Source organism: Gadus macrocephalus, chromosome 3 (genome assembly GCF_031168955.1).
Source record: "Gadus macrocephalus chromosome 3, ASM3116895v1".
Classification (NCBI taxonomy): domain Eukaryota; kingdom Metazoa; phylum Chordata; class Actinopteri; order Gadiformes; family Gadidae; genus Gadus; species Gadus macrocephalus.
The window spans coordinates 22,469,489-22,541,577 of NC_082384.1; the positions used below are offsets into that span (position 1 = coordinate 22,469,489).

The 72,089-nt window shown below is 45.1% G+C and overlaps 3 protein-coding genes and 1 long non-coding RNA gene across 4 annotated transcripts; 2 read left to right on the top strand and 2 right to left on the bottom strand.

Moving 5' to 3' along the window:
- The first annotated feature begins 6,922 nt into the window (after positions 1-6,922).
- On the top strand, positions 6,923-15,420 carry LOC132454593 (zinc finger protein GLIS2-like). The gene is made up of 6 exons (XM_060048064.1): positions 6,923-7,145; positions 7,931-8,124; positions 9,692-9,871; positions 10,451-10,584; positions 10,857-10,975; positions 13,412-15,420. Exons 1-6 carry the CDS (start codon positions 6,980-6,982, stop codon positions 14,119-14,121), a joined length of 1,503 nt encoding a protein of 500 aa, XP_059904047.1. The 5' UTR covers positions 6,923-6,979; the 3' UTR covers positions 14,122-15,420.
- Positions 15,421-24,981: 9,561 nt separating this feature from the next.
- On the top strand, positions 24,982-26,517 carry LOC132454603 (beta-1,3-galactosyltransferase 1-like). The gene is made up of 2 exons (XM_060048081.1): positions 24,982-25,119; positions 25,377-26,517. Exons 1-2 carry the CDS (start codon positions 25,013-25,015, stop codon positions 26,449-26,451), a joined length of 1,182 nt encoding a protein of 393 aa, XP_059904064.1. The 5' UTR covers positions 24,982-25,012; the 3' UTR covers positions 26,452-26,517.
- A 9,622-nt stretch (positions 26,518-36,139) lies between these two features.
- On the bottom strand, positions 36,140-37,109 carry LOC132454607 (uncharacterized). Its single transcript, XR_009524954.1, has 3 exons — positions 36,970-37,109; positions 36,612-36,667; positions 36,140-36,505 (listed from the first exon to the last, which is right to left on the bottom strand). It is a non-coding gene; the product is annotated as an uncharacterized LOC132454607 (long non-coding RNA).
- LOC132454599 (beta-1,3-galactosyltransferase 2-like) lies at positions 37,110-39,628 on the bottom strand. Its single transcript, XM_060048074.1, has 2 exons — positions 39,509-39,628; positions 37,110-38,426 (listed from the first exon to the last, which is right to left on the bottom strand). Exons 1-2 carry the CDS (start codon positions 39,541-39,543, stop codon positions 37,373-37,375), a joined length of 1,089 nt encoding a protein of 362 aa, XP_059904057.1. The 5' UTR covers positions 39,544-39,628; the 3' UTR covers positions 37,110-37,372.
- Between the last annotated feature and the right edge of the window lie 32,461 nt (positions 39,629-72,089).

Here is a 72,089-nt window from a genome sequence, read left to right on the forward strand (position 1 = left end):
AATTAATTGATTGACTGATCTTTTCCTTAAATTATTCATAATTTGAAATGTTTTATCTTTGCTTAAATCACGAGGTAGTGCTTTGTACTATTATTACTATAGTTAACCTAAATGTTGTGCATAGGTCTGAAATGTTGCGCCTGTTTTCATCATTTCCTATTTTATGGCACATCACCACATCACAGGAAGCCTCCATCTTCATATTCGGATCAATATCAAATTGAACTGAATGTGTATAGCACATTTCATAACTCCTAAGTATGAATGATGCAGGCTTACTCTCTTCTCACCAAACTATTTAGTTCAGTTGATTAGGACCGTACCTCTGCTTTTGGATGCATAACACGTGGGGGCCAGAGAGTTATACAGATAGAGGGATAGATTATTTACATCCATCTACCACTTTCTCAAGACTTAAGATTCAGAATACAATTATACTCAAATGCCCCAATGAAAGCTGGCCAAACTCCCTCCACATTTTGAGGATAGCGCCATGTTGCCACGTCTGCAGAGGACGACACCCCAGGGCCTTGGAGGTATTTTAATCAATCTGGCGTAAGTAGAGACATGACAGCTGCTTTAAGGCTTTATTCTCATTTGCAAATCTGCTTTTGTCCCCGATGTAAAGTAAGTTTAGGTAATCAAGTAAAATTGTCCAGTAGAACGTTGAATATGTTCTGGCAGGACATCAGGACATAACCCTTTAGTTTAAGGAAATACCCCTGGCCTCTCCGACCCAGATTTCTATATTCTAACTTATGATTCACTATAGCTATATGCACGCAAACACACGAAAGCATGCACACACACACACACACACACACACACACACACACACACACACACACACACTACTACACACACAGATATGCATGCTCTAACGCACGAACACACACATACGCACTAACAACACGCAAAAGCGAACTCACACAGACACACACACATAAACACACACTACCACCACACCCTCCTCACAGAATGAATGCTGGGGCCTACAGTACAGCTGGGATTGGTTATTATTTACTGGCTTGGCTCACATGGGTCCATCACACACACGCATACACGCACCCCCCATACACACACACACACACACACACACACACACACAGACACACTCAGACACACACACACACACACACACACACACACACCCACACTACTGCAGTGGAAACAAACGGGGTGAATCTGTTCTGCACATAGGAATGTGAGGCGCATGTGTTTGTGTGTTTGAGTAAAGGGAGTGAGGAAGGGAGAGAGAAAGAGAGATTTCTGGGATCCAGACTGCTGTGGGTCTGGTCGTGTCCAGGAAAATGAATTCCTGACAATAACTGTTCAAAGAAACCCCCATAATATAAACAAACGCACACACACAAACACACACACACACATAGACACACACACACACACACACACACACACACACACATAGACACACACACACACATACACACACTCACAGGCACACGCAAACAAACACACATAGACACACAAACACAAAACAAACACACACACACACACACAGGCAGACCAAACACACCAACATAGACACGCACGAAAACAAAAACACACACACACTCCCAAACACACCCACATAGACACGCACACACACACACACGCATTATGGAATGCTACTTGGTACTTACGCAGTAGGTAGGCGTTGCAGTGAATGGAGCTATTGCATTTTGTCAGGGATCTAACTCCATCACGCAGCCCCCCCCCCCCCCCCCCCCACACACACACACGCACAGTGTTTTTACATGTTTCCTCACTCTTTCTCTGTGTGTGTTCATATTGGATAAAAGGATGAGGCCTATTCCTCAGAAAGAGAGATATAAAAGGGATTGAGGGAGAGAAAAGAGGGACACATCAAGCCCAAGGCAAGGCAAGGACAGTGAGAGAGAGAGAGAGAGAGAGAGAGAGAGAGAGAGAGAGAGAGAGAGAGAGAGAGAGAGAGAGAGAGAGAGAGAGAGAGAGAGAGAGAGGGGAATGAGAGAGAGAGAGGGAATGAGAGAGAGAGAGAGAGAGAGAGAGGGAATGAGAGAGAGGGAATGAGAGAGAGAGAGAGAGAGAGAGAGAGAGAGAGAGAGAGAGAGAGAGGGAATGAGAGAGAGAGAGGGAATGAGAGAGAGAGAGAGAGAGAGAGGGAATGAGAGAGAGGGAATGAGAGAGAGAGAGAGAGAGAGAGAGAGGGAATGAGGGAGAGAGAGAGAGAGAGAGAGAGAGAGGAAGAGAGACTCACACAAAGCGAGAAGGAGAAAGACTTGGAAGATAATGATTGAATCAAGCAGCAGAATGAGAAAACAACAAGGAGGGAAGAGAGATTGTGAAGTTGCGTGTACTGACTAATAACACTTTAAACAGGGCGCTTTCGAATCCGCTTGTACTAAATTCAACGAGGGAAGTGTTCCAGGTGGCACCATGGGCACCAAGTCGAAGCCTGCTGTTATAAAGCATGACGGAAAATACTGAAATTACTATTAACCATAAGTTCTAGCTTCTGACTAGATGCAGCTACAGAACCACTTGCAGACTTTTTTTTGCTGTTTGAACACATTGGAATATGGCAGTGTGTTCAGCAGTTCAGATGGGGTGTCACCAAACAATACATCCATGCCCACACAAAGGATAAGAGGCTTTAGGTCCGAGAAGCCCAGAACCAGGCGAGTTCTGGCAGAGGATCGGCCCATCCACCTACACGCCCCCCCCCCCCCCCCGTAGAGCCCAGGACATGGGTGTCGCTCGCTTCAGACGCCGCACTGCAATAGCTAGCGGTGGTGGCTATTGCAGACATGGACTGCAGAATTGCAATCACTGAGCCAATGCCCAGGAAAGATGATGAGGGAGAGAGAGAGAGAGAGAGAGAGAGAGAGAGAGAGAGAGAGAGAGAGAGAGAGAGAGAGAGAGAGAGAGAGAGAGAGAGAGAGAGAGAGAGAGAGAGAGAGAGAGTGCAATGAGAGGTGGTGGCGCTGTGTCCGTCTGTCCGTGTTCATTTAACAGAAACGCCGTAGAAAAACTCACACACACACACCTAAAATACGCAGGCAACTTTTGCACAACAACAACCGTCCAGACCTGTTGAAAGCTCTTTTTTCGTTGCTTGTTGTCACCAGGCTCACGGCTGACTCGTCCCATTCACACATCGTCCACATTTCAAGAAGCATTATATCCATCAACAGAACTTAGAGGGGGCATCACTTGAACTGATCCACCACCCACCAACCCACCCCCTTACGTGCCTATATCCCACACTTTCTTTCTCCCCCCCCCCCCCCCCCTTTGTTTTGACTGGGCTTCATTCCTTCCCCCAATCTCCAGCCAATTCGGCCTCTTTCCCCTCTCCCTCTCTTTCCACTACGATGACTGCTCCAATATTTCCCAATGAGAAACATACTTTGGCTGGTATGTGGTTTCGGGGCCTGACAACAGTATTTAGTCCATTCTCTCCCTCCACGTCTCCCCAGAGTGCCTTTGAGCTGTGTATTCTGGCCGCGGTCCACGGGTCGCTAGCTAGGTATGAGACACCACTCCCCCCCCCTACACACCCACACACATTTCTTTTTTTTTCTTTTCCTTCCCTACATCAATTTGAGCAGAAAAAAACTAAACCAAAAAACTAAACCTAATAATCTCCACCCTCTCCCTTCTGTATTTTCATTATGGTCGCATAGGAACTTTGAAATTTTCCCTGGTTTATTCATCAGACGGTAGGGCGCGTTAGGCCAGCGGTTCCCCACCGTTGACTCTAGGAGTCTAGGGGGACCACTTAATTGTCTTCAAGACCTTTCTCAGACGTCTCATATGCAAATGGTAAAAAATGGATAAATACTCGCACGCAGTGGCTGAGCAAAGAGTGCCAACGCCCCCTTTGTGCACACGTTTCACTGCGAGAAGGCAATGGCCAGTGGAGACAGTTGAAAAGAAAAGTCTGCAACGCTGCTTATTCTCCCAGTGTGTTTATTTAGCTATCACAAATTAACACAAAACATCAGTGGAAAACCTTACAATGGAAAAAATATGATGGAAGGGCTGACACTAATTTTTAAATATTAACAAACCATACTACCTCAAGATTTATATGTATTTTAAATGATCTATATAATTCTATCTATTATTGTTAATGTGTCTTTTTTTAGAATACAATCTCATGTACCACCTGCAGTCCCCTCCCGTACCACCAGGGTAGGGGAGGGTACTGAAGGTTCCTCAGGTTGAAAATCAGGCTCTCCTCCCGTCTCCATAATGACTGCTGGCCCACAACAAGAATGCTGTCACCGCGGGTCGTCGCGGTGGCTTTGCGTACGACCATTTAAGGAAATGGGATGCATAACAGGCACTTGAAAACCCCTCCCAGTAAGGAGGACCAAACACTTTGACTTTTTGCTTCTTAAAATCCCACCTCACATGGTACAGGATCAATGCTTGTTTGCTCAACATCGTGATCAACCCAAGGTCATTTCTTTGCCCTATACATCATTACACATAAGTCTTTTTCGAGGTCTTCTATGCAAATTTACCTTATATGCAAATCTTGCAATTTGGATGTTTTCATTGTAATCCAATACAAATTTGTATGAATTAAATGGAACGAGAATGAGTCAATAGAGGGCATGGCTTTCATCCAATGTACTGTAATGCTTTGATTGTTTTGTGTACATGGTAAACGGGTAAGTTAGGTTTGTTTATGATGTGTATATGTTATAAGGGTTAGTAAGGTTTGATTGTGATGTGTATACGTTATCAAGGTTAGTAAGGTTTGATTTTTATGCGTATATATGGTATAAAGGTTAAAAAATGTTTGATGTGTATATATTTGTGATGTGTATATATTACACAGGTTTAGGTTTGATTGTGATGCGTACGCATTCCACGTTAGACATTATTGTTAATGAGGCTTCTCCCATGGAGACAAGAGTTCTAAAGTAGTGCAGGATGGAATTGACGATCAAGGTAACAAGCACGAGTGGAGAGGTAAAGGAGGAGTGAGATGCAGAAAATAATGAGGGATGGATGAAGTTGAAGAAAGTATGGCAGAGAGAAGGGCAAGTACGGCAAGAGGCCTCTCTTGGAAACGAAGGCTTCCTGTCTGGGGAGGAAATAACTTTTCATCTACAGTGTGTGTGTGTGTGTGTGTGTGTGTGTGTGTGTGTGTGCCGGTGTGTGTGTGTGTGTGTGTCTGTGTGTGTGTGTGCATGTGTGTGTTTGAATATGCATGTGTTTGTATGCGGAATATGTGCATTCCACTGAGGTAATTGGGGCCATTATGTGTATATGTAGATTACTGGGAACTCGGAATGTCCAGTGTCTTACTGTAATTGAACAAAATCTTAAGGAATTTGAGAAAGTGTTTAATCCGTGCAAATGTTACTATGCATCTGTGTGTACATTAAGCATGCTTGTGTATACGTTACTTTTTGCTAAAGAGGGATATGCTTTAATTATGTGCAAAAGAATATCCGCGACATTGTATGTGAGTGTGTATGTGTGTGTTGGAAGGTGCCCGTGTTAATAGAGTATGTGTGTGTGTGTGTGTGTGTGTGTGTGTGTACACGTGCGATGCGTGTGTGTGAGTGTGTGCGTGTGCACATATAGTGCTAGCAAGTGTGTGTTTATAAAGTATGCTGTGTGAGTGTGTGTGTGTGTGTTTGTGTACGCACACGCATGCCGTGTGTGTGTGTGCATGTGCACATAAAGTAAGTGTGTGTTTTTGTTAGGCAGTCGGGGATCCATAAGAGGCTCTGGGCAGCCTGCCCACAGGGAGGTCATTGAGGGAAGGGCAGGGCCTCACGTGTGGCGGAGAAGTTGTGTGCATGTTTTTCTTGCATGCATGCATGCAACCCTAGATACATATGGGCCCTGGGTGTGCGTGCCTCCACAATAGGCCGACTGGCAGTGTGTGCGTGTGAGATGTGAAGTGAGGTTGCCATGGAATGTGAAACCAGTGTGACTGCGAGGTGCTCCAGCAGAGGGACTTAAACACTGACTTCATTGTGGCGCAGCCTCTGCTTTGTGTTATGTCAAAGATCCAACGAGTGATTGTGGTGATTGAGTTTTGTGGTGTTTCTGGCTTAAGAAGGTTAACGGGGTTCGGGAATACGAGTGGCGCAGTGTCACATTCTCAGACGGGCAACTGGAGGGGCACCTCCGGGGGCTTTGTGTCCCAAAAAGAAGCGTAATTTGAGGTGCCCTTGAGCAAGGCAGAGCATACCCCATTGGTCCTTTGTAACCGCTCATTATCCATAAACGAAGGTATGCCGTGCCAGGGTTTGAAGCGGGGCAAGGCCTCTCTGCCAGACCTCGGTTTGCGTGCACAAAAGTAAAAAATGTCTGCCTCAGGATTTCTGAGGCATTGTTTCCAAAACGCCTTTGCGAGCGTATGAGACAAAGATCTCACAGGGTTAGAAAGGCCGGGGGGTGTTTGCTCAGTTTGTGCTTCTCGATTTATACATTCCACCACACCATCTTGGGAGCTTTTCACTCCTTGAAAAGTGATGCTACAATAAAATGCTTGGTTTGGGAAATATGTAAGTGATCTCTTTCAACAAGGCCTTCACTGAGCTGAGGGAGGAGGCTATTAAAGGCATTTTGCTCCATGCAAACAACTGAATAATGCTCATTCAAATGTCCTCCAGCTGTCCATCAGACGAGGTCATGTGAGTTGGGTCTTCTGTGGAAAGAACATGGAGGTCAACACAGAAGTATTCTCACCTCCAACCTTGTAGTACATTGCAGGTGCGAGGACACAGGAGAGACACCCTGTTGCACATTTCACGCGCATCGACGAAAGCGCTAAAGACATCGTTTTTTATCTTGAAAATACAATGTGCATAATAAAAAAAAAAATAACATACATAATAAGAAACATTCAAAGTTTCACGTGGCAAGCCGAGCGTAAATGCGTTGTTCCCTTCTCCGGTTCACCCTGTCACCCCCCGCCCACACCTCTTGTCTCCCTAGTCGGGGCGAGAGACCCCGGGGAGCCATGCTGTCCTTAGACGAGCCCCTGGACCTGAAGCTGCCTTCAGGCCGGACCGACGGACACCTGAGGGCGGGCAAGAGGACCTGCTCGGCCTCCATCTGTGCCCCGCTCAGCGCGGCACGCCAGCGTCTCTTACGCACCGCCTTCCCTTCTCCGCCCTCCTCCCCAGGTGAAACCCAGACCTGTGTGTCCACCGGGACACCGTACACCACAGCAGGACATATTGTTTTATCCCCTGTTGGATGACGCCGTCTCGTCCTTCCCCGTTTTACTATATCATATTTTGTTTTTTTAATATCCAATTCAAACATGTTTACATAAGTTTGCATTGTGTTACTTTAATAGTAAGTTTGTTGTGTTTGTGATCATCTGTAAGTTAAAACTTAAAAAAAATCCTTTTTAATTAGAGGATTTTTGTTGATAAAGCATTTTGTAACTTTATGGTTAGCATTGACGTTTACGCTGCACGCGGAGACTCATCACTTTTGTAATACATTAGCGCCCCTTAGTGGCTCAATGTTAAATTACAGGATTAAATATAAACTGGTTTGGCAAAGTTTTTTAATCTTAAACTGGATTAATAACTTCTGGTCTGGCCAGACCTCGTGTCTGTATTTATATGAGAGTACATTGTGTGGGTGATTTTTTATCCACAATGGTTCATAAAAACCACTCACTTTGTGAGTGAAATGAGCAAAATAAACTACTGAATTAAAACATAACTTTCCTTAATGTTACACACCCAAAGGTAAACGGGTTAGAGCTCTTCCCCCATGACCTGGGTACAAAGGTTAGCGAGTAGGCCAGTTCCTGTAAGAGACCTGCTGTGACCATGACTAGACCTATAGCATGCCCATCCGTCATCTACACAACGCCCAGTTTAACCTCTTATAACCCAGCCTCCTGTTACTCACTGGTTCTCCCCCCTCCCCCCCCCCCCCCCCCCCCCCCCAGACTCCCGCTGCCCGTCACAAGAGCGACCCAGGTCCTGCTGCACCCCCCCAGCAATGGATCTCAGCCTGTCCCCCTCCAGCCGCCACCACACCTCCCCCTCTCCCTCCTGCTTCTCCCCCTGCCCCCCCTCCCCCACCTCCCCCCGGGCCTCCCCTCTCAGCAGCAGCAGCCCTCTGCCCTCCCCCTTCTCCCGGGTGAGTCCTTCAAAATCTCTTATCAATTCTTATCACTCTCCGGCACTTTCTGCCGTTACATCTTGATTTCCCACCTGGAAATAATAAAGTGCCTTAGTTCCTCCTCTTTTCCCTCCTTCTTCTCCTCTTCCTCCTTCTCCTCCTCCTCCTCCTCTTCCTCAATCTCCTTCTCCTCTTCCTCCGTCTCCTCCTTCTCCTCTTCCTCCTCCTCCTTCTCCTCCTCGACCTCCTACTCCTCCGTCCCCTCCTTCTCCTCTTACTCCTCCTCCTTCTCCTCCGCCTCTTCCTCCACCTCCTTCTGCACCTCTTCCTCTTCCTCCTCTTCCTCCTCTTCCCATCTCTTGTTCTCTGCCTTGAGAAGGTTTCATTCGTTAGTTTTTACATGCATACTTACTTACGCAGTGACATTCTTCTGCAATTCGGTTGCAACTGCATAAACCAAATGGTTGAACATCGTTGCTGTTATCTAATGACCACTATGATGCATGGTAACAACGTGTCAGCTCTATACAGGAGGCATACGGTCCCTTCAGGACAACTATAGTGTAGCAGTTGGGTTTATTGTCACTGCTTGGAACAGAGGGGCAAGGGTGAACACTATATTACTGAGATCAAACTTTAATTAGCGTCATAGAAAGCAAGTCAATCAACCAACCCGTGTGTGTTTAGCACATTGACCGACTTGGATGCAGTTTACAGCTGGCATGACCTTAACTAAATCAATAACTGTAAGAAAACACTTCCTTTCTTAAGTTTGGGTGGATGCTTCTAAAGAAGGAGTGACGCACAACACAGGATATGAACGTATGACTCAGAATATGAACAAATGAAACAGAAGCAGACTAGCTGAACCCACTGAGTTAAATTATGTCGAGGGCTATCACTTTAAGTACTTAATTTGTTGACTCAAGCGGCTGGTTAATGGACCCGTCAATCACAGTTGTGCGTTTGGTATACTTAGTCCCAACAATTAAAAGATTAAGCATTTGAAGGATGTTTATCCGTAACAACTTTAACTGGGAACTTACTTACAAATCACAGACGCACAACTGAAACCAGCAATTACTATACAAGCTCCACGGTGTCACCGCTCTGACAATGTTTGAACAAATTAAACAGAATTTGGTCGAATGAAACAGAATATGAAAATATGAAACAGAATATGAAAAAATTAAAGAAGTCAAAGCTAAAGACACAGCCCCCTTATGAATGGCCTAGTTACTAAAGAAATAAATAATTTGACCAAAAATAATAAAACTAACTACTATTATACTGATTAAATCTGATTTAATTACGTGAGTTTCAACAGTTGGAACAGTCGGTTATTCCTGAATAGCAGGGTGCTGCTGCTATGAATTACAGAATTGAGTATTAAACAAAGCTGTGTAATAAACTAGTATTAAGAGTCTAGCTTTTTTGTGTAGCAATTAATTACGCTTACTGTCTCAAAGGGCTTACTGTATTAGAAATAGAAACCCAAGGGTAGAAACAATGAGCTGGAACCGAGAGAGAGGGATTGACCCATCATGGTATCATAACCGCGTCTCCCCCCCCCCCCCCCCCCCAGGAGCCATCCACTCAGCACTACATCGAGGGAAGAGGGTCCCCTGATGGCTATCCATTTTACCTGCCAATCAAAGGCCAAGGGGGCGGTTATAACTTCCCCACCTCCGTGTTCATCGGTCGGACCAGGGAAAGCCACGAGCTCTCAACGTTGGACGACCAATTGGCCTGCCGCTGGATGAAAGTAAGTCGTACACAAGCGTTGCTTTCCTTGACGCATACACACATTAAACATGTTTAATTAATGATGGCAAACACTGTGTGGGTGAGTTTATGTATATGTATTCCTTCTCGTGGTTTTAATGTAGTTATTGATTGATTGATGGTTTGATTGACATTTTTATTTGAAACATTTAAAAGAAAAACAGAAAATTTCATTCAGAAAATCATGATGTTACACAAAATAGAAAGCATAATTAGATACATAAATGACAAACACTTTCGGATTGGAATCACATGTTCGAAAAGGAGTGGGAAGAAGTCCACACGTCCCATCCCAGCCCTTCTCCATAACTCATTGTAATCAAGCTCCCTTAGTTAGAAACTAGTGGCACTGCGTTTACATGCTTGCTACACTGTAATGTGAATGTTTCTTGAATCTCTGGGCAATCTCTCATTTCAGTGCTCTCTCTCTCTCTCTCTCTCTCTCTCTCTCTCTCTCTCTCTCTCTCTCTCTCTCTCTCTCTCTCTCTCTCTCTCTCTCTCTCTCTCTCTCTCTCTCTCTCTCTCTCTCTCTCTCTCTCTCTCTCTCTCTCTCCTACAGTGCCACCTGCTCTTTGACACGCTTCAGGAGCTGGTGGACCACATCAACGACCACCACGTGAAGCCTGAAAAGGATTCTGGGTACTGCTGTCAGTGGGAGGGCTGTGCCCGCAACGGCCGAGGCTTCAACGCCAGGTGACGGGGTTATTTCCACTTCGTTCTTACTGTACCAACCTGCAGCTGTGGGGTCCATTTGGATCTCTTCATATGGCTCATCTTTAAATATGCTATTTTCAGGTTGTAATTATGAGTGCCAGGCAAAAAGTTATCCTCTTAGAAGATAAGAAAATAAAAGTAATCAATGTGTCTGTGTGTGTGTGTCTATGTGTGTGTGTGTGTGTGTGTGTGTGTGTGTGTGTGTGTGTGTGTGTGTGTGTGTGTGTGTGTGGGCTCCTTGCGGATAAAAGGTACAAAATGCTGATTCACATCAGGACTCACACCAACGAGAAGCCGCACCACTGTCCAACCTGCCACAAGAGCTTCTCGCGCCTCGAGAATCTGAAAATACACACCCGCTCGCACACAGGTCAGTCCACGCGGCATTGGTCTGCGAGTGTCGGACGGAAGACCCGCCTAGGCGTCCCCCTCTGTGTAAATATGTAGACACAAGGATGGTTATCTCGGCTTACCTGGGAGTGTCACATAACGCTCAGACAGCCTCAAGAAACGTGGAGGAATCGTGAAGCACGCAGCCGACGAATATTTGTGAAATGAAAAAATAAATAAATAAAGAATGATTGATTGTATTTATATAGCGCCTTTCTAGTTACCCAAAGCGCTTTAAGTAGTGAGTATGTAGGGTAGGAAGTGCACCTCACCCACTGGAGGGGGGCGGAGTGATGAAACTATCCTAAACAGAGACCGGGGCGGGGGGATAAGGGGGCCACGTTGGTACAAGAACCGGGACTGTGAATTTGGCCGGATTACAGAGATTAACACCGCTACTTTTGAGAAGTTAGCACCCCTACTCTTGAGCAGAGTTGTTTTTGGCAGGCATTTTAGATTTAGTTTTAGTCTTAGTCTTTTTGACGAAATGCTTCTTAGTTTTAGTCCCATTTTAGTCATTTCTATCTTTGAAAGTTTTAGTCTAGTTTTAGTCTGACGAAAACTCAAAAGGTTTTAGTCTAGTTTTAGTCCGACGAAAACTACGCACACGGCATTGCCGTGTGCGTGCAGGCGCAGCTGCGCGCGAGCGAGGCTTTTAGTGTGTGATGGGGGCGTGACTGTTAGGACAAGCAGCTGGCTCCATTTCTGATGTCTGAGCTCTTGATTGACATTGCACGCATATTATAGTTGGCGGGAAAAAAGCATGTTTTGAAACTTTGTTCGTCCACTCACTAACAATTTAGTCTCGTCTAGTTCTCGTCTGACGAAAATGTCTACATTTTTCGTCACATTTTAGTCTTTATATGGCTTTGGTGACGTTCGTCTTAGTCTCATTTTCGTCATGGAAAAAAGGGGTCTGACGACGTCATTTTCGTTTTCGTCTTGCCTGACGAAAACAACACTGCTCTTGAGGAGAGTGCTACAGAGCTAGTACACCGGGGTGAGCACCCCTGCTCTTAGGATGAGTGTCATGGGATTGTGAGTTACGACAGAGAATCGGAAGAAAGATGAAGATCTTCGACAGGACAGGAGTACCCGTCTCTGTCCTGGGGCGTTGGAGATACTACATAGGCCAGAAGGATGAGCACCCCCTACTGGCCCTCCGACACCTCTACCAGCAACAACTGGTCTCCCATCCAAGGAAGTACTGCTAATGGCGCGTTTCCAAGGGCGGTGCGATAAGGCCCAGTACGATTAGGTCCAGTGGTGTATGTGCAGTTAGGCGCAGCTCAGTTACGGCTCACGGTTCCACCGCCGACAGCACACATATGGTAGGGCGAGGGATAAGCCCAATGACGATGGCCGCGGCAGCTACGTAAGCGTCGTGATCTCAAAGCAGCCCGACACAGTGAAGCCTGCTAGTAAATCCAATGAAAATGAAGAACGCGACACATTAAACAAAGAGCAACAATGTCGGACGTCCAAGAAGGACAGCAAACTTTTGCGCAACATTTTCTCCAATAAACTAAGCTTTCGCCCGGAAATACCTTGCGGGTACTGTGTTTGTTTGTTATTGTTGCACGGAAGTGACGATTCTGTCGACCAATCCACGGACAGTTTGTGTAGCTTGAACTTGTTTGCACCCTTTGAGACCGCTCGGTACCCCAACGGAGGAGTACTGAGATAGGTACGGCTAATCGCTTCTTGACCCCGCCCACATTTTGCGGTGGAAACGCGAACCGTTCCGAGCCTATTCATACCCAGCCAAACCGCACCCGCCGGTGGAAACGCGCCGTTAGCTTCAAGAGAAGCCAGTGTTTCTATACAGTAGGCCCCAGTGCTGGCGTTGCTACGAAAATTAAGCACATAAGCTGTAATTACTACACACAGCCACAAGGGAGCAGGATCAAACATACAAGCTGTAATCTCTACCCCAGCCACAGAAGGCAGCATCTTTAAGACAGACGCGGAAGCCGGAGCTAAGATGTCACATAGGCCAGGCCTACTCCACATGGGCCACGCCTACTTCACATAGGCCACGCCTACTTCACATAGGCCATGCCTACTTCACATAGGCCACATAGGCAGACCCGTTGAGAGCCTCGGGGCCCAGCCCTGGGGCTTGAAGTAGCCCTACGGTATTTTTGTCCACGCTTGTTAGATACAATTCCCTCCCTTTTGCTTCATAGTTACCATACCGAAATACTTTAACAAATATGTGAGTTAAAAGCGACTCGTTTTGAACTACTTTCTTCAAGCACACGACAGGGTATGTGACATAACTCGATGAATCAGACCCCCGGGAGGTGCGTTGTTTGTACTCATCTGGTTTGTATTCATTGTTCAGTGTATTCATTGTTCTTTGTGTTCACGTTTTGTACGTGTGTTCTTTCCTCTAACCCGATGCGCGTCCTAGGAGAGAAGCCCTACGTCTGCCCCTACGAGGGCTGCAGCAAGCGCTACTCCAACTCCAGCGACCGCTTCAAGCACACGCGCACCCACTACGTGGACAAGCCCTACCGCTGCAAGATGAGCGGCTGCCACAAGCGCTACACCGACCCCAGCTCCCTGCGCAAGCACATCAAGGCCCACGGACACTTCGTGGCCCAGGAGCTGCGCCTGGCGGCCGGTCGGGCGGGGCCGCTGGCGGGCGAAGCGGCGGGGGGCCGAGGGTCCGCGTGGCAGGCCCACCGGGGGGCCCGACCGGACGGCGGGGACGGGCCGTTCGTCGGCCGGACCCACGTCATCATGCCCGCGGCCGCGGCCGCCCTCCTGGGGGGGCTCGGCGCCTCGCTGCCGCTGTCGGCCCTCTGCCACGCGGGCGCCTTCGGGCGGTCGCCGGACGCCCGGCTCGTGTCCCTGGGGACGGCGGGGGGAGGGGGGCTGAGCCTGAGCGACTCCCTCCGGAGCCCCGTGGGGCTCTCGGCTGCTTCCCTGCTGGGACTGCACCCCCCGCTGGTAGCCAGGGGGGGAGCGGGTGAGGAGGGGGAGGGGGAGGAGCAGGGGAGGCGGGAGGCTCGGGTGTTCAACCTATCAGTGGGGATGGGGGGCCGAGTGGGAGACACCCTCCCGTGGCTCATGGTTCCTCCCTCTGCCTTCCTCCTGAGGCCGGTTGTTGGCAGCTAGGGATGTGTCTGTGTGTCCGTCTGTGAGTGGACGTGTGTGCGTGAGAGTCTGTGTTTTTGAGTGTGAGTGTGTGTGTGTGTGTTGTGTGTGTGTGTGTGTGTATTTGCATGTATTGAGGTTAGGTGTGTGGAGTGACTTTTTACAACAAAAACATTCCACTGAAAGTCCGAAGAACCACCAACATGCAAATCACGACCGCCTCCAGCCTATGACAGCAGTGGATTATCTTTGTTCACCATGCCAGAAATGTTGCTTTGTAGAACCTAGATTTTATTAGAATCTAGCATCTACCCTAATGAAGGGTGCCATCTTTCATTGCATTATATTAAAGGTTTAATTTTACTTGCAAGCAAGTAAAACCACTACAGACAGTGGGCTCAGTTATAATGGAATGAGTCAGAGGGTTGGTTGGAACATATTATTAATAGTTATAATAGTAATAATAATAATTATAATAATAACAATCAAGCAAACTATGGAAATGACTTTGGTACATTCATGCAGACCTATTTTAACGTTATGAATCAAATGTTGAAAAAAGAAAAGTTCAATCATTCAGACCTATGAGCTATAGTGGATGCCGTGATGAATGTTTCCCTTAATCACCAGTACCACATCATCAATCTTTTTGATCTCTGGTCAGGGATCGGTGGGGACCAACAGTTCCGAAAGAAAACTCGGGAAGCACATCACAGTTAATTCTGTCCTGTCGACAAAGATCTGTACCAGATCTGCACAACTTTTTCTTTTTCTTTCAGAGGTCGCCAAGCCTCATGTCTGCTGCAGCCCTGTGTGATGGGGGATTGTGCATACGCATTGGCCTGAATGCTGTACATACTCTGCCATACTATATTTAGACGCACAATCGGAAGCTACACAGTGCTTTCAAAAGCCCTGCCAAAAAAACGTATATTAGAAAAACACAAACATCTAATGTACTGTCTTTTGTAATATATTATAATGTAATACATTTCAGACAATGGCCACATCCGGCCAGTACAAAAGGATTTATCATATCTTATTGTTTGCACATTGACATATTTGAACTAATCAGTATTCCAAGTGTTTTTAGTGCCTTGTGTTAAACACTGCCGTCAGTGTATGAGGTACTAAGGTATATACTGTACATGTAAAGGTCCAAAAAATGTAAGCTCCTTCTTTCTAACCAATGACAAGTTTGATTCATACATCATTGCCACTGCATCTCCTCCTTTAAATAACATTTTTGTTAGACGTCCATGATGACGACAATGACTTCCAGTATGTCAATAAACACATGGGAAATAATCTTTTCTTAGACCATTGCTTTTCAAGTGTCATCATTTGTTACTTTCCAATGCAAATAACGTGACAGCTGTTCAATGCACCTTTTGCAAGCTTTTTATTTAATTATTAACTACAGCAACTCAGTAACTCAAATATTCATACACTATGCTTGCACCCTTCATAACCACACACATACAAACACAAAAACATACTAAGTGGCTAATATTCATACATAATATGTACATAGCTTCTATTTTGACAAAGCAATTAATACACAGGCATGCTAAATGAACACATATGCAAGCATACTTAAGAGTTGTACACACACAAGATATTTTTTTTTACATCCATATAAATTTGATTGAATTACCGTAAGACACTAGAGACTCAAAGTTGATCTTCCAATACTTGCAAAAACACATAAAACATCTTTTTGATTTGATTAGAGATGCAATGAAGACTAGCGAGTATGGCTCCGCAAGTTTTTTTTGTCCTTTGTGGATTAAGACTAACCAGAAAAACATAACAAAGTGTTACACACTGTAATATACAATATTATACTAAGTATAACTGTATAATTGTTGATTGAAAGATGTAGGCAAGAGACAATCGACAAGACTTTGAAAACGACAAAAGGCCAAATTCCTCCTTCCCAAATCCTACCCCACCAAACGATGCAAACGGGAGAGGTTCCGTATATCTGTCTAACCCTAACATAAGTAGTTGTGTTTTCTAAACCTAAATAGCCCAAAAATAATGGAAATAGCCCAGAAATAGTCTTGATTAAAGTCTTGTGTTCAACCCAATTCATCGATCACAACCTCTTCCCTTCGTGCTCTGCTCTCGTGTTCTTTACACTACCTCAGCGCTTTCTTGGACTTGGGGCTTGGTGAGGCTGCGCACCTGTGGTGCGTTCAAGGCACATATCAAGGTACAACTGTAAACAAGCCATCACCACACATACATTTACATTTACTGCTCTGGCTGTAACTTCAAGCCAACACTTCAATAAACTGGTTTCACAACATCTACCTATGTTCTGGTTGTCAGAGTAACCAGCAAAGCCACCTAGGTGCCGTGTAGAAGCCAGCTGTAGCCCAATGCGGTTCCTCTCCGGCCGGGGAAGGGGCACAGACGGGCCTCCCAAGACGCACTCGGCCACAAGCTGCGGCGACGGACAGCCACAGGCCACAGCTCTTTCCTTGACTCTTGCGACGCTCGCTGGTTGGAGCAGAGGTCTGGTGAGGCGACGCTCGCTGGTTGGAGCAGAGGTCTGGTGAGGCGACGCTCGCTGGTTGGAGCAGAGGTCTGGTGAGGCGACGCTCGCTGGTTGGAGCAGAGGTCTGGTGAGGCAGCACTCGCTGGTTGGAGCAGAGGTCTGGTGAGGCAGCGCTCGCTGGTTGGAGCAGAGGTCTGGTGAGGCAGCGCAGCGACCGCCACAGGCAGGCCGCAAACTAGCAGCCCCTGGAAGCTAGTCTGGTATCGCCCGACCTATTGCAAACTGTTATTAGTCTGGAACCTCTGTGTTAATTTTAGATCTCCAAAGGTCGTCACCAACGAGGAAAACCCAAATGGCCTCTGGACACCTTTTTATACCGACAACATGGTGTCGGTTTAAAAGAGCTGTGATTGTGTGCCATCAACTTAGTGATTATGAGTTGCCATAAGCATAGATCTCCAGTTCATTTAATACTGCCTCGATAGCGGAATGAACAATCCTTCTACATCAGCAGAAGCCATCTTTGCTGTCGTTGAAAATGTCTTTACGGCGCTCCTCGGCACTGCTTAATCGTATTTACCCCACCTCCCATTAGATCAGGGGTGTCAAACTAATTTTAGCTCAGGGGCCACATGGAGGATAATCTATTCCCAAGTGGGCCGGACCGGTAAAAATATGGCATTATTATGTAAAATTAAACATGCTGTGAGCACACCAAACACAGGTTTCCCATTTACTTCCGTGAATAAAAAGGACGATGACCATTTTTTCTTGGAAAACTCTGCACTCTGTGTCCACTTTTCGTCTTTTTGACAGAGACATTTTGGGGCAATGAGAGTGCCAAAGCGCATAATGTTGAAAGTATAAGGCAGAACGACAAGGTAGCTCCGGGCTAGCTGCACTACCTGTTTATACTTGCTCCCTGCTCAGCCCCGGTATAAAGTTTGCTTGCTTAACATAATTGTTATTGCGACTTCGAGTGGACACATTAAGAACAGCAGTTCTATTTCATGTAGGCTACGCCGTCTAGGCTTCGCCTTATGGGCTTGTCCTGTGCGCGCGATTGCGCGCGTTGAAAATTCAAACTATGCACCTATCAACACGGTTCTCCCAAGCCGGTGGCAGCGGCTCAGGCGAGGCCGCGGACAAACGGCCCTTTTCAGGGCCACCTGAGAGCGCTCCTGGAGCTAGGTCCTTTTCAGGACTCCTATGCGCCTCCTGTCCCGCCTCCCTGGCACCGGGTGACGGGCACTTGGCGTGCTTTCGGTGCCTCGGCGCCGACCACGCCGCGGCTGCTATGGCGGCCCCCGTCTCCTGTGTCGCCTGCCGGGAGCTGCCTGAAGAGGGGATCCTCTCCAGGCATCTCTTCTTTTCCCCTGCGGTGGAACTGGCTGACGCCATCGACCTGTTCGGACCTGACGTTGACGATGGCATCATCGACGCCTCCCTGGACGACTTCTTCGGCGACTCGGCGTCCGGTTTTTCCCGCTCTCGGGTTACAACCGCCACCGTCATACAACACGAGGGTCCGCGCTGGATGGCCGATCTCTTCCGGGAGATCATGGGTGAGGCGGCGGCCATCAAAGGGATTCCCATGCCGGCCCCCGCCTTTCGCCCCCGTATCTGACGATATGCAGGGCGAGTGCTTTCGCACCCCATCTTTTTCCCGGCGGGTTACCCAGTGTCCCTTGTTCCCGCCTTTGCAGCACTTGTTTATTGCTGCAGGTGAGGACCCTTCGACCCTGAAGGCTCCGGTAAGATCCTACACGGATTTCACCAACGTGGAGGGGTGGGCCGATACTCAGGCGAGGGGGATCCCTCACCTGGAGCCTCCCCTGGCAGCGCTTCTCTGTCCGGGCGCCGGATGGCTCCCTAACGAAAAGCCGCTGCCCCCCGACCGCCTCCAGAAGCAGATTGTCGGCCTAACGGACAGGGTGTTCGTTTGTGCCTCTCAATCCGCGGCGGCGGTCAACAACATCGCCCTGCTCTCCTCTGCCATGGTCTCCTTGTCGGCTGACAGGGAGGCCTACGGCCCGGAGGAAGCCGCGAGATGGCTGGCGGTTTCCCGCTTTTCCAGCGCCATCCTCCAGCTATGCCAGCCGATAGCCGTTTCGGCCGGCCGGCATATGGCGTGGGCTACCATGATTCAAAGGGTCATATGGCTCTCCCACACTGCGGTGCCGGAACGAGAGCGGGCCAGCCTCATCCAGGGTCCACTAGCGCCGGATGGCCTATTTGGTCCCAGGTTCTCCGAGGTGCTCGCACACCAGCAGTCAGTCCGTGAGAATCGTTCCCGGTTCGGGGCGATTCTCACGGGCTCCTCACGCCAGGGGAGAGCAGCAGCGCCACGGACAGGAAAGTTCCGGACTCTTGCTCCTACTTTACATGTACATGGTACCTAGAGAGCGATATTCCTCAGGCCACCTGCGTCCTACGCTTGTGGTGCGCTCCTCCATGTTGCCTCTTTCCCCCTCTCAGCCCGGTGGCTGTAGGGTGGCGGTCGGACGGCGTGTTCACATGGCCTCAGGTTCACCTGCTTCTAAGAAGCGGCGTCCCTTGGAGCCTCGTGGACGGATCAGAGACTCGTTGCACGAGCCCGTGGATGTGGCCGCTTGTACCGGTCTCCTGGTTCCCCACATTATAGGTGAGGAGATGGGTCCGCGCGCTGTGGCTACAGCCTGCGGACAGCGCATGCGCACAGGTTCTGCGGCCGGACGGCTCGCTCCCTGTTCAGCGGGCACGAGCGCGACGTCTAGACAGCTCGTTGTTTTTACAGCTGCTAGTTCTGGTACGTCTCCTACGCTCGCTGAGCCTCCTCCCTTTCATGGGAAGCCCCCCTTGGTTCACACGCAGTGTGGAGGCGGTAGGGGCAGAGGAATACGGGTTATTCCTGGACGGTCTTCCTCAGCTGTCGGCTCGCCCTCTCTCCGACCGCTATGCGTGTTGGCAAGAGCGGTGCGTTCTGCCATCGTGGTTGGACACCACGTTGAGATGGGGCCATCCCATACAGTTCAAGCGTCGTCCCCCACCCTTTATGGGGTTGGTGGAGACCACGCTACGGGACCCGGCTGCGAGCACGGCTCTAGCAGCAGAGGTGGCACGTCTCTTGGTAAAGGGGGCCATCACTGTCGTTCCCCCCTACGAGTCTCACCTAGGGTTTTATTCCCGCTACTTCCTGGTTTCCAAGAAGTCAGGGGAAAAGAGACCTATTCTGGATCTTCGCGTGTTCAACAGATTCGTTGCCACGAGGAAGTTCAGAATGCTCACTGTCGGAGCGTTGTTCCGGTGTGTGAGAGAGGGCGATTTGTTCACATCCCTGGATCTCAAGGATGCTTACTTCCACGTCCCTGTTCGGCAGGCGCACAGGAAGTTTCTCCGCTTTGCCTTTATGGGGATGGCGTACGAGTACCAGTGTCTGCCGTTCGGCTATTCACTGGCTCCGCGCACCTTCTCGAAGTGTGTGGAGACGGCGTTGGAACCGCTCAGGCGTCAGGGAAAGAGGATTCTCTTCTACCTAGACGATCTGCTTATTCTGAGCAACTCAGAAGAGACTGCGAGAAGGGACACCATGTTGGTGATAAACCATCTCTCCTTCCTGGGTTTTGCCATCAACTGGGAGAAGAGCTCCCCGCTCCCCAGCCGGCAGACAGTCTACTTGGGGCTTTGCCTAGACTCAGCCACCATGACTGCGATGCTTTCGCCTCCTCGGCGAGACGCCATCCTGTCGGCGCTCTCCCGTTTTCACGTTCGCAGAAACGTGACCGCACTGTCCACCATGCACCTGGTCCCCCTGGGTCTGCTTTTTATGCGCAGACTCCAGCGGTGGTTTGCTCGCCAACGGTTGGACTCCAGGCGACACAAGCTCAGGGTGCTCCTCAGTCCCCGTTCGGTGTCGCCAGACCTGGAATATTGGAAAGGACCCTCCGCCCTTCTCAGGGGTGTTCCCCTGGGCAGGGTGGCGTCCTACGTAGTGGTCTTCACGGACGCCTCGTTGACGGGTTGGGGAGGAACGTGCCTCTCTCACTCGGTCGGAGACGAGTGGCGCACGCCCCCTACAGCACACATAAATGTGTTGGAGCTCGACGCTGTTAGGAAAGTGCTGTTGCATTTCTTTCACCTGGTGCACGGCCGCCACGTTCTGATCAGGACAGACAGTGTGTCGGCGGCGGCGTACATCAACAGACAGGGGGGAGTCCGCTACCCTGCTCTCCACCGAAAGGCGGTCGAGCTCTGGCTTTGGGCTCATCAGTATCTCCTCAGTCTGAGAGCCCTGCATATCGCGGGCGCCCAGAACTTTGGGGCGGACCTCATGTCTCGAGGCGGTCCCCGCCGAGACGAGTGGCGGTTACATCCCGACATTGTCAGACTGATCTGGCAGAGGTTCGGGACGGCGCAGGTGGACCTCTTCGCGTCCAGGGAGAACACGCACTGCAGGTGGTGGTTCTCCCTCAGCCCTCGGGATCTTCCCCCGTTGGGGGTAGATGCGTTGGCACACACACCTTGGCCGCGGGCTCTCTTGTATGCGTTTCCCCCGCTCCAGCTGATCCTTCCTCTTCTGGAACGGGTCAGACAGGAGAGACTGTCCCTGATATTAGTGGCCCCGGAGAACCGTTCAGCTCTGTGGTTTCCAGAGCTGGCCGCGCTCTCGCGGTCGGCGCCTTGGCCAGTACCGTTCAGGCCGGATGCGCTTTCACAGGCCCACGGGACGGTGCACCACCCGCCCGATGTCTCGGGACGGCTGTTGGTTTGGCTCCTGAGAGGTTGATCCTGCAGGGCAAAGGTTTGCCTGAGACGGTTATCAACACTATTCAGAGTGCTCGTGCGCCTTCTACTTCTTCCCTCTATGCGGCGAAGTGGTGCGCCTTCTCTAATTGGTGTGAGACGAACCACGCTGTCCCATCTCAATGCGAGGTGGGAAGCGTGCTTTCGTTTCTGCAAAACTTATTGGAAAAAGGTTTGGCCTTCTCCACTATCAAGGTCTACTTGGCAGCCGTTTCGGCTGGCCATGCAGGCTGTGATGGTGGACCGATCTTCAGCCATCCACTGGTCAAGAGATTCTTGCGTGGGGCTAGACGGGTTAGGCCTGTTTTCACGCGTGCTTACACCACGCTGGGATCTCCCCACCGTGTTGCACGGATTGTCCAGGGATCCTTTCGAGCCTCTTTCTTGGGCCCCTTTGGATGCCCTGTCATTTAAGACGGCGCTCTTGTTGGCCTTGGTTTCTGCCAAGCGGGCCGGTGAGCTAACCGCTCTGTCTGTCAGCCCGAGTTGCTTGTTGCTAAACGAGGACAGCTCCTTCGCGTTGCTCAGACCTAATCCTGCGTTCCTCCCGAAGAACATTAATAGTTATTTTCCGTCGAGGGATATTGTGCTTAAGGCTTTTCACCCCCCCGCCTCATTCTAGTGAGGCAGAGGCGGAGTTGCATCTCCTGTGCCCGGTTCGGGTGTTGGCTATGTACGTGAATCGCTCGGCCGCGTTCCGCTCCACACAACAGTTGTTTGTGTGTTATAGCGACACTAGCAGGGGCCGCGCTCTCTCTAAGCAGCGGTTTTCTCGCTGGGTATGTGAGGGTGTTTGCCTAGCCTACTCTCGGCAGGGCTTGGCGCCACCGTTGGGCGTTAAAGCTCACTCCACACAGAGCGTGGCCGCTTCAACGGCTCTACTCAAGGGCGTTTCGGTGGAAGACATCTGCGCGGCTGCGTCTTGGTCTTCCCCCGGCCCCTTTGTCCGTTTTTACATGTTAGACATGTCCAGGGGCTCACTCGGCAACTCTGTGCTGGAGTCCGGGACCCCTTTTACGGCTTCAGAATATAGACATGTTCTTTAAAGCGGCGTGGTTGGATTTCCTCTCGCCGGCTGGCGAGTTGGACTTGATTACCAGTCTTACTCTCCCACCTTTTTTCAAATGAAAAACAGGCTAGGGGGTTTTCTATTGGCTCGCCAATTGTCTGGTGGTTTTGTTTACCAGTGTGGCAGTCCCGCCGTTTTCTTCAAATAAGAAACGGCCGAGAGAGTCCCATTATTGGAGAGCCGGATTCCGTAGCTCCGCCCCCGGTGGTAGCGGACCTAATGGAAACCGTGTTGCTCTGGTTTTTCTTTTTCTTTTCATGGGTTCCATGAAGCACGGATTAGAGCCAGAGTCTTTACAGACTCACTTTTTTCTCCCTTGATCATTGCCTTGCTTGTTCTAGGAGGAATTAGTTTTTTATTAAGCTGTTGTGTTTTACACTTCCTTGGCTTTTTGAGTCTTAATGTGCGCTGGTGACTTAGGTCGTTTTGACTGGGGTCCAGCAGGAGTACATTGATCGGGCTCCGCTCGCAGCTTCACCTTAGCCCATAAGGCGAAGCCTAGACGGCGTAGCCTACATGAAATAGAACGATAGTTATGTTATTATAACTCTAGTTCTATGATTGTAGGCGTAGCCGTCTAGTTTCCCACCTGCTGTACCCTCCAAATGCTGAAAGAAAAGCGTGGAGGATGAGCGACGGTATACACCGCGTTATATAGACACGATACCGTGGGAAATGTGGGCGGTGCCCACGCTGATAGGTGCATAGTTTGAATTTTACAATCATAGAACTAGAGTTATAATAACATAACTATCGTTTCTTTCATTGAAAAATAGCAGATCATTTTACGTTACATTCCAAAGCGACTTCCAGTTACACACAATTGTCCAGTAGTTCAATGTACAACAAATTAATCAGTGCCAGTCAATGCAATCCATGTAATGCTAGGAAGGATTTTTATAAAAAAAAGTATAATATATATATTTTTTTTTTTACAATACTGTACTTCACAAAATCATCTCGGGGGCCGGATTAAACCCGTTCGCGGGCCTGATCCGGCCCACGGGCCGTACGTTTGACACCCCTGCATTAGATCAACTGTTGTGATTGGTCGGTCTAGCTTGTACCGGGCAGAAGTATTTCCGTACAGAAGAGGAGCCACCGGCAAGACAGTAGCCCCAGGCCTCCGGTCTCTTTTCAGTTGTTAGGGTAACAACGGAGAAGAATGTCGAAATTCCCCTAGAAAGTCGGAATTCATTGTCTGCTCTTGCTGTAACATCTCGCCATCGCTCCGGTTAACTTGTTTAACAACATACCGCCTGAGATAAGGACATACATGATCATCAGCAGATATTCAAAGCCCATAGCAAACCTGAGGACATAGCTTAAATCAAGTTAGGCCTATATATTAAACTAATGATGAGCCAAATTTTCATTCAGCGCTTCAAAAGAGTATAAATATGTCATCGTAGATATTAGATAAACTTTTTTTATTATTATTATTTCTCTGTGGTAACAATACTTTTTGGCAATAAATCTTATACGGTTGGAAAGCCTGTATAGTTCCATTTCAAATGGTGCCCCATTTGTAAGGAACATGCACTTGTGGGATGAGCAGCAGAGCTGAGTATGTGGGTTGCGCCCATGAAAAATTTGCCAAATCTTTTCTGCCATTGACTCGTTTGGTGCTTGGTGAATTGGATGATTGAAGTTTGAAGAATCAAGACATATTGGCAATTAAACAATTTATTAATTTCACAAACAGAAGCCTCAGTAGCGTGTGGAAGAACCATACACAGCCACAACAGCCTGGCACCTCCTCCTCATGCTGGTCACCAGCCTGGTCACACACTGATGTGGGATGGCATCCCATTCTTCAACCAGCATTTGTCGCAAGTCAGCAAACGTGGTTGTGTTGGTCACTCTGGCACGAACAGCACGCCTAAGCTGATCCCACAAGTTTTCAATAGGGTTGAGGTCAGGACTGCTAGCAGGCCATTCCATCCTCTCAACTCCCACATTCTGGAGGTAGTCTCTGATAAACCCAGCCCTGTGGGGGCGGGGTTTTGGAGGATAGAGTTCGGTCCCAGACTGTGGCGATATGGGATTGCCACTGGTTGCCGAATCTCACTCCACTGAAGGAGATGCCACCCCACGCCATCGCACTGCCTCCACCAAAAGATGTTATTCTATCGGTGCAGCAATCAGCATAGTGTTCGCCGCGTCTTCTCCACACTTTGACCCTATGATCCAACTGCCGTAGGCAGAATCTGGACTCATCACTGAACATAATGTTCCTCCACATGTTCAGGTTCCAGTGCACGTGGGGCCGACGCCAGCGGCGCAACCCACATACTCAGCGCTGCTGCTCATCCCACAAATGCATGTTCCTTTCAAATGGGGCACCATTTGAAAGGGAACTAAACAGGCTTTCCAACGGTGTAATATTAATGCCAAAAAGCTTTGTTACCGCAGAGATAATAATCTACCAAACAGAAATGTCCTTACTTTTTGTGCTATGTTTATAGTCAGTGTGGTTTGAAAAACAACCACCGGTGGAGCCAACTCCAAACAATATCACTCAAGTAATACCTGAGTTTCAGGTTAAACACGTGATGTTGGCTATACAGTATAACTTTTGCTGTTGGAAGAGCAAGTTTGGTGCAGTTGAGACAGTTGACCTGGAGATGAAGGGTAATTTCTGGGGAAAGGAGTTGCAAAGGTTAGTAAAGCTCACCTGTTACCAAACACTTGACATGCAATCAAATTGTGTTATAATATCTATATTGTGTGTTCTAATATATGATTTGAGTCTACTGCAAAAGAGTGTCTACTGCAAAAGAGTGTGCTAATATTAACAATTAAACAATCTTTTTTGTTTATATCATTCTTCACGTAGGCCTAAGTGTTACCTAGATAGATTAATAGTTGTACATGTTATTATCTATCAGACATTGAACTCATACTTTATCTTTCCAGACGCATTTATGTGTTTGAGATGCAAACCAATCATAGGAGGCCTAATTTGAAGAGAATATTCAAGACGCTCCTCCTACTCTGTCTGATAAAGACTTCACTCATCTACCTGCTTACTGGAAACAACATCAAATTGCCAAAGATGTTATCGAAAGATCGGATGTACAGCGGTTATTTAGATGGCTCCAACCAGATTCATAAGCCACCCCTTTATTCGGTGGATCCAAGAAAATACTTAACTCAGCACCACAAAGCTTTTCCAAGGAACTACCATTTCATCCTGGATGACACAGACGTGTGTAGGTCCAACACTCCTTTCCTGGTTCTGGTGGTTTCCGTGGCCCCAGGGAACAGGAAAGCTCGGGATGCCATCCGGAAAACGTGGGGCACCGAGACCCTTGTTCAGGGGGAGCTGATCCAGACTGTCTTCCTCCTGGGTCTCCCCAGTGGAGAAAACATCACAGAGCAGCAGGAGCACGTCAGCATGGAGAACCTTCAGTACCACGACCTGATCCAGAGCGACTTCACAGACAGTTACAACAATCTGACTATAAAGACCATGGTGACTATGGACTGGCTGGCCACGCGGTGCTCAAAGGTGTCCTATGCCATGAAGATTGACTCAGATGTGTTCATTAATGTGGAGAATCTGGTGAGCTTGTTAAAGTCACCAGGCATCCCCAAGGAGTTATACCTGACAGGAAGTCTGATGTGGGATAGGCCTGTCGTTCGCGATCAGTCCTCACCATGGTATGTTCCTATGGAGATGTACCCTGACCCTCATTATCCAACCTACACTCTTGGCATGGGCTACCTCTTCTCCATTGATCTGACAAGCAGGTTTGTGGAGGTCTCCAAAAGCATTGAACCCTTCAATATTGAAGATGCCTACATTGGAATGTGTATGAAAAAGTTAGGACTCAGACCCACTGAGCCACCAGATCCAAACCAGTTTAGAGATTTCCTCGATATTTACGATCGCTGTACCTTCTCTAAGATCATCACGTACATTCTCGGCTCTTCTGAACAGCTGGTGACTCTCTGGACAGACTTAAAAAAGCCTGGCCCACCATGTTAGCCCTTTGACCAGTGTTGGGGGTAACGCGTTACAGTAACAATGTTACTTTTTTGGGTAACAAAGTAAAGAAACTAGAGCTGTCAAGCGATTAAAATATTTAATCGTGATTAATCGCATTAATGTCATAGTTAACTCACGATTAATCGCGATTAATCGCGATTAATCGCAAATTCTTTTTCTATGCTAAATATCCCTTGATTTTTTTGTCCCATAATTCTTCTCATTTTAATTCTCTTATCAACATGGTGAAGTGCATCGGCTTGCCTTGTGCAAATGATTTTTTATTGATAACAACATTGGCATATACTGATCAAAACAGGACGATACAAAAAAAGAGCCTATAGTGCAATTAAACGACTGCTTTGAACAAATGTAATTTGAACATAGCAGTCAGGCTACTGCTTCTTTGTTTTGAGCCAAAAAATTATTATTATTTTTTAATAAAATAATTACGTTAATCGCGCGATAACATTTTTAACGCCGTTAAATTTGGTTTGCGTTAACGCCGTTAATAACGCGTTTAACTGACAGCTCTAAAAGAAACGCATTACATTTTAAATATCGTAACTACACTACTTTACTAGACTATAGCAATGCGCCTTCCTGCGTTACCCTTTGCCTGCGTTTCAAGTTCTGATCTGTTGTTGTGCGTGCATTCGTGCTGCCTGTGTGTCTGCAGCGCCTGCTTGCCTCGGCACCTTGCCATAGCGATCGACTTGAGTGATAGCTGCTTGTGCGAAGGAGTGTTGAAGCGCAGAAGCAGGTGACACAGAAAGACAGGCTGGTTGCAGGGTTCATTGTAGAAGACATGCTTCCCCTGTCGACTATTGAATCACCCAGATTGAGAAAAATAAATAAAATACCCGCGACTCGCAAGCCAACATCCGACAGGGAAACATTTTCCCATAACCTGAACAAGTGTTATACCAACATGGAACCGAAGCTGAAAATAATTTTAGAGTCCTCCCTAGATCATGTGCCGGCAACAACAAAAAATTGGATCCCTACTAACTTTTTTCTAAAGTTTTATATTAATGCTGTCTATCCAGCACACCGTCATTCCTAATGACAGCTTCTTAAGAAGGCTGCTCTTGCCTGCAAGAGGGTGAGAGGAAGACACTTACGATGTCATAGCTTGCGAAATAGATCAGGTACTTTCAGCCTTTGGACCACATAAAGTAACAGCATGTGTCATCGCCGCGTAAGTGCATATCTGTTATAATTGAATGGGATAAAGTGACCTTTTTATATTTTTCCTTTTTATAACCCTTCATTTTCATTCATCATTTTTGTTCTCATGTTTCCCAAAGCCTGTGTTTTGAAACTTGTGTGTTGCTACTGATTGACCTCAGCATAGCCTACTTTATCCTGTTGTTTGTGGATTTTACAGTGAGGCATTTCTTTGTGCCGACAGGGATATGGTTATTTCATATGGTTTATAGATAGATTTATACAATAAACACTAAGTGATGATAGGGCTATGACGTTTGTCCTTGTATCCACAGTAAATTAAGAAACAGAAAGTAAAGTAATAAGTAGTGAAGTTACTTTTGAAATGCAGTAACTAGTAAAGTAATCTCATTACAATTTACAGAAGTAACTAGTTATAAGTAACTAATTACTTTTTTTGAGCAACTACCCCAACACTGCCTTTGTCATATATTTGCCCATTTCAAGGATAGTTGAATTGTCAATAAATTGCTAGATAATGAAACTAACCTTAAAAATATGATTTTGGGAGTATTTATATTGTTTTCTATTATTATTTATTTATTTTATCATTTATTATTTCAGCATTGTTTGTTGACTGTTTACATTTTTGTTGGTGCAAAGTATCATGTGGCGTTTTTGAACTATAGTCTACTTGGAAGCGGGGAGGGTTAACCTTTGGTCTTTTGATCAAATCTATTTATCCAATTTATGGTAGGTTGAAGGCCTCATATAAAATTAAATAGGCCATACAAGTGTGAGTGTTGTTGGGTCATCGACTCAAGACAAGAGCGTCATCAGTTATAACACACCTTCTAGTATGGTGCAGTAGACTAGTCCATCTTTGGAACGTTGTAGTTTCATCTTGGCAGGTCCCCACGTCCATAACTTCCACCGTCGCATAATGATGTAGCCTAGTGTAAATGCAGACCGATTCTCTTAGCACTGTGGTTTTCTTTTCCTAAGTCCTGAAGAATCTCCTTCATCTACCCTTGAGCTCATTGCGTCTTTCGTGGAGGTCCAGGAAAATATCTCAGGAAATTACATATAACCTAAACCTTTTGACCTGATCTGACCACAACCCTTGTTTTATGCAGTTTTACCCTACTTTTAGCAGAAGCGTTAGTTTTTTGCTAGGCTGAACTATCTTTGTGTTGTTAAATAAACGTGTTTGTTTCTTAAAAATACTGATGTTTCTCCTGTGTAAAATGTCAGAATGATGACTTGTTAAGAACTATGAAGACTTTATTAGACAAATAGTATATTAGTACTACTATAAATTAATTGTAATAATAATATTACTATTATTATATTATTAGAGCTATGTTATACATTCATTTTATAAACCAATATTATAAAAGGTATATATCTTGGGATTGTCTGTGATCGTGTCATTTTAATAGACAAAATGTAATTGAGTCTGTTTCTACAGCCCCTCTAATGAGCTCCAGGGATGTTTTCATTTATAGATACATTTGCTTTGTTTTTGTAATGATTTCAAAAACGTTTTGAGATGTTAAAAACTGATCTTTAGTTGTCATGAACTAAAAATTATAAATTACACAACATAATTACACAGCTCTTATCAATGCTGTGGAATTCTCCGTTCACTTGCATGGGCCTTCCCAACTTCCGGCAGTCAATTCTTTTTTAATAATTGACAGTTGTTAAGCATATCTTGATCGTTGTTAAGGAAAGTGAATTTTTTACCTCTGATTCACGTCTTTCGTATCACTCCGCAAGTAGTCCGGTAAGTTATCAACTCCAGCGTATTCGGTTGCTAAGCGATGTCCATGTATTTGGCGAACAATTTTTTCTGCTGATCAACACTACGAATGGTAACAAATAAATTGTAAAAAGACATACCGTGTGAGGTTAATTTTTTGTTTTGGCAAGTAGCCGTGTAATAAGCTGAATGATGTTTAGAACGGTGGTCATAATTGAAAATATGCCTCATTTTCCCGAGAATGACCGGCATTCTATACATTATCCCTTGCATAATTGTTATGTGATATACCTATATTTTATTAGGGGGCCGAGCGGCGAAGCTGCTTGGCCCCTGTTGTTTCTGTTACGTTTTTTTTCCCTCAAATACTGTAAAAGTCCAACTGCAGCCTATATCGTAAATCGAAAACTTTGTGGTACTGTACCCAAAGGGGGCGCTACTGTAAAAAATCATGAATTAGGCTTATTTCTCCTCACCAGATTGACCTGGACTCAAAATTCTTTCACAATAATAATCTCTAGAATCAGACGCATTTATAAAATCAGTAAACCAAAAATGTGGTTGTTTCACAACTTCATATTAAAGCCAAACATGATAAAAAGATTCACAGGCTACAAAAATAATCAAAAATTCACCCAAATCGCCAAATAAAATCTTTAGACCAAGCCTCACAAAAATCATCAAACAGAATTTGTTTTATTTAGTTCCATTTGAGAAATATTGGCCCATAAATTTGAAGCAGTTAGCCCATTTTTCTTATATGACCTTTTTTTCATTGTATAATAAACATACGACAATTATTAGATGGATACCAATACCACCCACTACCCATAAACCCAAATTGTGGTACTCCACCCAAAAGTGGCGCTATTTAAAAATATTATTAACTAGACTTATTTCTACTTACTAGATTGATCTGGACTCAAAATTATTTCATCATATTAATCTCTAAAATCAGATGCATCTTTCTCACCCTGGTCTTCTGCTCTAAAAATGTTTACTTTTCCCACAATTTCATAGAAAAGCCAAACGTCCACAGTCTCAACCCATTTTGCCTATATGACCATTTTGTTATTGTATAACTACCATACGGCTATCATTAGGTGGATACCATTAACAGTTCAAATTTTCGGAAAGCCCTTAATTCTCTTGTGTGTTTGTGAAATGTGTGTTTGCTGAGGTTTCTTGATGTTGTGTGCTTTTCAATCGACATTTTCTGCATGTGAATGAGGCTTCATTTCAGGAATGTCAGTATCTCAATAAGTTAATGACTTGTATTGGTGATCAATAGGTTGATAGATCGACTCCTGATTGGAGCATTATGAACAAGCTGAACACAACATTGAAGAGCACCTGAAATTCATCAGGTAATCAACATTCCGGCTCATTTGTTTCCAAAAATCGGACTGCCAAGACACAGTATGGCATTAGGGGAACATCTTCGTTAACCATTTTTCCTTCATAAATAACTCTGTCATATTTATATTTCTCCCATTAGTGTTCTTGACTACAAATGTTTAATTTCCCCAGAATTTCAAAGATTTTTCAGGTATATGCTTATAAGAAAGCCCTTAATTCACTTGAGAAATGTGTGCTTATCAATAGACATTTTGAATATGTGGATGAGGCTGCAGTTCAGGTTTTTAAGTGGCTCAATGGGATAATTCCTTGTACAGGTATCAAGTATTTATCATTTATGTATCTAATTATGCTTTCTATTTTGTTTAACATCAGTAATTTGTGTACGATGTATATTTTTTGTTTTCTTTACATGTTCGAAATAAATTTCAATCAAATCAAATCAGGTGATCCTTAGATTGAGAGTTCGAATCCCGATAAGAGCATTATGAACAAGCTGAACATGACATTCGGCCATTGATCTACAGCTCACCTGAAAGCCAAGGGACAGTATTGCATTAAGTGGAACATCTTTCCTTCATAATTATATGTCATATTTATATATCTTCCATTATTGTGTTTTTGACTTTTAATTGGGCTCGGACCCCGTTAATCACTGCTTGTGGTTATATTCATTATTTACATTTACATTTAGGGCATTTAGCAAATGCTTTTATCCAAAGCGGCTTACAATAAAAAGATTTGTCAGAACAAAGAGAAACAACAATATATCGCCGTCTGTACAGTAAAGATGTTCATAGAAACAAGTGCCAAACATAGCTAGGTTACCTAGCAACCCATTCCCAAGTTAAAGGTTGGGTACGGAATTTGCTTTTTTGGCCAGTTTTGCAAAATTACTTGAAATCCTTATCATAACCCGCTTACAGCCACTGAGTTAGAAGTACTGACATGAAAATTAAACAAGTCAATCATCTGTGGAACGGGCAGGGCTCGAAAAACTCCAGCCAATCATTTGGATTGCCACCTCGTTGCATTGGACAGTAAGTACGTCAATCAAACGGTCGTACTGCACTCCCCCTCCCCCGCGCCCCGCGCGCGACCCCTTCGTGCAGTACTCGTGACCCAGAGCTCGTGACCCAGAGCAAGCTCCTGTTTGTTGTTATCCTGCGGTAGCTACTGGAACTAGTTAATCCACATTTGGACCTAGCAGTAGAAGACAATTTCCATGGCAGACAAGACGCCACCATCCCCACCACCACCAGCAAAGAGAAGGAGAACTATTTTTCAGAGAGTAATTGATAATAAAAACGCTGAAAGAGAAAAACTGAAATCAAGAATAATCCTAGGCGCTGCTTTCGAACGTTGGCGGCAACTGAAGGACGAGAAGGGTCTAAAAACCGATGCTTGTGTGGCGGTTGACATAGTTTCAAAGTTTATACCGTTTATACTCGGTAATACCGCGGTGTTGAGACGAGTGTATTACTCGTTGTGAAAATGTCCACACCGCAGCAACCCTAGTGAAAACCAGGACTTCCAATACAATTATATGAAACAAACATACATTTTCTAAAAATAGTAATGATTTATGTGACCGTTTAATGTTTATAACATCTGGTGCAACCATAGCCGCGAGAACGTATTCTCAGCAGGGGGTGCTGGAAAAAAAAACTCAGCCTGCACTAGACTCGCAACTCGTAACATTGATAAAAAAGATATATAGCAGCGCAGCTCAATTACACCACTGCATGCGCGCACAGTTGAAAATCGATCGTTGTGTTCACTTTCTTCACACCATGGTTCACATCCAGCTGCTCACAGAACAAGTTTAGCGCACCACCGCTACCCTCACACTTTTTCATATAACCTTTTTTCAGCACTAGGTCATATGAGCATTAAATAAATGCTGCGTCTCAAAATGCCTTGGACAGCAGCGAGGATGACTCGCTTTGCCACGGGCCGAAACAGTTCGGAGCGACCACAGCCAGAGCGAACACAGCGGGGCAGAGGAGTGTCAGGAATAGTCTTTGGTGTACACATCAGTACGGCCTATTTGCACTACTGTTTAGTGGCAATCATGGGCGAGACTAGCACCTTTTTAGGGGTGCTGAAGCACCCCTAATAGGGGGCTCAGCACCCCTAAAACTTGGACTAAGGAATGTTGTTATTCTAAAAAATGTGTTCGTCTTTGACAATGTCCAAAACATACTCTGTAGATTGTTGTTTAAAATGTATATGTTAAGGACGAAAATGAAAACAGGCCGGCTTAGCAAATGGTATTGTAGCTACCCTGGGACATTTAAAGAGTCTGTGTATTATGTGTTGCTTTGTATTTAGTGGGTGGGGGCTTGCGTTGAAGGGACCGGGTTGGGGGTCGGGCGTTGCCCGGGTAACCGGTTGTTGTTGGAGTGGATTTTTGCCGTTGGTTACGGGTTTTCAGTAACCAGGTTTGTGACATTAAAGTTCCTATAGGTACTTGTATGACTGGACATTGTTATGTCGCTGGCGAGGTCGCTACAGTACCCTCCTCTTCTCACACGCTCCTTCTCCTCTGTACCTGCACCGCTCCGCAGCCCGACCAGTGTCCAGCACGACTCGCGCAGAGTGAGATCCGTTTAGTTGTAATGTTGCGAATCAACTAAGTAACTTGCTCCAAAGCTGTGCCTCACACTTCTTTCCTTTACCTAGAGTTGTTTCGATTCCGATACCATATCGGTGAGTGCTGGAGTCCAGGCACCGTTTACCAGTTAGCTCGGTAGCCCGGTTAGCTCCATTAGCACCGCTACGGTCGAACTGGAGCGATCCGTTTATTCAGCAAAAACAGCAGAGCCACAAATACCTGTGTAGTGCGTACGTGTGTCTCTGTTGTTAAAGTTTATCGTTACTTTGAGACTCATTTTAACAATCGGGAGTCATGTCAACATGACGTCAGGCGCGTCTTTTCTGGTCCGTCGTCATGGAAACATGACGCCATGCCAGTGGTGCGCCGTTTGGACCAGAGTGAAAACAAACGTGTGTACGAGCTGAGTTGGGTTTACCTCCTTTTTTTTTTTTTTTTTGCTCTTGATGTGAAGCTTGTTTTATTATTAATTATTGATGATTTATATTGGTTTATAAAAGTTCAGACAGGTGTGCAACCAAGCAGATTAGAGATTCCCATTTGTAAATAATTTACAGAAGATGACTTGCATTTTGTTGCCCAAGTACCTGTTACTTAGTTCTATGACAATAAAGTGTAATCTAATCAAATCGAATGACTGTTGATACAAAAGGAGGCACATGAAGCTAACGGTCAGGAAAACCAGCTGAGTGAAGAAGGTTTTGTGTTTGTTACAGGGGGCTGTCTGTGTGAACTGTCACAATAAAGCTGGTGTTCTGGAAAGGGCTCCAAAAATTTTTTGGAGTTAGTTGAACCAATGTTAAAATGCTAAAGTTATTTTTCAATAGACATCATTTTTGTTTTTGTGTGGAAAAAAAGGGTGGGTGGTGGCAGTGGGGCTCATTGGGTGCTCAGCACCCCTAAAGCTCTGACCCTAGTATCGCCCCTGAGGGACATCATATGACGAGTGTTGCCGATGGCACTTCAAAAGCGTGCAGTAACATTAGGCTATTAGTTTATTTCTTACTCACAATTTGTTTAGTTAAAAAAAAAATTGTGGATGTGGTCATACGCCAGTAGTTCCTGCCACACCGAAATGAAGGGGCACCGCACGCTGATTCTAACACGTTATGTCTTTTTCACTGATCCAAGCACTCCAATACAAAAATGTAAAGTAACTTGTAATTTGAGTAACTTTAAAACAAAGTACTTTTTTACTCTTACTCAAGTAGGTTTTGATATTGGAATATTTACTTTTACTAAAGTAGATTTTGAAGGAGGTAATTTTACTTTTACTTGAGTATAGATTTTCAGTACTCTACCCACCACTGCACGCGGGTAGGGCACATAGTACCACTCTGGGTCGGAAAGTGTGTCTGATTTCTGCCCTTCCCTGTCATTTAAGGAGAACGCGACAAAGAAGAGCAGCAGTGCTAAAACGCACAACGCAATGTGTCTCCCTTGCAACTTCATTATGTTCCCCGTTGGACCTGAAAGAAACAGGAGCAATATTTGTGTCCTGGACTTTTTTGTCAACAAAAACATACATGCATCTGCTCAAAGCAACTCTAATCAATAACTAACATCTAGGACATTAGGCCAAGAACATAATCTTTTTCTGAACCATTTTTCACAACGCACTGCAGGATGTGTCAGCTGATTGATCCTTTATTACTTCCTTGTGCATTGTCGTGAATGCAATGTTAGTAAGGTCACTCCCTATGTGACTCCCAGCCCACTTCCCCGTACACCTTACCACAGATAGCTATCAATTTCTTCTCTCCATCTGCGAATTTCTTCCTCTACACGTCCTTCGTGTTTCCTCTTTAGTAATAAACCTTTAGCAAACACTGTTGCCCCTGTAGTCGACATCCTGGTGTCTACATCGCTTGGAAAAAACAGTTGACCTCATTTGCATCTATTTAAAAGAGCATCGTACGTGAGCCGGGTCAAATTTCACAGATTTCTTTAAAGCTCTCTTAAAATAATGTGTTAACTGCAACAATATAGTATATTATGGAAGTGTTTATTGGACTTTATTATGCGTAACCCACAGAACGTAATTAGTTTTGTAGAATGTGTACCGCAGCTGATCTGTAAAATCTAGCTGCCTACATGGCTTGTAATGACTAACCACACTCACGGATTGCATCATCTCCTTTGCTTTCGTAAAGGATGGTTCAGTGTAAATTATGGTTAAGATGATGAGAAAGAAAGCGTTGAAGCCCCTTTCCTTAGCATGAAGAGAATTTCAACAGCTCTAATCATTAAGTAAAACACTAGTCTACAAAGACGCAGGAGTTACTCTTAAAAGTTAATAAGTTAGGAACACCAGTCAGCCATATCCATCAAGTTATCTGTATTGGCCTGTATTGGAGGGTGGCTCATTCAAATTATTATTGGTATTATGTGTAAGCTACATGTTCCAATTTTCAATTTGAAACTTTCACTAAATTACATCTTGCCTATTAAATTGAAAAGAATCTGTCCCAAGACATCTATCTTTTAAGATATTGAATCAATAAATACCCTAGGTCAAATCCACACAGTCATAATAGTTCTTATCAAGTCAAAACCTTCTGACATTTTACGCTTGTTAAAGCAAGACAAGACGTTTTTTCATAATGTCAAACACATTTGCTTGATAGCCTTAACCACAAATACGTACTGTTCTTTAAACAACTTAATAAACACTGGGCAACAAATCTTTTTCCTTTCTTCACTTGTAAATAAAGTCATTCTGGGGAAATGAGTCAAGTCAAGTAAATAATAATAAGTAATTATTAATAATAAGTCGATTGTATTTTTAAGCTTTTAATCATGGTTAGTCTCAAGGGGCTTTTCAGGGAATATGTGTATGACATTCTGTAACTGAAGCACCCCAAAGGACAAGAAAAAAACTCCTTCCACTGATGGCATAGGCCTCAATGGATACCATTATTGACATACAAAGTAGTAGGTATAATATTACAAGAAAACCTTTGAAGTCCACTACAAATATATATTTCAAGGTTTTCCAGTCCCACCCACTGGGGAGTCTGGCCCAAACACATAGTTCAATAATGGAAAGATGAGTTATTAATTCATAATTGACATAGCAGTGTGCTTACAACACAAACTCAAAGTTTGGCTCAGGATAAAGTTTTACTAAAAAATATTACGTCCTACATAATTTCCTAATCTCCTTTCCTCACCTTGATGAAAAACGTCATGAGGTCAAGGAAAGGACTTATAAAAGAAACCTATAATGCTAAGAGAATCCGTCTGCACTTACACTAGGCTACATCATTATGCGAGGGTTGGTGATATGGATGTGGGCAGGGACGCTGGAAGTGGGGGGGCTGGGGGGGCTGCAGCCCCCCCTGGTGGCGAGAGGCTGAATGTGAAATGCAAAAGCCCCGTGGAAATAAATACATAAATATATCAGACTATTATTATACTATTGTCATTTTATTGACATAACTCAAACAATATATTTGACTATAAATGTCACAAGCAGTATAAAAAAAATTAAACTCTCACCGAAGTCAGTATAGGCTCACGATACAAACCCCACCGGTCATCGGAACGTTTCTCAGCCCCCCCAACTGTGAATTACTTCCAGCGTCCCTGGATGTGGGCCTGCCACGTCCATTAGAACTACAATGTTCCGACAACGTAACCCATTCCGAAGATGGACTACTGCACCACACTTGAAGGTGTGTTTTAACTGTAGATGCTCTTAATTCGATGACCCAACAATACTCACACTTGTATGGCCTATTTATTTGTTTAAGACACATTTAATATATTTGGGTTGCTTCAGACAGACGGTGACACACACAATATCTGCGTTGAGGAATTCAGTTTGGGCTTCAATATTCGTCAGCAGCTAAAAACACAACTGAAAAAATAATGAAATTCAATAAGGATAACAATATAAATACTCCCAAAATAATATTAACACAAATGGGTTACATTATCTAGCAATTCTTTGGCAATTCAACTTCATGTTATCCATGAAATGGGCATATACAGTATATGTAAAAGGGCTAACATGGTGGGCCAGGCTTTTTTAAGTCTGTCCAGAAAGTCACCAGCTGTTCAGAAGAGCCGAGAATGTACGTGATGATCTTAGAGAAGGTACAGCGATTGTATTTACCGAGGTAAGCTCTAAATTGGTCTGGATGTGGGGGCTGAGTGGGACTGAGTCCTAACTTTTTCATACACATTCCAATGTAGGCATCTTCAATATTGAAGGGTTCAATGCTTTTGGAGACCTCCACAAACGTGCTTGTCAGATCAATGGAGAAGAGGTAGCCCATGCCAAGGGTGTAGGTTGGATAATGAGGGTCAGGGTACATCTCCATAGGAACATACCATTTAGAGGACTGATCGCGAATGACAGGCCTATCCCACATCAGCATTCCTGTCAGGTATAACTCCTTGGGGATGCCTGGTGACTTTAGCATGCTCACCAGATTCTCCACATTAAGGAACATATCTGAGTCAATCTTCATGGCATAGGACACCTTTGAGCACCGCGTGGCCAGCCAGTCCATAATCACCATGGTCTTTATAGTCAGATTGTTGTAACTGTCTGTGAAGTCGCTCTGGATCAGGTCGTGGTACTGAAGGTTCTCCATGCTGACGTGCTCCTGCTGCTTTGTGATGTTTCCTCTACTGGGGAGACCCAGGAGGAAGACAGTCTGGATCAGCTCCCCCTGAACAAGGGTCTCGGTGCCCCACGTTTTCCGAATAGCATCCCGAGCTTTCCTATTCCCGGGGGCCACCGGAACAACGAGAACCAGGAAAGGAGTGTTGGACCTACACACGTCGGTGTCATCCAGGATGAAATGGTAGTTCCTCGGAAAAGCTAGGTGGTGCTGGAGGAAGGCTCGATGTGGATGCTCCAGAGGAAGAGGGGCTCTATAAATCGGGTTTCTTTGTTTCAAAGACGTGTTGCTCTGCAGATAATCTGACAAATGGTCTTTGTATACAGACAGGTAGCTGATTGAAATCAGTATCACAGAAAGTAAGAGGAGCCCCTTGAATGTTGACCTTAAAATAGGTGGCCTTTGATGGGTGTGAATCTCCATCACTGCACTGCATATGGGAGAAAGACAATGTATTCAAGTTAGTGCCTGATGGACAGATATGTATAAGGCCTACAATTACCCTGTCTAGGTTTCACTTATTGATTGTTATAGTAAAACTTAAGCTAACAATATTTTTGATTGTTATAAAAGCACTACAGGAGACTGCATGATTACACACAATATGTTGAAGCCATTACACTGATATGTGTTTTACCTATGTTATATTTATCATATTTATTTTATATGTGAGTAACTTATAATGAAATACTATTGATCATGTTGACGTGAAATGATTATGATGATGATGATGCAATGATGATGTCAGGGGGTGGTAACTCTATATGTAGACGTCACCTGAGCACAGGTGTTTTTGGCTAGAGAGCGGAGGGGCACACGATTTTCAACCACATTACGAGATTAAGCGAGTTTTCTGTTTAAAGTGAGTTTAATTTATTTTGCTGTTACGGTTACGCAATAAAAGATCGCATTGTGACACTACGAAAGGATGAATGCGCGTTGATTTACTGACCGCTCCTACACAATATATTGATTATATCCGAATCGACAGCATGGAAAATGGACAACAGCATAGAGGAATGTATGAAAACAATGCGACCGAAGACGGGACAGGATAGGGATTCAAAGTCTTTTTCAAGTCATTCAGTCCTAATTGACGCAATTAAATGCGAGCGCCGGACATTACTCAGTTGTAGTTGTAAGGAGGTAAGGTAAGGTGGTAAGGTATACCCAGCGGGATGGGTCATTTTACAAAGCCACACGAAACCCATGATGACCTTTCAACGAGACAGGGTGGTTTATATGTCTACTCATAACATCCCGGTAAAATGAAGAAAACAGCCTTTATATTTATTTTTTACATAATCGACCTACTTGATTTTTATAATCCGTTTTCCATAGAAAATTATCTAAGTTGAAAGGTAACTGTTGCAGAAATGCTTGTATGAAATTCATAAACGCCAATGGCGTACACTAGTTAATTAAAATAACGGGTGACTTTGCATATGGGTGACAATATCCCAGTTTTTTTTATTGCGAGTGAAACGGTAGTAATATGTTCGCGTTACTTACCCTGCCAACTCCATCGCCCCCGGAGAGTCCTTCATCTCTCAGGTAAGTCTACAAATCGTCTCTATTGCACTCAACGCGCTTTCCCATTGCTGGCCCTACCTGCCACGGGAGGTGGACCTATATGTGACGTGTTAACCTGTCAAGGAGGGAGGCGGGGCGCAGGGCCGTACTAACGCTTCACTGTGTCAATCACGCCCAGGTGAAAAAGTAGTATACTATAGTGTATTACATGTATACTGTAGTGTACTACATACAATAGACTATGCATTAATATAAGTACTTAGAAAAAGTATTGCAAATGCTTAAAGTAGTAATTGAGTGTACTTTCAAGTTCTTTGTCGAACACTATGAAAATGCTTCTTTTTAAGTGTACTTCATATTCACTTCATTAGAAGTGGATATAAGTATACTTGCATGAAGTTCACTTTATTGTTAGTTCATTTTATGATGTATTGCAATGGAAAAGTATACGAAATTGCAAATACTTATGGTGGTAAGTTAGTGTACTAAAATAATTGAGCTAAAAGTGTATTGTAGTACACTTACATGATGAGTACTTTATTCCAAATAAGTTTTAAATTGTACTATAGCTTTCAAATGCATGTACTTAATCTCAACTATTTAGTAGTAGTTTTTTAGCATACGTATAATAAGTGTTCTTCATTTGCACCACTTGGGCTTCTCCTCAGGAGAACAAGAGGACATGCGTCTCCTCCTCAAGAGGACATGTTGGAGACACCAGCGTCTCCACCTCAAGAGGACACGATGGAGACAACAGTGAGCACCGCGTGGCCAGCCAGTCCATAGTCACCATGGTCTTTATAGTCAGATTGTTGTAGCTGTCTGTGAAGTCGCTCTGGATCAGGTCGTGGTACTGAAGGTTCTCCATGCTGACGTGCTCCTGCTGCTCTGTGATGTTTCCTCCACTGGGGAGACCCAGGAGGAAGACAGTCTGGATCAGCTCCCCCTGAACAAGGGTCTCGGTGCCCCACGTTTTCCGAATAGCATCCCGAGCTAGCTGTTCCCGGGGGCCACGGAAACCACCAGAACCAGGAAAGGAGTGTTGGACCTACACACGTCTGTGTCATCCAGGATGAAATGGTAGTTCCTTGGAAAAGCTAGGTGGTTCTTGGATCCACCGAATAAAGGGATGGCTTATGAATCTGGTTGGAGCCATCTAAATATCTGCTGTACATCAGATCTTTCGATAATATCTCTGGCAATTTGATGTTGTTTCCAGTAAGCAGGTAGATGAGTGAAGTCTTTATCAGACAGAGTAGGAGGAGCGTCTTGAATGTTCTCTTCAAATTAGGCCTCCTATGATTGGTTTGCATCTCAAACACATAAATGCGTCTGGAAAGATAAAATATGAGTTCAATGCCTGATAGATAATAACATGTATAACTATTAATCTGTCTAGGTAACACTTAGGCCTACGTGAAGAATGATATAAACAAAAAAGATAGTTTAATTGTTAATATTAGCACACTCTTTTGCAGTAGTCTCTCTTTTGCAGTAGACTCAAATTATATATTATAACTAGTGCTGTCAAGCGATTAAAATATTTAATTGCGATTAATTGCAATAATGTCATAGTTAACTCGCGATTAATCGCACATTTTTTATTCTAAATATCCCGTGATTTCGTGCTGCTAGCCTTTTTGTGAGATCAGAGAGTGTTGAGAAGGACAGTAATAAAATATATTTGGTAAGAGGGATATAAGAGAGAGAGACTCGCAGTGACTTCAACCCGGTCCACTTGACATCGGGTAGGTGCATGACGGTGGTAGGCCTACCGTAAACCTTCAATAGCCCAGGCTTTTATTTGTTTCAATCACTGAACTTTGGAACAAAACTCTTGCTCAGCAAAGATGGGAAATACTATAACATTTATTATTTAAACCAGTATGAATATTCCTACCATACGTAGGCCTATACACATTACCAGGCTATCAAATAACGCCTACACACAAACACACACACACACACGGTGGCGGTGTGTTAATCGGGACAGTCGGGAGAATTCAGGGTGGGCCGTTAACGTTTCGGGGCTGTCGGGCTGATTACTTTGGGATAACAATATTGCGTTTATAATAGTTCCTTGCAGCACCGTCCGACAGCCTGAGCTGTGCGCCCGCAACCTCTCAATCACTCAACAGCCTCAACAAACCGTCAACGTCGCAACCAAGACCTCCCACACAAGAGCAATGGAATCATTTGATTTTATTATATGCCTTGTGACGTGGCGATTGATCTAAACATTTTGGCTGCGCATGTAATTTTGGAATTTTTAATTGCTGCAATGAATTATGTTGTTGTTGACTTCTAACGTGTCTCTATCTTTGCTGTTTAAATCTAACAGTAGTCTATGAGTAATATATCGGTGGTAACCACTGTTTTTGGTTGCGAATTTTTGCCAGCTGGGCATTCCGTGGTATTGGATGTGTTTTAATAAAACGCATACAATACACGGAATGTCACTTAAAAAAATTAACCCCCTTAAAATTGGTTTTGCGTTAACGCCGTTAATAACACGTTAAACTGACATCACTAATTATAACACATAATATAATATATATATTATAACACAATTTTATTGCAAGTCAAGTGTTAGGTAACCCGTAAGCTATACAATTAGGGCCTTTAGAAGACGCTTTTATCCAAAGCGACTTGCATCAGTTAATACACACATTGACACACCGACGGCAGAGTCAACCATGCAAGGCGACGGCCAGCTCGTCAGGAGCAGTTAGGTTTAAGTGTCTTGCTCAGTTACAAGACAACTGCTCTACCTCCTGAGCTAAGCCGACCCATACTATACTGACCTTTCCACCTCGTTTCCCGAGAAATTACCCTTCATCTCCATGACAACTGTCTCAACTGCACCAAACTTGCACTCACGTGTTTAACCTGAAAAGCAGGTAATACCTGAGTGATATTGATTGGAGTTTGGTTCACCGGTTGTTGTTTTTCAAAAAAAAATTTGGTTCATCATTAGTTCATTATCTAACTTGATTTAAGCTACGTCCTCAGGTTTGCTATGGGTTTCGAAGATCTGCTGATGATCATTTGTTGTTAAACCAGTTAACTGGAGCGAGATGTTACAGCAAGGGCAGACATTAAATTCCGACATTCTAGGGGAATTCCGACATTCTTATCTGTTGTTACCCTAACAACTGAAAAGAGACCTGAGGCCTGGGGCTACTGCATGGACATATTATAGAATGGACACCGGATTCCAAAATGGCGCCCATTCATTCCTATGTAAACTGCTCAATGGCGCAGGGCAACATCAAGGAGAGATATGCTTCCGCATCATGGGAGCCTAGCCACGGCATAGTGTTGAAATGAGGCTTTATAAGGCTATTAACAATATTATAAAAATGATACCGTAATGCACCCGTTCTTTGTCTTTGGATCTTTTGAATAAATGGATCAATAAATGCTGAATCGCAATGATCGCAAGCAGAGGAACGTGAGAGTCATAAAGCAGCAGCTGAACCAGTCTAAAAATTCCTTCATTACTAAAACCCTTTGGATGATAAAAAGTCACCACAGCGCCTAAAAACCATAAACGTCATTCATGTTGAGTAAAAGGAAAAACCTCGGTCACGAGAAGTTAACGGAGCCGTGCGCTAGGCCCTCTCGAATGCCGGGCCGAACAACATTTGTTTCACTAGTCTACGACTCCTTTCAGCTGCCCACCCCTCCTTCTCCAGCAAAAAATAATAACATAAAACGGCTAAAAAACGCTTGAGGTGGCATTTTGAAAAGAGAAAACTAAAAAAAAATTACTACATGGCATAAAGATAATTATGAGCCTTCGATTGATATCCAGTCATTTTTTGCGGAGACACATTCCTGTTCCCCACTTGTATTGAGTGAACAAAGATATCTACTTCTGGGCCCCTTGAATCAAGGGACCCGTCCACAGCCTGCTTAAACAGCTGCAATACCAGTACCAATACCTGAGCACTGGTGGATTGCGGAAGTATGCACTGTTCCTGGGGGCTTGGGCTATTGTCTTGCCGGCGGCTCCCCTTCCGTACGGAAATACTTCTGCCCGGTACAAGCTAGGGATGGGCAACTGGCAGCCCGCGGGCAGCATGCGTGCGGCCCGCGTCCTCACTCAGTCAGGCCCGCACATAATAAAAAAATAAATAATAATAAAGAATAATAATTTATCGAGTTACAGAAAACTCGGTCAAGAAAGATGAGAAGAATTCATAGAATTCGAAGGCAAACCCATGCGTCTAGTTTGCTTAGAAGCGATATCAGTCATTAAAGATATCCACTTAAGTCGCCACTACAACTACTACAACTGCTTGTTGGGTTTGAGTTCATTGAGTTGTTGCACTTAATGTTGGGCCACTGTTTTTCAGTTTTTTGACTTCATTGAATGATGATGTATGTGAGCCCTTTGCACTGATAAAAATACTGACCATTCATGTGGCTGTTTGAGCATGGAAAACATGAAATGAATGTATGTTGGTTCAATTAACATACCGTACATAGGTTATGATTCTGGAAGATTTTTTAGGTAGTGGCCATCCCCAAAATGCACCAGAATACAGGAAATCATATCTAAAAATTGTGTAGCTTCTCTCAGCTCACGTTTAGTTGAAGTGTGCAGTAATTTGGCCCTCCGATGGTTATGATGAAAAATGTGGCCCTCTTTATCATGAAAGTTGCCCATCTCTGCTAGACCGACCAATCACAATAGTGGATCTAATGGGAGGCGGTGTAAATACGATGACAGAGTGCAGAGGAGCGCCGTAGGCATTTTCAACGACAGCAAAGATGGCTGCCGGGCTGTTCATTTCGCTATCGAGGCAGTATTAAAAGAATGGAGAGCTATGCTTATGGCAACTCATAATCACTAAGTTGATGGCACACAATCACAGCTCTTTTAAACCGACACCATGTTGTCGGTATAAAAAGGTGTCCAGAGGCCTTTTGGGTTTTCCTCGTTGGTGGTCGACCTTTGGAGATCTAAAATTAACACAGAGGTTCCAGACTAATAACAGTTTGCAATAGGTCGGGCGATACCAGACTAGCTTCCAGGGGCTGCTAGTGACCTAGGAGCCTGCATTGGCTAAAGTTTTTGGGATGCTCGTTATTTTATAACAGTGAGAGGCAAAGTTTTGCATTACAATTCAAACACGACAATAATTGGCACCATTCTGGCGCACTCAGAAGAACAATGAACTGAATAAATGCCAGGTATATAGCTTATCGGAAACAGGCACACAATCAGTGCACTTGCAAATGAGAGCCTGCAGCAGTATGACCGATCTTGTGAAATTATTTAACCATCCATCTATAGCTAAAACGATCAGACAGATACATCATTGAACACATACACAAAGCCCACAACAAGCCAAACATCACCACGGCAGGTGCGCTCTCTCCCTCGCACAATCACACAATCACACAATCACTCCAACTTCTCCAACTCCAAGGTTAGACTGTTTCACTAAGACCACAACCAACCACAACAAACCATGCAGTAGGCTACCAATGCACAACAATGCACAACAATCAGTTATTTACATTGCGACTATCTTCTGTTTGGCGCACATGGCTAATTTACAAACTCGCACAGGATTGGCAGGCTCTGCTTGCCAAAAAAATAGAACATAGCCTATTTGTGAATAAATGTTTTGAATTCTGAATACTGGACATGGTGAGCTTAAAAACATTTAAGTGACCATTAGTGAGATGGCCTAAAACGGAATACAAATGAATTATTCTAGGACCAACCCGGTATCACACGATTTCGTGCTCATGCACCCGAACGTTAATCTATTGAATCGTGTCCCAGAGTACGATTATCCGATATTTCCGTGCTACACAGAACGAAATGTAAACTAGGGATGCACCGAATATTCGGCCCCCGAAAATGGAGTTAAAAGGCTGAACAAAATACACTGAACAATTAAATTTTTGATAAAAGAAATACAAATAAAATATGTTTTACTCATTCATTTAATGGTACATTGTTCTTACATTCTTGCTATAAGGTCTGCTGGAATGTTAGAAAACTTCAGTATTAAATAAATATTTTGTATCAAATTTGTAATTGATTTTTTTTAAGACAAAAAAGTTTATAAAGGGCATTTAATGGTTTGATTTATGCAATGGTGAAAAATAAAAGCAAAATGAATGAAAAACAGCAAAAGCCACATTCGGTATTCGGTTTTAGCCAAGAATTTTCATCATGCATTTTGAATGGGAGTTTTTCAGACGAGAGAGTGTGCGCAGAAAGTACAGAACACCCTCTAGTTATATATATGTCAATATTTCTGATTTTTTAAGCAGACCTCCTCAAAAACTGAAACGACGCACAGAACGCGCGTTTCTCAGACAATTAACTGCCCCACAAAACGAAACGAGAGAGAGAGAGAGGCTTCAGAAGGGGTGTGCGCAGATAGTACAGTGCACCCTCTAGTTATATATAAGTCAATGTTTCCGTTTTTTTAAGCAGACCTCCTCAAAAAAACCACGTACTCCACAGAACGCGCGTTTCTCCGACAATTAACGTGCTCCACGAAACGACAGAGAGAGAGAGAGAGAGAGAGAGAGAGAGAGAGAGAGAGAGAGAGAGAGACTTTAGAAGGGGTGAGCGCAGATCACCCTCTAGTTATATATATGTCAATATTAAGCAGACCTCCTCAAAAATTGAAAATAAATAAATAAATAAAAATAACGAAATGTAAACCCATGCATTTTGGATTGGAGTGTTTCTCAAAATATACATAGATATATATTCATTATATAGGAGAGGCCTATATAGTGCATCAGTGTCAATCTCTATGGCTCCCTCTCTCTCTTTTCCACTGTGTTTCGAGAATTCACATCGATATAACGAGAAAGAATGTAATGATAACGGCAAGAAAATAAAGGCTCCATGGTAATAATAATATAAGTATAATTAAAGGTCCCATGACATGCTATTTTATGTATTCTTTAATATAGGTATTAGTGGGCAACTAACACAGTATTCAAAGACGTTCCCGAAATTCAGCCGTGGTGTTGAGTTACAGCCACTCCGAGCCAGTCGCACATTGAGCTTCCCCCAAATGCGCTGTTTTGGTGTCTGTAGCTATAATGCAAATGAGGAGGAGCGAGGCGGGTCAAGGAGGAGGGTGGGGGTGTGGCCCTGAGCAGCTTGCAGGCACGGTACCATGCGCTCTGTTTACAGTGGATGTATCGCAATGGCGAGGCGCACACAGCCTTTAGCCGTGTTCTGTAAATATTCTAGAACACTACGGGAGTCCTGGAGCTCTATATCTAAATATTATCATATTATTATCATATAGCCTACATAGATATCTATATCATATAATATATATTATAACGGCCAAAAGCTGTGTGAGCCGATATTATGAATCTCAAACGACCGCGTTGGGTTCTCCGACGTTCCTGGTTCTTCAACGTCCTCATCAATGTGAAGTAGACTGAACCGCGACAAGGAGGAGAAAGGGATCGTTGCCGGGCAGCGCTTAGGCACCTCCGCCTCCGGCGGTGGTCCCTCAGCGGGTCTCAAGCTGGAGACATTCGCCGCCAACAATCCCTTTCTCCTCCATGTCGTGGTTCATGTTCTTGAGGGAGTCAAAGCCAAAGTTCCTTCCCCCCAATTCATTCTCAACCTTGGCTGAGATAACCCCCAATACGAGTCTCGTTGTAGAAATACCAGAGACGAGAGTCCGACAGAACGGTTATCCAAATAACAAGGAAGTGTACAACACTTGCGTTACAGTCCTGGAGCTCTATATCTAAATAATACCATATAATGCATAGAAATCTATATCATTAATACATTTTATCACGGCCAAAAGCTGTGTGCGCCTCCAGACGATATAATGAATCACAAACGACTTGGTCGGGTTCTGCAACGTCTCTGGTTCTTCCACTTTCACATCAACCTGAAGTCGACTGAACCGCGCGCTGCCTGCTGCCGGCTGCCCGCTGCCGGGCGATGGTGCCTCGCGGCAACCGGCGGCATGACGCAGATGTACTTCAGCCAGTCAAAGCCAAAGTTCCTTTCCCCCAATTCCTTCTCAACCATGGCTCAGATAACCCCCACAACAGTCTCGTTGTGGAAATACAAGACACGTCAAAGAACCGACAAGAAACACTTGCGTTACAGTGTGTGTATTCACACACACACACACACACACACGGCGCTCGCACGGTCGAGTCTCATTGGCGGGCCAACGTCTCTGGGCGGGCAAGGCAGAGTAAGGGGAGGAGCTGAGATTCCTGATGACGTCATGAATACAGACATTCCAAATCAGCGCACTTGAGCCTCCGTTTTTTCAAAGGCGAGCAGAACAGCTAGTGCTCGTTTTACACCAAACGCAAGTTTTAGCCATTGGGGGACCATAATGGAACTCATATTTATGTTAGAAAACCTCATAAAGTGAGATTTTCATGTCATGGGACCTTTAAATTAAAGCGTGTAACGAAGAAATTAGACGATCTAGTTGTGGGCCAGCAGAGGCTGAATTTTAACCGAATTCGGCCCATAACCTTATTTTTTACATCGTTTTTATATTGTGAATATTTTAATATGTTCTGGTATACCTGAACCACACTTACAAATTGGTGGAAGTGGATTTTCAACGGTCAATTAGGCTACAGATCTTGTTATAACAATAATTGAATAAAAGCTACATGGTCTAAATATTAGAGGCTAACTAAATTATTGTATATTTATATATATATAATATATATTTTAAATAATAATAATATATGATGAATGTATACGTCAAACTGCCGTTGACTGTACATAGTTCTCTTGTTGACGTTCTTTAAATGCTTGAAAGATGAATTCAAATTGAAGTTCTACGTACACGTAATATAATTTTATGCATGCCTATTGAGAGTTGTTTTATTTCAGCTCAGTTACCAAACATACATTTTGGGTGTGTGTGTATGTGTGTGTGTGTGTGTGTGTGTGTGTGTGTGTGTGTGTGTGTGTGTGTGTGTGTGTGTGTGTGTGTGTGTGTGTGTGTGTGAGAGATCCCTTTGCACTCTTCCAGGCTTCTTGGGTGTGTGTCGCCATGGAAATAGAAGTTTGATGGATGAGTAACATTTGAGGGGTTGAACGGGGCCAAGAACCCCCTTTTATGTTTTTCATGATCTCTGCTCTTCCTCTCTCTCCCCCCCCTTCCTGTAAGCTCTGTCCTGTCTGTCACTTACACATACTCTGGCTTTTTCTCGCCTTCTCCCCTTGCTCCTGCCAAGCTGTAATGGCTGCTAAATGTCAGAAGCAGTGGGAATGACTCACACAGCCAGAGCCAGTTCCCACTGGCCTCTGGTATCAGCACTGCTTGTTAGCTTCTGTGCGGCAGAGGCAGTTGGAGACTGCCCTCTCCTTTGTATTTTGCAGCTTTTTAGTTGTAAGGTCTTTGCTGAGGCATAAAACGACGGCACAGTCTTGCTCGACTGTAAGTCACTCATTTGCACTTCGCATCACAACTCTCTTTCCCGTTCTCCTTCCTTTCCCTCCTCCTTTTCTCATGCTTCTGTTTTTTTGTCTTTGGAAAAATGGAAAATGCTTCCTTTTCTCTTTTTTTCAACAGTTGCAAGGGAAGGAAGCATGGATACGATTTTTTTGGTGGATTTCTTTCCCTGTTATTTTGTACTTTTTTTAATTGCGTTCAACATCCCTGTGACCATATCATCTCTTGATCTAAGGGTTCAATCTTTGTCTTTGTCTTTCTCTGCAGGGGAAACCTCACAGCAGTGAGTGAGGCGGACTCAGCCCAGGCCGCCCCTGACCCAGAGACATTTTGTAAATGACCGGCGGTTAGCTTGGTTTTTGTCCCTTTCTGCATAATATGAGACTTTGTTTAACACACTGGTGTAGTGAATGTACACACATACATAATTCTCAACTATAAATCACCTATGTTGTTAAGTGTTGTTCTACACACTGTTGTATGAATATAATTGACTGTCCTATGCTCACTTCATGTATGTGGTTGTTCAGGGATCGCTGTCCCTTTAAATGATAGGAACGTCTCATGACGTAGACCCCCATGCGGTCTGACATGCTCCCATGATTATTGTTTGGTTGTGACTGTGTCGTGGCAATTTCTCTATCAGAGTTTACGTCTAAGACGGATGAGATGTTTAGATCCAAAAAGCACACAATACTTGTAGACAATTGGTGGTCATATATATTTGTAATAAAAGTACGAACAAAGATATAATAACATAACATAACAGGCATACACTACAATAATCTGAGGCCTCAGATGGGAGTTCGTCCTGCATCTTACTTCATTCTCTAAAGGTCCTCAAGGAGAAGTCCGCTGAGTGGCTAATGTCAGGAGTTTTTATACACTTAGATCGGATCCTTGAGGGCAGTGGGCCCCCAATAAACCAAAAGCCTTTGTTAACCAGATGTTAATCTACAGATTGAAGTTCCTTAAGAGGTTAAGAAGGTGGTTGAGGCTGTTCCTTATCACCTTTTGCTTATCTGCGCTCCCCAGGAAGGTCAAGGAAAACAGGCCCAAACCAAACTACAGACAACACGGAAACAGAATGTGAAACCAGATTTCATCACATGAAACAATAAGATTTACATTTTTAGAAGACCCTGCAGTTGAGCAAGATTGCAAGACAACACACGGAACGGAATGTGAAACCAGAGGTTGCATGCAAAAAATAAATAAAATAAAGGAGAAACATAGTTGCATGCAAATCAGGTTTCTGTGTGTAGCCGGTGATACTAGCCAGTATCAGTACCCCACAATCAGGAACTGGCATCACTTATTCTGACAATGTTTGGCTCAACCGATACGTGTGAGTCTAGCTTTTCTCATATGAATGCCATCAGAACAAGGGCACGTTGCTCCATGACCTATGAGAAGCTGCATGAGTGTCTCAGGATGAGCCAAACTAGGCAAACAAGGCAGTGCAATCTTTCTCACTGACTCACTGGCTCAAAATGTCTCATATGTACAATAGTTCTGTTTTGTGATGATTCAAACAACATTGTTGAATTCAAAATACGTGTCCAAAATATGTGAGAACAACATCTTTTATAATGATACGATTAAAAGTGAAGAAGGAAGGAATGCGTCTGAGAAGTTTATTCCATGTAGTAGTACTATATATATTAAGTCAACACAGTCTCACTCCGAGAACGTCAAATACCGACTGTTGGCAAAGGCCCTTTAGCGTCGGTGACTGACGTGAAAGGTACCCTTTTTAGTCGGTCGGTGACGGTAAAGGTACCCTTCGGCGTCTTCTGCATACGGAATGGGGGGTGCCTCACTACGTCTCTAATAGACGCTGTGAGCATCTTTCCTATTGGATAGTTTTTAGGATATTCTTCTGTGAAAATGGCGGACATACTTTTTATCCTGGGTGGAAAATATGATATTTTAGCATAGTTAAACCATTAAAAGTGTTTATGTAAAAAAATGTAGCGAGAAATGTGCATTTTACTTTCATAATCGTCGTTCGGCGAACGTGAAGGATGTTTGGTTTGATAGATATGACGAAGAATATTTCATCGGGCGATAATGGCCGGCGTACAGGCATCCCGGGCTCACGAAAATAGGTGACACTGTCACGTTATTTAATCTATTGAAACGTGATCAGGTACACGTATTTTCTAAATGTTCGTGTCAAAAAGCACAATTTTCAAACTCATGCATATCAATTGGAAGTATTTGTCGTGATTTAAGCACGACTTCCATCTAAGGTTCTGTCCGGGAGCTTTCTCCCTATTGTCCCTTAAGGAGCTCCGTTCAGAACATTTATTGTTAAAAATTGTCTGTGATAACTAAGAATATGACAGCTTTTCCAGTCTCACCAATATGCGCACAGATCGCACGGTTTGACACTTTCAAAATGCGTGCAGTACATACGCCAAATGACCATTTCGTGTGCATACGATACACACACACACACACACACACACACACACACACACACACACACACACACACACACACACACACACACACTGCATTTCGCTGCCAAATAAATAAATACTAAGGCAGAATAAAGAATAAATTAATTCATTATCATTCAACTTCAACATGCGTTATTACAGTATAGTGGTGGAGGGATGACGTGTGTTGGCCAACCCGGAAGTGAGCGTCGCCCTGGGTTCCCTTGACAAAAAGCCAACGGGTTTTTCCATTTGATTTTGGATTATTGCAGAAAAATTAGCATCTTTGAAGCACCTCCTCAAAAACTGAAAATAAATAAAAATAACTGTGCTCCAAAGAAAGAAATGTGAACCAATGCATTCCGAATGGGAGTGTTTCTCCGATTTTTCCATGCTACACAGAACGAAATGTAAACCCATGCAAATAAAGACTTCATGGTCATAATCATTTAAATATCATTAATCTCCTGAGGGTGGTATTCTATTTTTTTCAACGGGGCTGAATCCAGTCACTTGACCGTCATGGTTGCTATGGTGGTTGCTATCCACCAGCCCCTCTAATCCTTACATGGCTCTAAAAACCACGCGGCAAATGAGCTGCCGTAAATTGTGTTGTTTTTGTCATAAACTAGTGTCCGATGGTTAAAAAATAGACGGATATTCCAAGGTATCCTTAAAAGGCAGCTTGGATGTTTTTATTTTCTGCAGTTTAGACTTCTTCTATAACCTATTTTTGAAAGCAAAACACCAAGCTCATTGATTTAACGAGGCAGGGTTATTTGAAACAATTTATTAAATAAATATTTATGAGAGGTCATTCCTTCTCCTGAGTTTTCTTCCTATTTATGTCTAGTGTACAACCCTACTGTCCACAAGCATCACCCCCCCCTCCCCATATGGATTTGGAGAATTGTTGCCACGTCCCAGTGGTGGAGGTATCATATATATGAAAGAGGGCATTCAATTATACTACAATGATCAATTAGGAGGCCGAAGCCCTAAAGGAAGTGATGCAATAGGTGACTGGGTCGACGACATTTAAGTAAGCTTTACTTTGAGGTCTCTTATATATCAAAGGGGGTCTCAAAGGACGCATACGCTTCAACCTGTGGCTCCAGCCCTACAGGAAATGACTCAGCAAATACTCCATCTCGTTGCACCTGCACCCAGCGGCTCGCTTGCAAGATTTTGGCCTGAAGTTATTCCCAGACCTACACCGTAGCCATCCAACCTGCATATCTGAGAATCAGGCCTCTCTTTAATAATGACAAAATGTATGAGAGAAATACACATTAACTTTTGACTCATAAGCGGCGTGGTGCCGGCTCCTTTTGACCTTTTGACCCCAGACTTCTGGGGGAATAGCTGAATCAATTCATTAGTCAATCAAAAGCATGTAAATATCTTCCCGGTGGCGTAAGAGGGAGAACAAGGTGTCCTTCAACATCTACGCTTCCAGGCGATTGCAACGGTGCCATACATGAGCATATTCTAACATGTTTAATGGTAGTAATTAGCTGTCGAAATTGGAGGCCTTAATCAATAATGAGCAGCTATTGATTTGCTTCCCGATAGAAATTTGTGACAAATTACATGTTATTTAGCCTCTACACGTTGAGTTGAGTCCAATGACACCAAGCATGACACTCTAGAAAATGGTAACATGTATTTTACATGGTACACCTAGGTCTAGGACATGATCTCGGTGTAGCAAGAGGGCGAGCTTGATCTCATTGGACTCAGCTTAACGTGTAGATGCTAAATAACATGTAATTTGTCAAAAATCTCCATCGGGAAGCAAATCTATAGCTGGTCATTATTGATAAAGGCCTCCAAAATCGACAGCTAATTACTACCCCGAAACATATTCAAATATGATCATGTGTGGCACTGTTGCAATCGCCTCGAAACGTAGATGTCAAAGGACACCTTGTTTGCCCCGTTACGTAACCGGGAAGATATTTTACTTCTAATGAATTGATTCATATTTTAAGGTTCTCGGAGTGAGACTTTAAGCGGCTGCAGCAGAAGTGTTGAGACGAAAGATGATATCAAGACATTTATAGAATATTCCCATTCACATTATGATTCTTCGTCATAACATCCGACCAAACATCCTTTACAGTCACCAAGCGAGGATTATGAAAGTCCAGGCCCCCCTTTCCGGCACTCGGGGTCCGACTGGGCCAAGTTTAGGACAGGAAGGGCCCCCCATTCCGGCCCTCAGGGTCCGACCGGGCCAAGTTTCGGTGCAGGGGTCCCAGTTAGGCCTTAGAATAAGGTATTCAAATTTCAGGGTGGTAGGACCTTCCTATCTCAAAAACTGTTTTTCCACCACATTCTGAACCATAAGGTCTTGCAGGTAACACTTCTGAGGGGCTTTGTCCAAATGACAGTCCATTTGGGAAAACTTGTTTTTCTAGAACTCCAAATCTCGGATATGTCGTTCTCGGGGCCCCGGGAAATGTGTGTAAACATTTTAGCATCCCTAGCTATCTCGAAAAGGCCGGAAAAGGGGCGTGACCTCCCACAGTACAGTAAATGTACATAAGACAGAGGTTAGTTTCTAGTCCCCATTTTTTGTGGGATGGAGGTGTACATTTGTGGCTTAAGGTGTGTAGTCACAGCTGGCCTGTGGCCACGTTTTTGAAGTCTGGGGTCAAAAGGTCAAAAGGAGCCGGCACCACGCCGCTTATGAGATAACAAAAAGTGAATGTGTATTTCTCTAATAGCTTTTTGTCATTATTAAAGAGAAGCCTGATTCTAAGATATGCGTGTTGGATGGCTAGGGTGTAGGTCTGGGAAGAACTTCAGGCCAAATTCTTGCAAGCGAGCCGCTGGGTGCAGGTGCAACGAGATGGAGCACTTGCTGAGTCATTTCCTGTAGGGCTGGAGCCACAGGTTGAAGCGTATGCGTCCTTTGAGACCCCCTTTGATATATATAAGAGACCTCAAAGTAAAGCATACTTAAATGTTGTCGACCCAGTCACCTATTGCATCACTTCCTTTAGGGCTTCGGCCTAAAGGACAAAGCCCCTCAGAAGTGTTACCTGCAAGACCTAATGGTTCAGAATGTGGTGGAAAAAGTTTTTGAGATAGGAAGGTCCTACCGCCCTGAAATTTGAATACCTTATTCTAAGGCCTAACTGGGACCCCCGCACCGAAACTTGGCCAGGTCGGACCCCGAGGGCCGGAATGGGGGGCCCTTCCTGTCCTAAACTTGGCCCAGTCGGACCCCGAGTGCCGGAAGGGGGGGCCTGGACTTTCATAATCCTCGCTTGGTGACTGTAAAGGATGTTTGGTCGGATGTTATGACGAAGAATCATAATGTGAATGGGAATATTCTATAAATGTCTTGATATCATCTTTCGTCTCAACACTTCTGCTGCAGCCGCTTAAAGTCTCACTCCGAGAACCTTAAAATATGAATCAATTCATTAGAAGTAAAATATCTTCCCGGTTACGTAACGGGGCAAACAAGGTGTCCTTTGACATCTACGTTTCGAGGCGATTGCAACAGTGCCACACATGATCATATTTGAATATGTTTCGGGGTAGTAATTAGCTGTCGATTTTGGAGGCCTTTATCAATAATGACCAGCTATAGATTTGCTTCCCGATGGAGATTTTTGACAAATTACATGTTATTTAGCATCTACACGTTAAGCTGAGTCCAATGAGATCAAGCTCGCCCTCTTGCTACACCGAGATCATGTCCTAGACCTAGGTGTACCATGTAAAATACATGTTACCATTTTCTAGAGTGTCATGCTTGGTGTCATTGGACTCAACTCAACGTGTAGAGGCTAAATAACATGTCATTTGTCACAAATTTCTATCGGGAAGCAAATCAATAGCTGCTCATTATTGATTAAGGCCTCCAATTTCGACAGCTAATTACTACCATTAAACATGTTCGATTATGCTCATGTGTGGCACCGTTGCAATCGACTGGAAGCGTAGATGTTGAATGACACCTTGTTCTCCCTCTTACGCCACCGGGAAGATATTTACATGCTTTTGATTGACTAATGAATTGATTCAGCTATTCCCCCAGAAGTCTGGGGTCAAAAGGTCAAAAGGAGCCGGCACCACGCCGCTTATGAGTCAAAAGTTAATGTGTATTTCTCTCATACATTTTGTCATTATTAAAGAGAGGCCTGATTCTCAGATATGCAGGTTGGATGGCTACGGTGTAGGTCTGGGAATAACTTCAGGCCAAAATCTTGCAAGCGAGCCGCTGGGTGCAGGTGCAACGAGATGGAGCACTTGCTGAGTCATTTCCTGTGGGGCTGGAGCCACAGGTTGAAGCGTATGCGTCCTTTGAGACCCCCTTTGATATATAAGAGACCTCAAAGTAAAGCTTACTTAAATGTCGTCGACCCAGTCACCTATTGCATCACTTCCTTTAGGGCTTCGGCCTCCTAATTGATCATTGTAGTATAATTGAATGCCCTCTTTCATATATATGATACCTCCACCACTGGGACGTGGCAACAATTCTCCAAATCCATATGGGGAGGGGGGGGTGATGCTTGTGGACAGTAGGGTTGTACACTAGACATAAATAGGAAGAAAACTCAGGAGAAGGAATGACCTCTCATAAATATTTATTTAATAAATTGTTTCAAATAACCCTGCCTCGTTAAATCAATGAGCTTGGTGTTTTGCTTTCAAAAATAGGTTATAGAAGAAGTCTAAACTGCAGAAAATAAAAACATCCAAGCTGCCTTTTAAGGATACCTTGGAATATCCGTCTATTTTTTAACCATCGGACACTAGTTTACGACAAAAACAACACAATTTACGGCAGCTCATTTGCCGCATGGTTTTTAGAGCCATGTAAGGATTAGAGGGGCTGGTGGATAGCAACCACCATAGCAACCATGACGGTCAAGTGACTGGATTCAGCCCCGTTGAAAAAAATAGAATACCACCCTCAGGAGATTAATGATATTTAAATGATTATGACCATGAAGTCTTTATTTGCATGGGTTTACATTTCGTTCTGTGTAGCATGGAAAAATCGGAGAAACACTCCCATTCGGAATGCATTGGTTCACATTTCTTTCTTTGGAGCACAGTTATTTTTATTTATTTTCAGTTTTTGAGGAGGTGCTTCAAAGATGCTAATTTTTCTGCAATAATCCAAAATCAAATGGAAAAACCCGTTGGCTTTTTGTCAAGGGAACCCAGGGCGACGCTCACTTCCGGGTTGGCCAACACACGTCATCCCTCCACCACTATACTGTAATAACGCATGTTGAAGTTGAATGATAATGAATTAATTTATTCTTTATTCTGCCTTAGTATTTATTTATTTGGCAGCGAAATGCAGTGTGTGTGTGTGTGTGTGTGTGTGTGTGTGTGTGTATCGTATGCACACGAAATGGTTATTTGGCGTATGTACTGCACGCATTTTGAAAGTGTCAAACCGTGCGATCTGTGCGCATATTGGTGAGACTGGAAAAGCTGTCATATTCTTAGTTATCACAGACAATTTTTAACAATAAATGTTCTGTACGGAGCTCCTTAAGGGACTATAGGGAGAAAGCTCCCGGACAGAACCTTAGATGGAAGTCGTGCTTAAATCACGACAAATACTTCCAATTGATATGCATGAGTTTGAAAATTGTGCTTTTTGACACGAACATTTAGAAAATACGTGTACCTGATCACGTTTCAATAGATTAAATAACGTGACAGTGTCACCTATTTTCGTGAGCCCGGGATGCCTGTACGCCGGCCATTATCGCCCGATGAAATATTCTTCGTCATATCTATCAAACCAAACATCCTTCACATTCGCCGAACGACGATCATGAAAGTAAAATGCACATTTCTCGCTACATTTTTTTTACATAAACACTTTTAATGGTTTAACTATGCTAAAATATCATATTTTCCACCCAGGATAAAAAGTATGTCCGCCATTTTCACAGAAGAATATCCTAAAAACTATCCAATAGGAAAGATGCTAACAGCGTCTATTAGAGACGTAGTGAGGCACCCCCCATTCCGTATGCAGAAGATGCCGAAGGGTACCTTTACCGTCACCGACCGACTAAAAAGGGTACCTTTCACGTCAGTCACCGACGCTAATGGCGCATTTCCACTGCAGGGTGCGGAACGGATCGGATCGCAAAGGTGCGGGTCGGATCGCGTTTCCACCGCCAAAAGTGGGCGTGACCCGGACTTTGCCGTACCCGTTCCGACCCCATTCTAGGGACTCCTCCGTTGCGGTACCCAAAACGAGACCAGACGCCTGAAAGGGTACCCTGGAATTCTAGCTACACCCCCCCTCCGTTGATTGGTCGACAGAATCGTCACTTCCGGGTGACGCGGGGATAAAAACAAACAAACAGTAGCCTCGAGGTATTATTTTTACAATTAACATGTCGCGTAAAAAGCTTGCTTGGGCGAACAAGGAGGTGGAGACGTTCGTCTGCATTCTTGCGGAGGAAGACGTTGTTTACGATGTTTACGTAGCTGCCGCGGCGATTGACATCCGGCCTACCACCAAGGGTGCTGTCGGCAGTGGAAACGCGACCTCGGAACTGAGCTGGGCTATACTGCCCCCTCCCTACCGCCCCCTTGCGATCCGATCCGTTCCGCACCCTGCAGTGGAAACGCGGCATAAAGGGCCTTTGCCAACAGTCGGTATTTGACGTTCTCGGAGTGAGACTGTGTTGTTAACACTACTTTAAGTACGATTTATATGTAGCGATTCATTCACGTAGTTTTACTCTGTGTGGCCCATGAACCCCCAGTGGTTTTCCTTTTCGGCCCACTTGTTAAGGAGGTTGAATAGCCCTGATTTACATTTTAGATGACCCTGCAGAATAACAGGGTGGCAAGATCATACACGGAATAGTATACAAAACCAAAGTTCATAAAGAAAAACGTAACATGTGGATTTTCCATCACAACTGTTAGTTAAGTTCTTGGTAAGGTGTGGCAAGGGATGTTGATGATCTAGCTTCCAAATTTTTTGGAATGTACCTGTACTTTCTGCCTACGATTGTTCTTGCTAGGTCATTCCTTCAGGATTCCTGATGGACAGGTTGTTTTATTTTGGTCATTAGATAACCAAGGAACATTCCGAGTTCACCTGGCAACTGCATAGCCTCCCCCATACACCCCATCAACATCTATATTGTAAGTTGTACATTCTGGCAATTAAAAATAGTACTTAGCATCACATCACATCTCACCCTTTGTACGGGGTGGGGGGGGTGCTAGGTTACCTAGCAATTGTAAGTGGTAGGTATTCACTTACCTAGTGAACTGCAGCATGGAGAAGAAAGTGATTGTTGCCGTGTGGACTCCCGGAGCTCTTTATAGTATATAATATAATTGTCAGTATAATATCATGGCCAAAAGCTCCGTGCCCCTTTTTGGGAAAAGCAGGGAACATAGGACCCTTTTTTTTTTAATAAAAAAAAGTTGTATTATTGTATGCACTGCTGTTCATTTACTAGCTCCAGCGCTCGTTGCTGGTTGCTAATTGATAGCAACTCTCCACTCATTCTCCTCTGACCATGCATTTAATTAGCTTTGACCGCCATCAGTTCTCGGCAATTCCTCATTCGCCCTCTCACGTCTGACAGGTTCGAAATTATACTGCTGTGGGCTGGGAGGCGGACTGGTCCATGCTCCAGCCATAGTAGGCCTACCTTGCGGCGATGTTGAACTGCGCCAGGTAAGGCTCCATTGGCGTCACCCCGGAAAATTTCGGCAGCCTGGCTACAGGATCGGCAGCCAACGATCCTGTGGCATTGCCAACGGCCGCTGGGTGGTATTGCGCCGCTACCGCGCCGGGCCATGTCCTCTTCCTTAGGACGCGCCGTGGGCAAACCCCACTCGGGAAAGGTGTTTTTCTCAATTTCCCTGGTTCCAATAAATCACATTTCTGACACCAATGTAGCGGCGACCATGAAACACACAGAGTCAGGTTTAAGCTCAACTAGCTCTGCGTCCCATAGGCCTACACCACGCGACTGCAGGATACTTTTATTCCACAAACAAACGCACGAGAAAACAGCATACCCAATGAACAAACATGACATGGTCAGTGATGGTGGTAACAACGATAAACACACATCTTAGTATTGAACAACACAAAACTAAATAACCCCCCGAACCCGTTAACCCCACCTAACCTAGTAACAAACAAAGACTTCAAAAACCTCTTTCATCAACTGAAAACACTTAACTCCCAGGATCCCCTACGCGACCCCAGAGTGTTCGCCGCAATATGATGACTGTTGGCTGCTCTTTTTCCCAATGCAAATAATTCATAATCACTAGCTGGTCCGGAACCTACGTAGGCCTATGTAATTGCATGTCGGAAACCTGGGTAAAGTAATTTCAGAGATCTGACCGCAGACAAGATCATCAAACATGGTGGCCTTTATCGCTAATGAATACAAATATTTACATGATCGAAAGAGTTTGTTAACGTTTTAACACACCATTTGACGTGCAATAACGCTCTGATATTGAATCAATAAACGGATCTGCGAGATGAAACTCGCTGACAAAGTAATTGTTTAAGTAAGTAATGCGTCTGAGTAGTGTAACAATCGGCTCTGGAATGTGACAAAAAAGGGAGTTCACAGAAACAACTTCTAAAATATAAAAACCAGTACAAAACCAATAACATTTATGGACAATCGTTGTTGGTTGATCGTCAGTTGGGAAGCAATGTGTGGATGTGTTGAGCATACAGTGTTCGTGTGTTGAGGTTAAGTCAAGCGACAGGCAGCTCTGGCTTAAGAAATACTAATACAGAAGAACAAAGAGTAACACGACCCAACAGAGCAGCACATCAGAGCGAGAGAAAGATAAATAGACTGAAGCACGGGCGCACTGTGTCACTAGACGACCGCGCCTCTCTCTGCCCATTGGCCAACCCATCAGGTCAGTTACGCAACAGACAGAGAGGGACAATACCTCAAGGAAATACAAACAGTAACCACAGCAAATTATTTTTTTATTTTTTCAGATAAACCGTTAATAAATGTTGACCCTTGGGACAATATTTTAACAATATTCTGGATATACCTCTGTATTCCAGCATCAATCTTAGCCATAGCAGTTCAGGATCCTTGTTAGCTGTGGACTGTGCCTGGTTGAATGGCTGGTTTAAGCAACCTCACCTGGCCCCACAGACTGATTAGACCCAGCAGCTGGGTGAGGCTGCATTTAACCATTAATTTCATAAAATTGTAATATCATTTAGTTTGGCGGTATGGTTCTACTATTTTCTGATGTTCCCTGGCCCTGCTGTGTGATTTAAAGTGTGACATACAGATGTCGGATACAGAATACCAACATTTGATGACAGGGAGCACTATACAATCTCCATTTGGGTACTGTATATCTGATATACAGTACCCAAATGGAATTGCTAGCTACATTAGCCTCTTAAGCCAACCAGCTTGAAAACAAACAACACAACTTTACACTGTATTGCACACACAGTAAGACGTGCAATGAATACATTGGTGACCGGAATGAAAGTTGCAATCTAATCAAGTGTGTAAGAGCATACAAAATCGACATTAAAGTGACCAACGTGATACAAATACAAAGAAAATAAATCTCTTTAGGAACGCAACCATTTTTGTTGAGAGTGTCATCACAGCACAGAGGTCTACTCCCAGAATCCCGAGAGATGAAGACAAAAAGGGGGCGTGCCTCCGTGAAATGCTGCAAGAAGCCTGGGAGATTTCCCCACTTCCAACTCGGAGGGCTGGTGTCAGCGGCATCTGAATCACAACATTAGACGTCATGGGCGAGGCTAGCACCTTTTTAGGGGTGCTGAAGCACTCCTAAAAAGGGGCTCAGCCCCCCTAAAACTTGGACTAAGAAATGTTGTTATTCTAAAAAAAAAAAATCGACTTTGACAATGTCCAAAACATACTCCGTAGTTTGTTGTTTAAAATATATATGTTAAGGACGAAAATTAACGCAGCCTGGCTTAGCAAATGGTATTGTAGCGATCCTGGGACATTTAAAGAGTTTGTGTATTATGTGTTGCTTTGTATTTAGTGGGTAGGGGCTTGCGTTGAAGGGACCGGGTTGGGGGTTGGGCGATGCCCGGGTAACCGGTTGTTGTTTGTGTGGATTTTTGCCGTTGGTTACGGGTTTTCAGTGACCTGGGGTCTCATTTATAGCCGTTGAGTACGCACAAAACGGGGCTGAAATTGGCATACGTGACTTTCCACGGCAAGGTTGAGATCTATAAAAAACCAACTTGATGGGAGAATGTGCGCAGCCCTAAGTAAACTCTGACCCACGCGTACGCATGGTTTGGAGGAAAAGGAGAGTTGGCGACACAGATGGTGTGGTGGTGAACTGAAGTCAGACGGAAGAATTGTAGAGTGAGAAGAACGATTATGTTTTATCATCGCCCTTCATAAATTTAATTTCAACCCGTATCATGCGTTAAATCTATGTAATCAGAATAATTTAAGTCAACTGCGTTATTTCTCAGTTATAACTCCAGAAACATCTCCTTAGAATAGAAATAAAAAAAATTCTCTATATTTAATCCCGTCACTCCATACTGTCCACTGACGGCGCGACTGCATGGAATAAAGCATCTGTCCAACATGTGTCAGTAACATAATATTTTCATGTGACACAGTAAACACATAATCAAATGTAAATTAAATCTGTTGGGAAAAATAACCTGCTGAGTACATCACATGTACATTATAAATATAGCTAACTCCTACCCTAGCCTGATGAGCACATCACATGGACACATTATAATATAGTCGACTCTTGCTCTAAACCCAACGAACACATAACACAAACATGATAATATATAGTCAGGTCAAGGCCGGAGCTGAAGGCCCCATCTCCCAGGCAGGCAGATGGTGGACACTCAGACAATGCACCAGTATCATTTCCAGAACGGGAGAGCCACATTAATTTATCACACAGGAGACATTTTGAGAGCTCTTCCCCGTTAGGAGGAACCAAGAGATACCTCTGCCCATACTAGGGGCCTGAGAGCCACATTAAATTATCACACACGAGACACTTCGGGGGGGCACTCCCCCGTTTTAATTTATCACACCAGAGACACGAGGAACTCTCCCCGTTACGAAGCTCTCTCAGGGCCTGGGAGCCAAAACACACAGAACCGCACACACCTCAAACGCACACACCTCATCGAGAGGAGGATACAGCATAAGACTGCATCACACAGGGACTCTTCACCTTCTTCTGAAGCAGACCTTCCACGGAGGCGAAGCTCCAGACGAACCATCAGCGCTGATTAGGGACTTAGACATATTCGATTTCTCACGCTTTATGACTCTGTATAACCGTTGCCACTTTACTTAATAAATCCAAGGTCCTCGTGCCGATAGACTTTATTACCTCTCCGTCTCATTTTATCTGGTCCAGTAGCTAGACAGACCGTTTTTCCCCACAAATCCCAAGTGCGGAAAACCAAGCAACACTCCTCATCACAATCGTTGTCCGTTACTCTTGATGCTTTTCATGACAAATCAGGCATTAAAAAGGGGTTATGTTCAAGAACATTTTACGTGGGTGATTACAAACTGATTATCCAAGGTGTTCTTGGTCAGTCTTATTACCGTAACCCTATAAATACAGAGGTGAGCGCCGTGGTAATGCTGCACCATATGGCACTTCTGGCGGACCATGCAAATGGCAGGATTCGGAGGGAGAGGGTCTCTAGGGACCATAACGATTTATTGATTTTATTTATTTTTTATTGGTAGGCTACATAAAAATATGTTATGTAGCATACCGGATGACGGCGCCCCTAGCATTTGCCTATACTGCCTATGCCCAGGGCCGGCTCTGGCTCCTTATGGTTCAATGTTCACGCAACGCAAGGGGGGGATTGTTCAGGGCTTGAACACACTACCTCCGTCCGTCGACGGATCTCATTGACTTTGCATGGGGCGCTCGCGAAATGCATGGTGGGCCAGTCCGTCCATTTGGATCTGTCTGATAATAAGATCGCGGCTATGCAATTACATTCCACGCGTTTCCTGGATCCATTCCACGGAATGAATAGTGTGAATGAACCATTGTTCACAGAAATATGGAATGATAGGATTGTTGATGATAGTGTGAACAATGCCCATTGTTCACACTATGTGAACAATATCGGTTGATAGATACCTGTGGCAGATATCGGTTTCCAACTGAAGATGACCATCTCCAGTGACATTCATCGCACTCACAACATTCCTGACGAGATAGTGAGACCAGCGGAATCTTCGTGGATAGTTTCGGGTCTGGCAGGCGACGCAGACGGCGATGCGAGAGAAAACAAAAGACGGGGATGCAGGGCTGGGCTACTGGCTAGGCTAAGGAAACAGCCTCTCAAACCACCGCTGCCGAGCCTCTACCTTACAAACGCCAGATCCCTGGTAAACAAAACGTACAATTTTGAAATACAGCTGGCTGGAAATCGCTATGTCCGCGAATGCTGCATGCTCATCATCACAGAGACATGGCTACATACACAAATCCCTGATGCCACGGTGCAGCTAGCAAGCCGCACGCTTACACAGATGGGATAGGAACAGTGACTCCGGAAAGAACAGGGGAGGGAGGGCTCTGCATCTACGTGAATGAAGGTTGGTGTAACCACAGCACTATTCGGGAGAGACACTGTTCTCCTGACCTGGAGTTCATGTCAGTGAGATGCAGACCCTTCTTTCTACCTAGAGAACTAGCTGCTGTGGTCGTCACTGCAGTCTACATACCACCGGACGCTAATGTGAACACGGCCCTCTCTCTGCTGCATAATGCCATCAATAACCACCAGCGCGCCCACCCCAATGGCGCCCACATTATTGCAGGGGACTTCAATAAAGCAAATCTCAAGACTGTTGTAAAATGCCCAACAAGAGGGGAAAACAACACTCTGGATCATGGGTATTCCAACATCAAGCTTGCATACAGAGCCGTACCCCATCCCCACCTGGACCGGTCAGACCACCTCTCCCTGCTCCTCACCCCGCATACATCGCCCTCTGTCGAGATCTTTCAGATCAGGTGACAGAGCATTTTACAGCGCCACTCGCGCCGACCTGAGGAGAGGCATGAGGTGGGCCAAAGTAGAACACAAGAGGAGGATAGAGGAACAGCTCAACAACCCCCGGCAGGTGTGGCAGAGCATACAGACCATCACCAATTAAAGAGGCTGTGCTGTGACACCCGGGGACTCAGATGCGGCATTGGCAGAGGAGCTGCACATCTTCTTTGCCCGCTTTGAGTCTCAAACACAGCACTGAGCCACATCACTCCAACCACCACCACAACCCCCATCAGCCTCCAGCACCCCCCCACTCACTCTTGAGGTACAGGACGTGAGGCGGGTGCTCAGTGCAGTTAACCCCAGGAAGGCTGCAGGCCCAGATGGAGTACCAGGGAAGGTGCTCAAGGCATGTGCCAACCAGCTATCACAGGTCTTCACTGACATTTTCAACCTGTCTCTGGAACAAGCCGTCATCCCATCCTGCTTGAAATCTGCAACAATCATCCCAATCCCCAAAAAGTCACCCACTAACAGCCTCAATGACTTCCGCCCCGTAGCACTCACCCCAGTCATCACCAAGTGCTTTGAGAAACTGGTTTTGAGACACATAAAAGCCTGTCTCTCCCCCACCCTGGACACACACCAGTTTGCATACCGGACTAACAGATCCACTGACGACGCAATAGCCATCGCTCTCCACTCAGCGCTGAGTCACCTGGAGAAAGAGGGGAGCTACGTCAGGATGCTCTTCATTGACTTCAGCTCAGCTTTTAACACAATAATACCAGACATTCTGCTCCCACCACCCACCTGCTCCTGGATAGGCTAATTTATTGTCATTATACAAAGTACAACGAATTGCAATGAGCAGCTCCTTAAAAGTGCACACATAGTTATCGAATATATAATAATATACAAAAGCAATATAATAAAAATAAATAAATACATAATAAGAATAAATAAAAATGTAAATACACAGTAAAACTTAAATACACAGTAAAGACCACAAACAGACAACAAACATCATTGCAGATCTGAGTTCAGTATGGTGACAGCTTTGGGAAAGAAGCTGTTTCTGAGTCTATTTGTTCTGGCATATGGACCTGAAGCGCCTGCAAGAGGGCAAAAGGTCGAAGAGATGGTAGCCGGGGTGGCTGGTGTCCTTCAGGATGCCTCTGGCCCTGCTGAGACAGCGGGAGCCGTAGATGGTGCTTAAGGAAGGCAGAAGGCAGCCAATGATTTTTTGCGCGACGTTTGCCACCCTCTGCAGTCTCTTTCTGTCGGCATCCGTGCAGCTGGAGTGCAACACTGACACAACGCTGTCAGTGTTGACATGACGCCGCCGATGATGGAAGGAAAGCCTTGAAATTATTAAGAGAACATTATTCTGGAAAAAGCAAGCCCAGGATTCTAAACCTGTCCAAATTTTAAAACATGACACCAATTCTGAAATCGTTACATTGGCTTCCTGTAGGTCAGAGAATTGATTTTAAAATCATGTTGCTAACCTATAAATCCCTACATGGTTTAGGCGCAAAATATTTAACTGATATGCTTCAACTAGGCTACATAAGCCTTCTAGACCACTAAAATCAAAAACAAAATCCTCTCCAGATTTGGGATGCAGGATTGTAAGGCCAGAAAGACCCCATGCGAGTCAAAACTCAAATACACAGAAAATGCTGTAAAAATAGAAGATCCATGGATCTATCGAGAGGCAGAGGGAAGTTTGATCTATTTGGCTACTTGCACTAGACCAGATTAAGTTATGTGGTCAGCAAACTTTCCGAGCATTTTGCTGAACCAAGTGGAACAGTGCAAAGCATGTGTCCAGGTATCTTAAAGGTACAACAGACCGTGGGTTATGTTTTAAAAAGTATGACACAGGTGAACTTGGTCTAATAGTCCACAGTGATGCTGACTGGGCATCTGAGGTCACAGACAGACGTAGCACCACAGGGTACTGTGCCAGTTTAAGTGAGAAAAGTGCACTCATTTCATGGAAGAGCCTAAAGCAACGCACTGTCTACCTGCGTGGCAGAATACATGGCCTTAACGTCAGCCATACAGGAGTGTATGTATTTGCAACAGTTACTCAAGGGTATTGAAGTGTCAGTATGCACAAACCAAGGTTTACGATGACAACCAAGGAGCTATTGCACTAGCTAGAAATCCAGTAAACCGAGAAAGGTGCAAACATATTGATATCAAACATAATTTCATAAGTGAAACTGAGAATAGTGGGAGAATATGTTTGGATTATTGTCCTACTGTCAACATGATTGCTGACTTGATGACAAAACCAGCCACTAAGCTACAACTGAAAAAGTTTGCTCAGTATTTGTTTGGTACTTAGAGTGCAAGAAAAGCATAGAGTGTGCCTAAATGTGTTTTTGTTGTCTTATTTTCTATCAAAAATAATGTACCACAATAAGCTAAGAGCGAGTGGGGGTGTTAAGTGTAGTACTATTGTACGCCCTTACTCATCGTGCCCGTTAGAGGGCAGTGTTGACTTTACCTCTGTGTTACCTGACACCTACACTACCTGTTCAGGTGTCTGCTGCGTTACTCCCGCCTGTCGATACAATAAATATGCCTACAAGGCTAAAGGTAAAATGTGTCTGATGAGAGTTCGAATACATCTCCACCGCAACGCACTAAGCTCATCATATTCAATGACAAATCGATGTAAAAACATTTTTTTAGATTAAAATAAAGTTGGGACTATTTTACTTTATTGTCAGAGTTCAATTTCATTAACACGAGAATAACGTTAAACTAATTGACGTTATATTTTATATAATTATTATATAACCGAATCAGAATCAGAATCAGAAAACTTCATTGATCCCCGGGGGGGAATTGTTTTGTTCCAGGTGCTCCAGTCCGTACAAATAGAAATTACAAGCATAGAAGATAAGATGGCTATTGACGGTGGTTATTGATGGCAGCAGAGAGAGAGCCGTGTTCACATTAGCATCCGGTGGTATGTAGACTGCAAGTACGAGTCCACAATCTTTTCTTCTTTTTCTTCCTTTCCTTCCCTTCCGTGCAGAGGACCGCCAGCATAATGCCTAGTAGTGCTAGGTACTCGGGATCCATTGTTGATGCTTTGTTGCTAGGCTACGTTGTTGCTGCGTCTACTTTGTATAGTTCATGTCAACACAACTACTGTGAGGAATTGCCGCATTGAGCAGATATAAAAACTACTGGAACATTTATGACAAAAATGTAAAAAGCATTTATGTTAGTTCTAAATCTTAGATTTTCAAAATATCTTGCAAACGTGAATGATACAAAGTAGAGAGCATCGCACCCTCGAATCTTGTAGTGTGGCCAGTCTTACGACGAGACAAGGCCCGATTTCCTGGCTCTGAGATCGTAGTGTGACATGTTAAATCGTGGAGGAATGTCTGAGAATCTTGTAGTGTGGCCAGTCTTACGACGAGACAAGGCCCGATTTCCTGACTCTGCGATTGTATAGTGTGACATGGCAAATCGTGGAGGAATGTCTGAGAATCGTGTAGACTGAACCGGCCATTAGTGGGTTATATAAAACGGCTCCATATTTCTCCTCCTCCGTCCGGTTTAAACCGCAGCAGTCAGGGTTGCTAGGTGACAGAAGCGGCGCGTCATCACGCAAGGTAAAGGATGTTAACGATAGTTATGTTATTATAACTCTAGTTCTATGATTGTAGGCGTAGCCGTCTAGGCTTCGCCTTATGGGCTTGTCCCGTGCGCGCGCCTGCGCGCGCTGAAAATTCAAACTATGCACCTATCAGCATGGGCACCGCCCACATTTCCCACGGTATCGTGTCTATATAAAGCGGTGTATACCGTCGCTCATCCTCCAAGCTTTTCTTTCAGCAATTGGAGGGTACAGCAGGTGGGAAACTAGACGGCTACGCCTACAATCATAGAACTAGAGTTATAATAACATAACTATCGTTCTATTTCATGTAGGCTACGCCGTCTAGGCTTCGCCTTATGGGCTAAGGTGAAGCTGCGAGCGGAGCCCGATCAATGTACTCCTGCTGGACCCCAGTCAAAAAGACCTAAGTCACCAGAACACATTAAGACTCAAAAAGCCAAGGAAGTGTAAAACACAACAGCTTTATAAAAAACTAATTCCTCCTAGATCAAGCAAGGCAATGATCAAGGGAGAAAAAAGTGAGTCTGTAAAGACTCCGGCTCTATTCCGTGCTTCATGGAACCCATGAAAGGAAAAGAAAAACCAGAGCAACTAGGTTTCCATTAGGTCCGCTACCACCGGGGGCGGAGATACGGAATTCGGCTCTCCAATAATGGGACTCTCTCGGGCGTTTCTTATTTGAAGAAAACGGCGGGAGTGCCATACTGGTAAACAAAACCACCAGACAATTGGCGAGCCAATAGAAAACCCCCTAGCCTGTTTTTCATTTGAAAAAAGGTGGGAGAGTAAGACTGGTAATCAAGTCCAACTCGCCAGCCGGCGAGAGGAAATCCAACCACGACGCTTTAAAGAACATGTCTATATTCTTAAGCCGTAAAAGGGGTCCCGGACTCTAGCACAGAGTTGCCGAGTGAGCCCCTGGACATGTCTAACATGTAAAAACGGACAAAGGGGCCGGGGGAAGACCAAGACGCAGCCGCGCAGATGTCTTCCACTGAAACGCCCTTGAGTAGAGCCGTTGAAGCGGCCACGCTCCGTGTGGAGTGAGCTTTAACGCCCAACGGTGGCGCCAAGCCCTGCCGAGAGTAGGCTAGGCAAACACCCTCACATACCCAGCGAGAAAACCGCTGCTTAGAGAGAGCGCGGCCCCTGCTAGCGTCGCTATAACACACAAACAACTGTTGTGTGGAGCGGAACGCTGCCGAGCGATTCACGTACATAGCCAACGCCCGAACCGGGCACAGGAGATGCAACTCCGCCTCCGCCTCACTAGAATGAGGCGGGGGGTGAAAAGCCTTAAGCACAATATCCCTCGACCGAAAAGAACTATTAATGTTCTTCGGGAGGAACGCAGGATTAGGTCTGAGCAACGCGAAGGAGCTGTCCTCGTTTAGCAACAAGCAACTCGGGCTGACAGACAGAGCGGTTAGCTCACCGGCCCGCTTGGCAGAAACCAAGGCCAACAAGAGCGCCGTCTTAAATGACAGGGCATCCAAAGGGGCCTGAGAGAGAGGCTCGAAAGGATCCCTGGACAATCCGCGCAACACGGTGGGGAGATCCCAGCGTGGTGTAAGCACGCGTGAAACAGGCCTAACCCGTCTAGCCCCACGCAAGAATCTCTTGACCAGTGGATGGCTGAAGATCGGTCCACCATCACAGCCTGCATGGCCAGCCGAAACGGCTGCCGCATAGACCTTGATAGTGGAGAAGGCCAAACCTTTTTCCAATAAGTTTTGCAGAAACGAAAGCACGCTTCCCACCTCGCATTGAGATGGGACAGCGTGGTTCGTCTCACACCAATTAGAGAAGGCGCACCACTTCGCCGCATAGAGGGAAGAAGTAGAAGGCGCACGAGCACTCTGAATAGTGTTGATAACCGTCTCAGGCAAACCTTTGCCCTGCAGGATCAACCTCTCAGGAGCCAAACCAACAGCCGTCCCGAGACATCGGGCGGGTGGTGCACCGTCCCGTGGGCCTGTGAAAGCGCATCCGGCCTGAATGGTACTGGCCAAGGCGCCGACCGCGAGAGCGCGGCCAGCTCTGGAAACCACAGAGCTGAACGGTTCTCCGGGGCCACTAATATCAGGGACAGTCTCTCCTGTCTGACCCGTTCCAGAAGAGGAAGGATCAGCTGGAGCGGGGGAAACGCATACAAGAGAGCCCGCGGCCAAGGTGTGTGTGCCAACGCATCTACCCCCAACGGGGGAAGATCCCGAGGGCTGAGGGAGAACCACCACCTGCAGTGCGTGTTCTCCCGGGACGCGAAGAGGTCCACCTGCGCCGTCCCGAACCTCTGCCAGATCAGTCTGACAATGTCGGGATGCAACCGCCACTCGTCTCGGCGGGGACCGCCTCGAGACATGAGGTCCGCCCCAAAGTTCTGGGCGCCCGCGATATGCAGGGCTCTCAGACTGCGGAGATACTGATGAGCCCAAAGCCAGAGCTCGACCGCCTTTCGGTGGAGAGCAGGGGAGCGGACTCCCCCCTGTCTGTTGATGTACGCCGCCGCCGACACGCTGTCTGTCCTGATCAGAACGTGGCGGCCGCGCACCAGGTGAAAGAAATGCAACAGCACTTTCCTCACAGCGTCGAGCTCCAACACATTTATGTGTGCTGTAGGGGGCGTGCGCCACTCGTCTCCGACCGAGTGAGAGAGGCACGTTCCTCCCCAACCCGTCAACGAGGCGTCCGTGAAGACCACTACGTAGGACGCCACCCTGCCCAGGGGAACACCCTTGAGAAGGGCGGAGGGTCCTTTCCAATATTCCAGGTCTGGCGACACCGAACGGGGGACGAGGAGCACCCTGAGCTTGTGTCGCCTGGTGTCCAACCGTTGGCGAGCAAACCACCGCTGGAGTCTGCGCATAAAAAGCAGACCCAGGGGGACCACGGGGTGGGCAGCTGCCATCAGCCCCAACAGGCGCATGGTGGACAGTGCGGTCACGTTTCTGCGAACGTGAAAACGGGAGAGCGCCGACAGGATGGCGTCTCGCCGAGGAGGCGAAAGCATCGCAGTCATGGTGGCTGAGTCTAGGCAAAGCCCCAAGTAGACTGTCTGCCGGCTGGGGAGCGGGGAGCTCTTCTCCCAGTTGATGGCAAAAACCCAGGAAGGAGAGATGGTTTATCACCAACATGGTGTCCCTTCTCGCAGTCTCTTCTGAGTTGCTCAGAATAAGCAGATCGTCTAGGTAGAAGAGAATCCTCTTTCCCTGACGTCTGAGCGGTTCCAACGCCGTCTCCACACACTTCGAGAAGGTGCGCGGAGCCAGGGAATAGCCGAACGGCAGACACTGGTACTCGTACGCCATCCCCATAAAGGCAAAGCGGAGAAACTTCCTGTGCGCCTGCCGAACAGGGACGTGGAAGTAAGCATCCTTGAGATCCAGGGATGTGAACCAATCGCCCTCTCTCACACACCGGAACAATGCTCCGACCGTGAGCATTCTGAACTTCCTCGTGGCAACGAATCTGTTGAACACGCGAAGATCCAGAATAGGTCTCATTTCCCCTGACTTCTTGGAAACCAGGAAGTAGCGGGAATAAAAACCTAGGTGAGACTCGTGGGGGGGAACGACAGTGATGGCCCCCTTTACCAAGAGACGTGCCACCTCTGCTGCCAGAGCCGTGCTCGCAGCCGGGTCCCGTAGCGTGGTCTCCACGAACCCCATAAAGGGTGGGGGACGACGCTTGAACTGTATGGGATGGCCCCATCTCAACGTGGTGTCCAACCACGATGGCAGAACGCACCGCTCTTGCCAACACGCATAGCGGTTGGAGAGAGGGCGAGCCGACAGCTGAGGAAGACCGTCCAGGAATAACCCGTATTCCTCTGCCCCTACCGCCTCCACACTGCGTGTGAACCAAGGGGGGCTTCCCACGAAAGGGAGGAGGCTCAGCGAGCGTAGGAGACGTACCAGAACTAGCAGCTGCAAAAACAACGAGCTGTCTAGACGTCGCGCTCGTGCCCGCTGAA

What these genes read in the sequence shown, in the direction of transcription:
- LOC132454593 (XM_060048064.1), top strand. Translation starts at nt 6,980, where the DNA reads ATGCTGTCCTTAGACGAGCCCCTGGACCTGAAGCTGCCTTCAGGCCGG. An exon ending in TGGCCTGCCGCTGGATGAAA is followed by an intron (nt 9,872 to 10,450) that starts GTAAGTCGTACA and finishes TCTCTCCTACAG; the next exon opens with TGCCACCTGCTCTTTGACAC. An exon ending in GGCCGAGGCTTCAACGCCAG is followed by an intron (nt 10,585 to 10,856) that starts GTGACGGGGTTA and finishes TGCGGATAAAAG; the next exon opens with GTACAAAATGCTGATTCACA.
- LOC132454603 (XM_060048081.1), top strand. Translation starts at nt 25,013, where the DNA reads ATGTTGGCTATACAGTATAACTTTTGCTGTTGGAAGAGCAAGTTTGGT. An exon ending in TGGGGAAAGGAGTTGCAAAG is followed by an intron (nt 25,120 to 25,376) that starts GTTAGTAAAGCT and finishes TTATCTTTCCAG; the next exon opens with ACGCATTTATGTGTTTGAGA.
- LOC132454599 (XM_060048074.1), bottom strand. Translation starts at nt 39,543, where the DNA reads ATGAAGGACTCTCCGGGGGCGATGGAGTTGGCAGG. An exon ending in GGGGCGATGGAGTTGGCAGG is followed by an intron (nt 38,427 to 39,508) that starts GTAAGTAACGCG and finishes TCCCATATGCAG; the next exon opens with TGCAGTGATGGAGATTCACA.